Genomic DNA, 72,089 nt, shown 5'->3' with positions numbered 1-72,089 from the left:
TGTAAGGGCCCCCATTAATGACAGCTTCATAATCTTCAGCATGTGTAAACTTAATCACATAATAGTCATTTTCCAAGTCAGTGATACTGACTTTACCTTTTTTAGCCCACTGAGCCCGGATTCTCTGAGCAAAATAATTAAATCGAATTTTTTTTCCCTAGGACAGTCACTATTAAAGATAATTTCCATTTAGAACGAAGGGATCGTTTATCAGCAGAGGACAATCGAATCATGGGACACAAGGGATCATCTTGTTCCTCATCCTCCGCATCCGAATCCGACAAAATCTCCTCCAAATCTTCCTCCTTCATACCTCCATTCAAGGAAGTCCCCTCCTCCACAACTCCCATGACCGTATTCTTCCAAGAAATTTTCATATTACCCAAGCGTTGCTCAGAAATATTTCCTGGTAAGACACCGCCTTCCGTCATGGATCTCAACAAATCCTGCCTAGGAACCCCTGGCCTCTCATCAGAATTCCTTCCATTGTTAAATGGAGAATTACCTGATGACACCAACCCTTGCACCCCATTCACCATATCCCCCCTACCCACATCCCGGAATCACCACGGGAATCCAAAGGAAAATTGACAGCCGTCGCAAGGGCACCATCGGCAGCCGCCTGATCCCTTCGAAGAATCTCAGAGCCCGCCGCCCTCACCGCCTAGCCGCTCGAAACAGCCTTCTCTTCTTCTGACCCCGCCCCTACCACCAGATCCGTCTCCCCCACGATCGACTATCCCATCCCTTACCGACACCAGCCCTCCTGCCGGATCTACACCGTAATCGGCCTTCCCAACACAAGTCGACATCAGCCCTCCTGCCGTCTCCACCCCATAAGCCACCGATCCCACACCGCTCTCCTTCCCAATCACCATATCCGACCCAACCGACCCAGCTCCACCGCCCTGTACCACCCTATCCTTCAGCCTCACCTTTTCCCTTAGCCGATCTCTCATACCTAGCCGCAAAAACCCTAGCAGAGCATTCTATTAAGCTCTTGTTTCTTAAAACTCTTCTAAATTAAGTCCGTAATCTTTAAAATTTAGGTTAAAGTGCAAAAATACCTCTAATGTTTTGGGTCAGGAGTACTTTTACCCCTAACGTCTAAAATGGTGCAAGTTTACCCTAACGTTGGAAGCCAAGATCAATTTTACCCCTAATATTGATAAATTGGGTCAATTTGAGAAATAATTCATCAAACTGTCTTTTCGGTCATGAATCTTATCATCTACACTTCATACGTGCGTCATTTTATGAGTAACAAATGACAAACATATATCATTTTTTTAGAACGAATTGATATGCAATTGGTGTATAACAAGGAACAAAAATATCTGTGTTTTATAATATTGTCTCAAATTGATCCAAATTATCAATGTTAGGAGTAAAATTGATCTTGGCTACCAACGTTGGGGGTAAATTTGTACCATTTTAGACGTTAGGGGTAAAATTGCTCATAACCCAAAACGTTAGAGTTATTTTTGCATCTTAACCCTTAAAATTTTCTTGATTAAACTCATCATTTTTAGTTTTCACACATTAAGCCATTTATTAACGGTTCAGCCAATAACACTATAACTGAGGAACTCAATATGTGTGAAAATTAAAATTTAAGGACTTAATTTGAAAAAATAAATAATTAAAAGCTCAGTTTTTAAAATCATAAAATGTCAAGGGCTAATTATGGGTTTAGCGTTTTATTCTTTCAAAAACTTAGAACGACACTGAAAATTCAAACGCAGGATTCAGATTTTCATTTTTCTATTTTCTAAGATTAAATCCTGACCGTGCATTATAAAAAGCAACGCTCACGATTAAACATCTCCTGCCCCCAACTTTCTCTCTTTCCTATAAAAGGAGGCCATAGTTCTGAAATTGAAATTCCTAATTACCGCTTTTTAATTCTAAATCAATCGCCATGGCTAGAACTAAGAAGACTGCTCGAATGAGCAGCGGAGGAAAGTTACCGAGGATACAGCTCAGAACCAAAGCAGTCCTAAAATCTGCTTCGGCAACCGACGGTGTTAAGAAACCTCACAGGTTTCGTCCCGGCCCCGTCGCTCTTCGTGAAATCCGGCAGTACCGGAAAAGCACGGAGCGCCTGATCAGAAAACTCCCTATCCAGCGCCTGCTTGGAGTATTCGAAGGTACAAAATTCTGTGCCATTCATGCCAAAAGATTCACCATTATGCCTAAGGATATGCAGTTGGCCAGAAGGATTAGAGGCGAACGTGCTTGAAGGTTTTGCTGTAGTGGAAATATGTAGGTCTGTTTTAGGTTAATGTTGCTTGTTCTATGGTAATTTAATTTGAATTGAATTATACAGTGTGACCATTGACTTCTGTTTGGTCATAATTTTGTGGGAATAATGAATATAATCAAGGATAAACTATTTAGAAACTTCTGTTTCTCTGCTTCTTTCTCAAAATTTTGTGGATGAATGTTTGTTTAGAAAAGTTTGAGAATTGTTTCAAGGAAGAAGCCCCCTCATTTAATTAATCTGTACAATTAGAAGTTACATGAGTCAGTAACTTATCTCTTGTTTGTCATTGCTGAGTCATTAATTAATCTGTACAATCTGTTCTTCAACGTCAACTTTTAGGGCTGATTTGTTTTTGTTTAAGATTAAATAGGTATTATAGTTTAATTCAATGAAAACACTGATGATAGTGATAGTGAGGTTGAGTTTGTGTTCGAGGAGGTGGTTTATGTTGGATAAACTATTAGAAATTTATGTTTCTTTAAGCAAAATCTGTTCTTCAATGCTTGTAAGAACTTTTCAATAAGTTGTAATTAGATCATGTTTTTAAATTACACAGGTGATTTATATTGGATAAACTATTAGAAATTTATTTATCAAACTCATGTGGCTTATGAGTACCAAGACTAAAAATGAGGCAATAAAGTCATGAAGATGTGGAAATTGGGAGTCATGAAAAAACTTCTTGATTTGGTGACAGCATGGAATTTGGTAGTTGAAGTAATCAAATATAACTGCATCATGATGAACTTATCACTTGTTTACCATTGTTGTGTGATGTTGATGGCGAATAAGATGAAGCAAATCTGCTCTTCAATGCTTGTATGATAGGATAGGCTTTTTCCTTGCATTGGAGACAATCTATATCGATATCGATTGAAATTAGATTCAAGTTTTCAAAGTGCATAATATTTTTGGAGTATGATAGTATCTACATGACTTTTAACTTTCGTTCATTGTTTTCATTCCAGAATCTCTGCATTTTAGTATTTGACAAGTTCTCTTTTGTTGAGTTGAACTGAGAAAAGTTATAAACACTATTGTTGAGTTGATGTTGGAATTTGGCATATCAGTTGATGCTTTTTACTTCAGTGTTGTTATACTCTGCACCTGACATTATGTTTACCAAGCTTTTCATCAATTTTGGTGGGTTTTGGGTTGATCTCCTTAAATATACCTATCAGAATTGCACAAATAGCTTTGTGAAAATTTCAGTGCAGTAGTCTTTAAACTGGTTTCTTTGGGGCCTTTCATGATGCTTGGGAACTTATTGTATACATTAGCATAAATTGTATCTAAATAATCTAATCTTTCAATTCTAGTTATTATGATGAGGTTGTGCTCTAAAGTATGTTTATTGTGTTGAAATTGACTTCCAATTCTAGTTATTATGGTGAGGTTATGCTCAAAATGAGTATTGTTTACTAGATACAATCACATTACATGATGCAATGGATATTGTTTGCCCAATTTTGGTGATCCTGGCATTTGCAATGTGAAGTTATATATGTTGTTAATTTATGATCACTGAAGGTAGTCATTATTAACAATGATGAAGGCTTTACTAGTTTTCAATTGACAATCTAGTAAAAATATTGCTGGGACACTATGTACATGCATGTCAATATGATTTATGAGATTATCTCTTCATTATATTTGTGACAGGATAGGCAAGAGGCTGTGTTATTGGGCGCCTGTTAGATGAAAACACACATACATGATCCATTAGCTTTGGCTAAAGAGGGGGAAAACATATGTATTAAGTTTTGGATTTTTATCAGGGAAACCATCATCCAGTGTTTAATATATATCATTAACCTAAATGTTTTGACAATGGTTATCCAAATGTCATTTTCTTTGGGAGATTCATGTCTTACACAAATAAGTCACAATCACAGAGACTAGCCATTTGAGAAAAACAAGCACTAGTTCCTGGAAATTAGCCATGCTTGAAGCTTTGTGTATTAGTATAGGGTATAAGGTGATGTTATATAGAGCGTTTGGTGCTCGGTGAAAAGGATGGAGATGAATTGCAAATAGCCATGCCATTTGTTTTTGTGATATTCTCTTTAAGCAAATTTGTTTTACAATGGTTATGTTGCATGAAAACTCTCATTCACTAGCGTTTTCTTGTTTTGTGTCCTTTTCTGTTTCCAATACGGTTTACTAGCTATATATATTTTTTTAGAAATAATATTCAGGGTGTTTCTATGTCAGTTTCTGTTTTGGTTTCTGTTTCCGTATCCCTTGTGTTGGGGACAATCTGTATGAGCTTTCAATCAATTGAATTAGATTGAAGTTTTCAATGTACACTATTTTTGGAGTATGATACTATCTAGATACCTTTTTAACTTCAGTTCATTGTTTTCATTTCACAGTTTCTGCATTTTAGTATCTGAGAAAAGTTATAAACATTGTTAATTAGTTGAGTCTGGAATTTGGCATATCAATTGATGCTTTGTACTTCACTGTTGTTATACTCTGCACTTGACAATATGTTTACCAAGCTTTTCACTTATGCATATTCTGTTGATATTTGTGATAGGATAGGCAAGAGCATAGTTATTAAAGGCTTGCCTGAGGCACGCCTTGGCTAAGGTTCCAGACTTAGCGCCTCCGCTAAGGCTCCAGACTTAACGCCTCCGCTAAGGCTCCAGACTTAACGCCTCTGGAGCCCAAAGGCGGGCGCAGTCAGTCAGGCGCATGCCTTAGTGCGCCTTAAGCCAGGCGCTAGGCGTGCGCCTTGGTGCGCCTCGGCTATCTTAGGGTATTTTAGGGTTTTTTAAATTCAGAAAATAAAAGCAAAGCAGAGACAAACAAAGAACGGCAGTTTTTACTCCACGTATAGCAGCAGACATTTTGCTCTCCTCCCTCATCAACGATACTTTCTTTAGTTTTAACTTTTAAGTCGGAATTATGAGTTTATGATTATGCATTTTATGGTTTTATCATTGATATTTGACTATTTGTGATTATTTGTGACTAGTATTATGAATTTATGATTTTTTTTTTTGTGTGTGCCTCGAGTCACTCGAGCGCGCGCTTTAAGTTGCGCCTTGCGCCAAGGCTCCAGAACCCCCTTGCACCAAGGCTCCAGGACCCCCTTGCGCCTTAGTGCGCCTTTAATAACTATGGGCAAGAGGTGGTATTATTGTGTGCTTGTTGATGAAAATAGATTCAACACGTACATAATCTGTTAGCTTTGGCTATTGTTATTTGTTGTTTTGCTATAAGAACTGTTACAATGCATTTTTAAGAGGAATTAGGTTCTTCACAGGAAGATAACCTTTAATGGTGACAATATTTTGGTAGCTTTTGAATTATTTCATTGCCTTAAATGTAGAAAGCTATGTGCCTAACATACTGTTTAGTCCCCTTATTTTGAAAAACACATTATAAGGTCTGTATCTTTTGTCAATATTAACTCTTTGATCCTTCTATCTATTTTTTTTAGATTTTTAACGGAACATATCTTAGCTTTTAGAATAGGCATAGTACGATACAAAATGAACATGTTACTCTGTTTATAACGGTTAAAAATCTATAAAAAAAATAGACAGAATGACCAAAAGGTTAATATTGACAAAAGTTAGGGACCTTATAATGTGTTTTTCAAAATAGGGGATTAAACAGTGAGTTAGGTAAAAATGTAAGGACTAATAAATTACTTAGCCTTGTGTAATTCTTCTCAAATTTGTGGTCCAATTGTTACCTACCTATTGTATTGTATTAGTATCTTTCTTTTTCCAAAAATGATATGTAAATCTCTCTCACAGATGCTGGGTTATTTCTGGTGGAATGGGCATAATTAGAACCGAGGTATACACGGGTGTCCTTACAGGGTGTTTAGTATTCTATTGGGATAGGGACAAGGATAAAGGTTGGGATGGGGATGGGGATAAGGATAAACAGTTGGGATAAGGATAAAAATATGATAGTTGAGAATTATTATTCAATGTTTGATACTTGGGATAGGGATAAAATAGGTCTAAACTATATGCAGCCCCTGAACTTGTCACTTTTAGTCATTTTGCTCCCTGAATGTACGGGATGATCTATTTGCCCCTTCAAATATTTAAAAGTGGTATTAGCAACCCCCTGTTTTCATTATAACGGAAACAATTATGACTTGTTCTCATTGCAAGTACCAAGATCATAATAAAAAAGGTTATGCACTACTAAAACAAGCTACAAATGAGGTTAGTATAGATAGTATACAAATTATCTTGTTAAAATTGCATATAGGGTTGTGCATTATTAAAACAAGCTGCAAATGAGGTTACATATATGCAGGCTGGTTCCAATACTTCCACGAACACTTATACTAATGTTGGAACTTCATTTTGTTTCCATTATAATGAAAATAGAGGGTTGCTAATACCACTTTTAAATAGTTGAGGGGGCAAATAGGTCGTCCCGTAAGTTCAGGGGGCAAAATGACCAAAATTGACAAGTTCAGAGGGCTACGTATAGTTTAGGTCAATAAAATAATACATTTTACTATTTTAACTTTATTTAAACTACATAACATTAATTTGAGGGATAAGATGGACTTTTCCATCCTATTAAAATCGCAGGAGATTATCCTACCCCCTTATACCACCCCCTCTTGTGTATAGGATTTGAGGGATAATATTAATATCCCTCTCTTATTTATCTCCCTAACATATCTCTAAGACAAACATAAGATAACTTATTTCAGTTTTTTTATCCCTATCCCGTGTCTTTATCCCCTCTAACAAATACTCAGTGCCTCGGTGGGTAGACTCTAAGTTTAGTACGATGATCATTGTTGTATGTTCAATCCCTTTTTCAAGATGAGTTAAGATGGAGGACTGAAGATGGTAAAATGGTCCGTGTTGGTTTTGATAATTGACTGCAGAACTTGACAATGATGGCTCAAATAGGTAAGTTGTTGATTTTCTTTGTAAAACTAGATTGATTCCTGCCGCCGGAACCACTATGATTAGGGGTAGTTTTGGCTCCCCTGTCTCTACAAAATTTAAGGATGTGGTGATTCTGGTCCCTCTGTCTCTAGACAATTTTGATGGGGTGCTAATTAGCACTCCATAATTGGTCCAGGTTTGTAAGACCCTTTCACCGGAGTAATATTCCATCGGGTGTTCTTTTAAACAGTTCTCCTTCATTTTAAAGAATCTGAACTGGAATGTCAGTTTTCTGATAGCTACTCTGTCTGCTTTATTAGCTTCTTCTAAATCCAAAATTCTAATTATTATTTTCATTTTAGACAGTCTCTAAATCCAAAATTTTAATTTTTTTATATGTTAGGCTCCTCATTAAATACAAATTTCTAAATTTTTTTGGTCTGTTAAACCCTTCTTAAATCCAAATTTCTAAATTTATTTGGCCTATTAGGCCCTCCTTAAATCCGATTTCTTTCTATTTGACACAATTTTGTTTACATGTTAATCTTAAATACAATGTAGTTTAATTTTGAGAAGTTTTATCTTGATACTTAAAATTTGGTTTTTAATCACTCATATTATAACACGTATATACGAAAAAAATTCGAACAAATTCGATTTAGTAAAAAAAATTTCCCGAATTTAATATTCTATGCAAGTGAAACTTAGATTGACCAAAATTTGTACTATTTCATGTCATATATAACTGCAACATCAAATTATCTCTTGTTTACCATTTCTGAGTATGTTCATGTTCAATAGATGTATCAAATATTTTCTTGAATGCTTGTATGATGGATTTATTCCCTCTGTTAGGGTCGATCGATCTATACACGGATATCAATTATAATTGGATTCAAGTTGTCAAATGTTACTGAATATTTGTGAGTATGAACTTGATGAACTGCATTTTTTTGGTATTTCTGGTGAGGTGAATTCAGAAAGTGATTGTCACGTATATTTGAAGAGTTCAGGGACTAAATAGGTAATTAGTCTTGTTAGTTAAGTTAGTTAGTCATTTTTTATGTGTTTTTGTGATTTCTGCATTGCTGGCACTGTGTGCCATTTTAATTCCCTAAAACCTATTTTAGAGAATAGATTCTCTAGGTTGTTAACTATTTTATTTAGTAGTGAGTTTGTTAGTACGTACAGTTGTACCTGCTGCTAACATATATTTGTTTTTACTCACCTATACAGAGGCTGAGTGTGTAGGGATGGTAACAGGTAGAGTATCCGCGGGTAGTGTCAATCTCAAACTCTTACTTGTTTATTTTTTAATTACCCGTACTCTTTCCATTATCCTAACGGGTATATTTTTGCATCCCATTACCTTAACGGGTATTTCATGTCATATATAACTGCAACGTCAAATTATCTCTTGTTTGTCATTTCTGAGTATGTTCATGTTCAATAGATGAATCAAATATTTTCTTGAATGCTTGTATGATGGATTTATCCGTGCGTTGGGATCGATATATATGGATATCAATTGTAATTGGATTTAAGTTGTCAAATGTTACTGAATATTTGTGAGTATGAATTTGATAAACTGCATCTTTTTGGTATTTCTGGTGAGGTGAATTTAGAAAGTGATTGTCACGTATACTTACTTGACAAGTTCGGGGACTAAATAAGTAATTAGCCTTGTTAGTTAAGTTAGTTAGTCATTTTTTTATGTGTTTTTGTGATTTCTGCATTGCTGGCACTGTGTGCCATTTTAATTCCCTAAAACCTATTTTAGAGAATAGATTCTCTAGGTTGTTAGCTATTTTATTTGGTAGTGAGTTTGTTAGTACGTACAGTTGTACCTGCTGCTAACATATATTTGTTTTTACTCACCTATTTAGAGGCTGAGTGTGTAGGGATGGTAACATGTAGAGTACCCGCTTGTAGTGTCAATCTCAAACTCTTACCCGTTTATTTTTTAATTACTCGTACTCTTCCCATTATCCTAACGGGTATATTTTTGCATCCAATTACCTTAACGGGTATATATTTCATGTCATATATAACTGCAACATCAAATTATCTCTTGTTTGCCATTTCTAAGTATGTTCATGTTCAATAGATGAATCAAACATTTTCTTGAATGCTCAGGATTTATTCTCTCTGTTGAGGTCGATCTATACGAATATCAATTTTAACTGGATTCAAGTTGTCAAATGTTAGTGAATATTTGTGAGTATGAACTTGATAAACTGCATTTTTTTGGTATATCTAGTGAGGTGAATTCAGAAAGTGATTGTCACGTATATTTGAAGAGTTTAGGGACTAAATAAGTAATTAGCCTTGTTAGTTAAGTTAGTTACTCTTTTTTATGTGGTTTTGTGATTTCTGCATTGTTAACACTGTGTGGCCATTTCAATTCCCTAAAGTCTATCTTAAAGAATAGTTTCTCTAGGTTGTTAGCTATTTTGTTTGGTAGTGAGTTTGTTACAGCTGCTAACAGATACTAGTTTTTGACCCGTACGATGCACGAATTCATCTTAATATATAAATATTAAAAAAAATATAATTTAATAATTATAATTAATGATATAAAGGTGCTATATAAATTAAATATTATTATTTTATTTTCACATTTAATTTAAATAATCTTTTTATAGATAAATATAATAATATAATTAAAATTAATATATTATATTATTTATCAGTAAAAAAACAATGAAGTGACACCTCAGCTCCATCGTTACTGTTTTATATTATATATAGATAGATATGCAGAGAATTAGATAGATTTTAGGTATTAGTTTAAATTATGTAGAACTTTTAGATATAGATATGCAGAGAATTAGAGAGATTTTATGGATTAATTTAAATTCAGTAGAACTCTTAGATATAGTACGGATAAAATAATATTTTTATAAATAAATATAATAATATAACTAAAGTTAATATATTATATTTTATATTATATTTTTTATCAGTAAAAAAAGGAGGAAGTGACACTATAGCTCCATCGTTACTATTTTATATTATATATAGATATGGAGAGAATTAGAGAGATTTCAGGGATTAATTTAGATTCTGTAGAACTTTTAGATATAGATATGCAGAAAATTAGAGAGATTGTAGGGATTAATTTAAATTCTGTAGAACTCTTAGATATAGTATATAAATTAAATATTATAATTTTATTTTCATATTTAATTTAAATAATCTTTTATAGATAAATATAATAATATAATTAAAATTAATATATTATATTATATTTTTTATCAGTAAAAAATAATGAAGTGACACCTCAGCTCCATCGTTACTGTTTCATATTATATATAGATATGCAGAGAATTAGAGAGATTTTAAGGATTAATTTAAATTATGTAGAACTTTTAGATATGCACGGAATTAGAGAGATTTTAGGGATTAATTTAAATTCTGTAGAACTCCTAAATATAGTACGGATAAAAAAAATCTTTTTATAAATAAATATAATAATATAACTAAAGTTAATATATTATATTTTTTATTATATTTTTTATCAGGAAAGGAGGAAGTGACACCTCAGCTCCATCGTTACTGTTTTATATTATATATAGATATAGATATGCAGAGAATTAGAGAGATTTTAGTAATTAATTTAAATTATGTAGAACTTTTAGATATTGATATGCGGAGAATTAGAGAGATTTTAGGGATTAATTTAAATTATGTAGAACTTTTAGATATAGATATGCAGAGAATTAGAGAGATTTTAGGGATTAATTTAAATTCTGTAGAACTTTTAGATATAGTACGGATAAAATAATCTTTTTATAAATAAATATAATAATATAACTAAAGTTAATATATTATATTTTATATTATATTTTTTATCAGTAAAAAATGAGGAAGTGACACATCAGCTCCATCGGTACTGTTTTATTAACAAAAATATAATTTAATAATTACAATTAATAATATAAAGGTGCTTTATAAATTAAATATTATTATTTTATTTTCACATTTAATTTAAATAATCTTTTTATAGATAAATATAATAATATAATTAAAATTAATATATTATATTTTTTATCAGTAAAAAAACAATGAAGTGACACATCAGCTCCATCGTTACTGTTTTATATTATATATATATAGATATGCAGAGAATTAGATAGATTTTAGGGATTAATTTAAATTATGTAGAACTTTTAGATATAGATATGCAAAGAATTAGAGAGAATTTATGGATTAATTTAAATTCTGTAGAACTCTTAGATATAGTACGGATAAAATAATATTTTTATAAATAAATATAATAATATAACTAAAGTTAATATATTTTTTTTATCAGTAAAAAAATGAGGAAGTGACACCTCAGCTTCATCGTTACTGTTTTATATTATATATAGATTTGTTTTTACTCGCCTATTTAGAGATTGAGAGGGTGTTTGTTTCAGCTTTTCGGATGAGCGTTTAGCGTTTCACTCCAAACCGCATGAAATATAGCGTTTGGTTAGGTTTATATAACCGCAGCGTTTAGCATTTTCTCTGGAAACTGCAACGTTTTGGAGCGTTTTACGAAAAGCTCCTAATTGGAGCTTTTCATAAATAGCTGTTTGTAGTTATATATTATTGACTAAATTATCCTTCTTATTTCCATAAAATATGTTTATTCTTTAACATTAATTATATTTCTACAACATAATTACCAAAATAACAAAGCTTTGTTGCGTTCAATAAAATTTTTATTTTTTATATAGATTATTTTTATTAATTGGTTTCAAAAAAAAAATTATTAATTTGTGTAACACATTTTTTATTTTATAATAGGATAAGATGTAAAAATACTCCTAACATTTATAGTTAGGAGCAATTTTACCCTTAACATCTAAAATAGTGCAATTATGCCCCTAATATTGTCTGTCAAAATCAATTTTACCCATAACATTGACAAGTTTGGTCAATTTGAGAAATAATTTGTCAAACTGTCTTTTTGGTCATGAATATTGTTATCTACAATTCACATGTGCACCATTTTAGCATCGTTAGTAACAGATCACAAACATATGATTAGATGTGAATTTTTTTTTAAGAAAACAAAATATATATATTGTCTTTTGTACGAGTTGGACAAAAAAATTTCAAATATTTCACCGAGTTTATAAATATTAATTTTTAATTTTATTATTAAATCACAAAAAAAATATGAAATCTCTTTTTTAGTACTACTGATATGCGCAATTGGAGTAAAATTGCTTTTAGCTACCACCGTTATGGGTAAAATTGCACCATTTTAGACGTTAAGAGTAAAATTATTTCTAGTTGTAAATGTTATGGGCATTTTTTCACATTTTCCCTTTTATAATTTCATCGTTGATTAATTTAAAACATGTCCATTTTAGACATTTTAAATCCGAACAGCAACAGTTCAATATAATTTTACCAAACACTAGTAATTAAACAGCTAATAACAAACAGCTAACCGCAACAGCTAACAGCTTACTGCAACTGCAAACAGCTAACAACAACCGCAACAACTATTAGCTAACAGCTGAACCAAACAGGCCCTGAGTGTGGTATTGTTTCAGCATCTAGAATTTTAATGAAATATATTCCTTCTTTTCTCTATTTTCTCTCTTCTTCCTCCGAAATCTCTCTTATGTCTCCCTAACAGCCCGTTTGGTACGTATTACAATGATAATTTCATTTTATCAATTTTATTAAAATTTATCAACCAAACATAGTAATGGAATCATTATTCCATTACATTACGCTTTTGATTATATTACAACTTTGATTATATTACATTGCATTACAACGTACCAAACGGACCTTGATTTTTTTACTCAAAACTCTAGTTTTGACCGTGATGAACATTGTTATTGAATTTGGCATACCAGTGATGGATTGTTATGTAAACAGATTGAGTTTGGAATTTGGGATATCATTGATATTAATGGATATATAGTCTTGATCACATGTAGGGATGGCAACGGGTAAAGTATCCGCGGGTAATGTCAATCCCAAACCCTTATCCTTTTATTTTTAAATTACTCGTACCCTTCCCATTACCCTAACGGGTATACCTTTTGCATCCCATACCCACCTCATTTAATTCGCGGATACCCGCGGGTACCCTTACCCATTAAGAATCAATAAATGAAATAAAAAATAGGGGAAAGTACACAAATAAACCTTGTGGTTTGACCCATTTTCAATGATAGACTATGTGGTTTAAAAGTTTGCAAACTAGTACCGTGAGGTTCAAACCGTTAGCAAAGACAGTCTAAAACACTAACACCGTTAAAAAATGATGATGCGGCAAATTTGCTCAAAAAGTCAGAGGGTTATTTTAGTCATTTTGTCTCTTCTCTTTTCTCCCTTTTCTGTTCGTCTTCTCTGTTATTCTTCATCTTCTACGTTCAGCAAACACAGTTCCGGTAAGTTCATTTGGTTTCTCTCTTTCCCTTCACATCTATCTATTTCTCTTCTCAGATCTGGAAAAGGCGAAAAGAGAGTCTTCGAATTGAGGAAATTTGTGAGGGAAGGTTCTTGGTTATCTCTATCGGGCGGCCGTATACGATGAAGCCGGAATCTATCTGACCAAAACAAACTCTTCTTCCTTTCCTGTGTTTTATTTCTGCTGTTTTTTTTCCTTAGCTTTGTTTGCTGCTGCTTTCTTTTCCTTGTTTCCTCTGCTTGTCTTTGCTTCTAGCTACTAAGCTTACCAAAAAAAACTCTACAGTCGAATCGAAAAAACAAGGAATTACTAAACGGAAAATATTATAATCCTAATAATGGAATTTTCGATTCTGCAATACATAATGGGGAATCTTGTTTGTCTATGCTTCCATGGCTATTAACTCCATATATTGGAGGGGATAGTTTGAATTCAGCAAAGAAAGAGTTTAATTATTTTCATAAGAAAGCAATGAAATTGGGTTGTTTGCTACATAATTTTATGATGAAATTGGGTTTTTGCTGCTAAATGGAATTGGGTGGTTTGCTGCTAAATGGAAGCTGCAGGCGATGAGGTGGAAGGGGATACAGAAGAATTCTTACCATTTGTGATTGTAATTGGTTGTTTGCTGCATAATTTTCTGATAAAGTGTGATGAGCGGCGGCCGGATGTGCATGTTGAGTGGTATACAGGAGGAAGAGTTGCTGGTTTTTACAGGCGAGGCAGAGGAGAGCGAGCGAGAAGAGACGTTGAGGGTGAAGACCAGGAGAGAAGAGAGTGAGACGTGTGGTGTCAAATACAGATTGGTTGGATGAATAAAAAATAAATTTAATTATAAATTAATAAATAAAAGACTAAAATAACCCTATGACTTTTTGACCAAATTTGCCACATCATCATTTTTTAACGGTGTTAGTGTTTTAGATTGCCTTTGCTAACGGTTTGAACCTCAATGTACTAGTTTGCAAACTTTTAAACCATATAGTCTATCATTGAAAATTGGTCAAACCACAGGGTTTATTTTTATACTTTTTCCTAAAAAAATATTACAAATTTAATAAAGTATAAATTTAATAAATCATCCATTTAAAAATTGAACACGTTGAACCTTAATTAATAAGAATAAATTAGCTTAGTGGTATCACTCAATAGTTAAAAAACAAAAGTTTGGGGTTCAAATCTTATGCCTTACATCTAAAAAACAATTATATTTATTAATATATAAAAAAATTATAACTGGTAACGGGTACCGGGTACCCTGGGGGTATTCCCATACATGTCCCATTTAGGGATGTCAACGGGTAGGGTACCCGCGGGTAATGTCAATCCCAAACTCTTACCCTTTTATTTTTTAATTACCCGTACCCTTCCCATTACCCTAACGGGTATACTTTTTGCATCTCATACCCGTCCCATTTAATTCACGGGTACCCGCGGGTACCCTTACCCGTTAAGAATCAATAAATTAAACAAAAAATATTACAAATTTAACAAAGTATAAATTTAATAAATCATCCATTTAAAAATTGAACACGTTGAACCTTAATTAATAAGAATAAATTAGTTTAGTGGTATCACTCAATAGTTGAAAAACAAAAGGTTATGATTCAAATCTCATGTCTTACATCTAAAAAATAATGATATTTATTAATATATAAAAAAATTATAACGGGTACCGGGTACTCTGGGGGGTATTCCCATACCCGTCCCATTACCCTAACGGGTAATAAATTTGATCTCATACCCGTCTCTTACCCTTTTATACAGGGTACGGGTAGTCCCATTAGAGTCGGGTAGTGTTGGGTACCCGTTGCCATCCCTAGTCCCATTACCCGTTAACGGGTAATGGTTTTGATCTCATACCCGTCTCATACCCTTTTATACAGGGTACGAATAGTCCCATTAGGGTCGGATAGTGCCGGGTACCCGCGGGTAGGGTACCTGTTGCCATCCCTAATCACATGCACCTTAATGAGCAAGTAGAATTTGCTCATTCACCATTAGATCTAGGCTTATTAGAATCCTAAGGTGGAGATTCAAAGTATCATGATGCTTAGATTTAATAAACCTATATCTAACGGTGAGTGAGCAAATTCACTTGCTGATTAAGGTGGATGTAAAAATTGCTGAATGGATATATATCTTGAATAAGAGGTTCACTTCAAGAGCTGCAATTTTTCAATTTAATACCATCCAATCTAAGGATGTGGTTGAACAATAAAGTTGGCATTTGTTTTTGTCTTTTTTTTTTTTTGAATAGTTTTAAGAAAGCATAATACCCATTTGACTCCATAAACTAGAGCTTCAAAATCAATTATGCCCTTAAACTATCAAAATCAACAATCAGGTCCCTAAACTAATAAAAAATCATCAATTGAGTCCACATTCTAAACAAAAATCATAAGTTGAAACTTCATCAAAAATCATTCGGTTAAACAGTTTCATACCATCTTTCACAAACCTATGTTGAACCAACATAGAGATTATTACCGTCTATATCAAACAGTCACAGTTTCTAGTTTTTGGATAAAATGAGGACTCGATTGATGATTTTTGCTTAGTTCATGGACCTGATTGATAATTTTAATAGTTTAGGGTCCTAATTGACTTTGAAGCTTTAGTTTAGGAATCCAAATGGGTGTAATGCCTTTTAAGAACTTATGCATATCACTTGTAAATTAATGGCATAACACTCATTTGGCTCTCTAAACTAAGGTTTCAAAGTCAATTAGAACCTTAAACTATCAAAATTATCAATCAAGTCCCTAAACTAACTAAAAGTAATCAATTGAGTCCCCATCCTAAACCCATTTTGAACCAGCACAGAAATTATTACAGTCTATATCAAATAGTCACAGTTTCTTATTTTAGGATAGGATGAGGATTCAATTGATGAATTTTACTTAGTTCAATGACCTAATTGATGATTTTGATAATTTAGAGTTCAAATTGGTTTTGAAGTTTTAATTTGAGGACCCAAATGGGTGTAATGCCTAAATCAATTTATAGTGCATACTTTTGGCCTTATACATGTTGCCTCGTTGGCTAAAAACTCCAATTGCCTGAAATTTTGGGTTATTAAGTGCGATTGGGCAATAATAGTGGGTTATTGAATGTAATTGCATAAGAATGAGAATAGGGAATATTAAATGTAATTCGACAAGAATCAGGGATTATTAAATATAATTGGATAAGAATTTGAGGTTATTTGGAACTTTTGAAAGTTTAGGGCTTAGTTGAAGTTTTGCCCAAAAGGGTCAACATATATATTACTTTGGAACTGAATTGTAGCATGGAATAATCCGCCCATGCCATGGGCCGGGCGGATGTTGCATCTACCTAGGTCAAATATTGGCCGGTGTAAATCGTAAAAAATTTAGTGATGAAAAATACTAAATCATTTAATTTTTTATGATGAAAAATACAAAATCGTCATAAAAAAAATATGCATTATTTTCATGAGTTCTTTCATAAAAACGTAAATTTTAATGTTTCCGACTCGTAATCATCCATTTTCGAGGTTCGGGTTGTCACACATCAATTATTTTCATAATTTCAATTATTGTTGTTCGGGTTTATGATTTTGGAGAGAGATTCGGTTTTTTATCAAAATTATGAGAAGAGCAAAAAAGTCCAAATAGGGGTGGTAACTAGTAAAAAATGGACGATATTTAGCAACACGCTAATAATAATAATAATAAATTATTAATTCCTATATTTTTAACTAATATGTTGTTTAATTGTTTAAAAAAACTAATATGTTGTTTAATCCTCGTATTTACAATAATCCGTTATAATAACTATTTAGTCCTTAACGTTAAAAGTTGAATTAAATCTATTAATCAAAGCATTTTTTTGGGGGGTTGGTATCCCACAGTTTATGTAACATTCTGGTCCAATACCATGTAGATATTTCTGCTTTGACTCAAATTCAACACATTAGAACTCACTGTTGAAACACCTTTCCACATGATTTTGATTTGACAAAATTATTTAAGTAAAATAAAATATATTCTAGACACACTAAGTTTAAATTTTTTGATTTATTACACTAATGTGTTTGTTCAATGTTGAGTTAAAATTGTTTATAAGACATAAAGACTAAAAGGCTTAAAGCCTAATACGGAAGTCAAAGCCCAAGTCAAACAGATCAAGACTACTCGGCCCGCATATACAAAACGCCGTCGTTGTGTACAAAACGCAGCTCAGCGGAAGAATGATCGAGAAGACCTTCGTTGAACAACTTCGGAACGAAGCTGCTGAGTTGTATCGACAAAGTGTACAAGACAGCAGCTGAGCAAGAACAACTTCCAGACAAAGTATTTCTACTTTGGGTAAAGATCAGAAGACACAGAAAGCTGTCTAGTTGACCTTACCATAAATGGAGAGACATTCTGCGGGACTGACTAAAAGCTGCTCAGCACTAACCGAAGACAGAAGATACTTGAATCTGATTGGCCGAGAGCACTGAGCAGAACTGAGTGACAACGACAGGAAGCCGTTTCCCTCCAACGGTTATTTCGAAATTCGAAATGACTGATGCCTCAGACGTCTCTATAAATAGGGCCTTTCAGTGCTTCATTCGACACAGAACTTTATCAAGCTATTACGCTGACCAAAATTCTACTCAAAGTTTTGCGAGAAAAAGCAAAGCAAATACTTACACCAAATTCTATATCTTTCGTGTAAAAGTCTAGAGTGATTATTCAATCATCTAAAGTGTCTTAGCAATTGTTGTTTAGGACAAATCTTTATCATTTCTAGAGATTAGAAAGGAGAGGCTGAGTACTCGGTTATAGTACTCAGCGAGAGATTAGGAGTGAGTAGAGGTATAGAGGAAGGTACTCTTATTATACTCAGCTTCTAAGTTATAAAAGTTTAGATGCTCTACCGTTAAAGAGCTCAATAGAGAATTCGAAAGCTCGGAACGTGTTTCGGGGACAGCACGTAGGCTTAGAGGCCGAACCTGGATAAATCTGCTGAGTAACATCTTTCTAACCTTAAACTCCTTAATATATATATTGCTTGCTTAAACAAAACTGACCAAGTAAAGAGGTCACGCTGAGTTGTGTGTATTGAGTATCTGAGTTCAGGAATAGACCCAAAGTGCTATCTCCTAACTCAACGAAAGAAGCTGACTTAGTCACCAGTTGACTAAGCTAGTGTCTTATTTACTCAGCGTGCTGTGTAATCCTTTTTCAAAGAAAAAGAAGTCAGCCTTAACGTACTTAAATTTTAAATAGTTCCTATCCCCCCCCTTGGAACTAACTTGTTACGTTATAAGGGACCAACAAGTGGTATCAGAGCTTAAAAGCTCACTGTGAAAGGTTTAACTACCTTGAGCTGATCCCCACTATGGCTAAAAACAGCACTCGGTTTCTCCCAGGAAACCAGACAACTCAGATCTTACCTGAGGGGCTGTCCATTACTCGGCCTCCCCTATTCTTCGGGTCTAACTACACCTTCTGGAAGAATAGGATGAAAAACTTTATTCAGGCAACAAATATGAGTGCATGGCTTTCAATAGTCCAAAGCCCATTTGTTCCTGTTGAAGTTGTGGCTGGCCAAACAGTTGTCAAAGCTGAGGCCAAATGGACAGAGGATGATCTCAAGAAGCTACAAAATCACGCTTCGGCTATAAATATGCTTCACTGTGCGCTTGATGCTGCAGAATATAATAAGATATCAGGTTGTGAGTCAGCGCAAGAGATCTGGAAGAAGCTGGAGGTCACCTACGAAGGAACCAACAAAGTGAAGGAGTCCAAGGTGAACCAGCAGATGAGACTATACGAGCTGTTCGAAATGAACGATGATGAAAGAATCTCTGACATGAATGCAAGGTTTACAAACATCATCAATGAGCTCAAGACACTTGGGAAGATCTTCACTGAGGAAGAACAAGTCAAGAAGATTCTTAGGAGTCTTCCTAAAAACTGGCAAGCAAAGAAGACCGCTGTTGAGGAAGCTCAAGACTTAACCACCTATAAATATGATGAACTCATCGGCTCACTACTGACCCATGAGATCTCGATGAAGAATTTCGAGGTGAAGGAAAATTCTGAAGACAAGAAGCAAAAGTCTCTTGTCATGAAAGCTGACTCCACTGATGGAAGCTCAACAGACGACGAAGAGATGGCTATGTTTACCAGAAAGATGAAAAGGCTGTTCAAAAAGAATGACAGATATTCTAAGAAGCCTTATAAAAAGTTTGATAAGTACAAAGCTGACTCCAGCGACAGCAAGTACAAGAAGGACAGCTCAAAGCCCATTACTTGCTTTGAATGTCATCAAACTGGCCATATCAAGTCAAGCTGCCCCTCGCTGAGGAAAGAAAGAAAGAACGGCAAGAAGGCAATGGTGGCAACCTGGAGTGATAGTGATGATTCATCATCAACTGAAGCTGATGCCACTGAGTCAGCGAAGATTTGTTTCATGGCTGACGAACTTGCTGAGCCATGTGCTTCTGAGCATGCTGACCCCTCCATTGCATCTAATGATGAGGAACAGTCAACTGAGGTAATATCACTACCCTTGCTCAGAGATGAAATGGTAAATGCCCTGAGTGATCTTTACACACTTGTCAAAAAGTGTAATAAAAAGATTAGAGCACTCAGCAGGCGATGTGACGAGGTTGAGGAGGTCAAACTGAGTGACCTTCGATATCTTCTTCAGGACAACTCAGATTTGCATAGTAACATTGGAATTATGCAAAAGTTTGTCTCTGAGGTTCAATCAGATTCTAAGAAACTGAGAAAGGACGTCACATCCATTCAGAACCAACTAAAGGTTCCAAACAAAAGAAATATTCCTCTGAATGCTCAGTACCGAAGTACTGGTCAGCAGAGATGGAATCCCCAGCGGAATGTCCAGTGTGACTTCTGTGGGAAGAAAGGACACACCACAAAGGTGTGCTGGCACGCTCAGCACTGGGGTGCTGACCAGTCAGTGAAAAATCCTAAACGGAAGGTCAGATGTGACTTCTGTGGAAAGAATGGCCATACTGTCTAAGTATGCCGCCATAAAATAAAATATGATGCTTTACCTGTTGAACCTAACAAGCAAGGACCCAAAAAGAATTGGGTACCTAAAAGTAACTAGTTACATTGCAGGTAAGCCTGAGATGTGCTGAGAAGTCAAAGATGTGGTACATTGACAGCGCATGCTCAAGGCATATGACTGGTGATGAAACTCAGTTCATCACATTCGAGCGTAAACGAGGAGGAAGCGTAAGTTTTGGAGACAACAAAAAGGGTAAGATAGTAGGGTCAGGAACCATTGGAGGTAATCCTACTATTGAGTCAGTCTCCCTAGTCAGCGGACTCAAATATAACTTACTCAGCGTAGCTCATCTATGTGACAATGGGAGAAAAGTTATATTTGACGACACTGGATGTAAAATATTCGAGGGTAAAACTAATGAGTTAATTTTAACTGCCCCTCGCATTGATAATGTCTTCATGCTGAACTTAGAGAAAAAGTTTTCAAAAATTGTATGCTTAGTTTCAAAGGAAGAAAATTCCTAGCTATGGCACAGGAGACTTGGTCATGTAAGCATGGACCTCCTGGCCAAATTAGCAAGAAAGCAATTGGTTGAGGGACTGCCAGAACATAAATTTGAAAAAGATCAACTATGCCACGCTTGCCAAGATGGAAAAAAAACCAAACAATCTTTTCATAGTAAAAATATTGTCTCAACTAAGCGTCCGTTAGAGTTACTACACTTGGATCTCTTCGGTCCAGTCCAGCCGCTGAGTCTGGGTGGAAGAAGATTTTCCTTGGTCATTGTAGATGACTTTTCTCGGTACACTTGGATCATCTTGTTGAGTAGCAAGGATGAGACCTTTGAGATATTTTCAAATTTGGTTAGAAAACTTGAAAATGATAAAGACCTAAAATTGGCTCACATCCGAAGTGATAATGGTGAAGAATTCAAAAACCAACAGTTTGTTGAATTCTGTGAAGCCAGCGGCATTGACCATAATTTTTCTGCTCCTAGGACGCCTCAACAAAATGGGGTTGTTGAAAGGAAGAACAGAACCTTGGTTGAAATAGCCAGGACAATGCTGAGTGAGCATAGGCTTCCAAAGTACTTTTGGGGAGAAGCTGTTAACACAGCGTGCTATATTCTTAATAGGGCTCTTGTTAGACCTATACTAAAGAAAACCCCCTAGGAACTTTGGAAAGGACGAAAGCCCAACATTGGATACTTTCGTGCCTTTGGCTGTAAATGTTTTATTTTAAACACCAAAGATAGCCTAGCTAAGTTTGACTCAAAAGCTGATGAAGCTATCTTTTTAGGCTACTCAACAAACAGCAAAGCATACAGAGTTTTCAATAAACGAACTCAAGTTTTAGAAGAGTCAGTACATGTTGAGTTCGATGAAACTAACCCTGCAGGAAGATATCTGCCGCTGACCGAGGATGATCCACACTCAGTACCCGCTGATCAAGATACAGCCGCTGAGTCATTCCCTCAAGGGCTGGCCAAAGGTAAAAGTGAACCTCAAATTGTTTTCACTGACCAGTCTACACCTGCAGAGATTGTTGAAACACAGACAGCTCAAGACATAAATCTACCAAAGGAGATAAGGATACCAAGAGGACACTCAGAGAGTGCTATTCTTGATGCCACTGAGAATACCCTGATGACAAGAAACCAACTCAGGAGATACCTCAGCAACATAGCCTTCGTCTCAGTTCAGGAACCAAAGAACTTCGCTGATGCTGAGGAAGATGAATTCTGAATGAGTGCAATGCAAGAGGAACTTGACCAATTCAGAAGAAACGATGTATGGGAGTTAGTGCCACATCCAAGAAGTCAGAAAACCATTGGAACAAGATGGGTCTTCCGCAACAAGCTGGATGAACAAGGAAATGTAGTAAGGAACAAAGCAAGGCTTGTAGCTCAGGGCTACAGTCAGCAAGAAGGTATTGACTACGGTGAGACCTTTGCCCCAGTGGCAAGACTAGAGGCTATTAGAATTTTATGCGCTTATGCAAGTTATATGAACTTTAAACTGTTTCAAATGGATGTTAAGAGTGCATTTCTTAATGGAGTTATAAACGAGGAAGTTTATGTTAATCAACCTCCAGGGTTTGAGGATCCTAAATTCCCAAACCATGTTTATAAACTCAAAAAGGCTCTGTACGGCCTCAAGCAAGCACCACGTGCTTGGTATGAGAGGCTGACCAGTTTCCTGCTGACTAGAAACTATGTCAGAGGCAAAGCTGATACAACCTTATTCATTAAGAGAAAGGGTAAAGATACCCTGTTGGCTCAAATATATGTTGATGATATCATTTTCGGTGCTACTAATGAGTCAATGTGCAAGGAATTTAGCAAGCAAATGCAGACTGAGTTTGAAATGTCAATGATGGGAGAACTCAACTTCTTCCTTGGACTTCAAATCAAACAAGGGAAAAATGGCATCTTCATCAGTCAAGCTAAATATGCCAAGGAGATATTGAAGAAATATGATCTTGAAAATTGCAAGCCAATATCTACTCCTATGGGCACTGACACTGTCCTTTGTGCTGACGAGAATGGTAAGTCGGTAGACAGCAAATTGTACCGAGGTATGATAGGCTCTCTACTTTACTTAACAGCAAGTAGACCGGACATTCAGTTCTCAGTATGCTACTGTGCTAGATATCAATCTAACCCTAAGGAATCTCATTACATAGCTGTAAAAAGAATCCTTAGATATTTGCAAAGCTCAGTGAACGCAGGTTTATGGTATCCCAACACTCATGGTTTTACACTCGTTGGATACACTGACACTGACTATGGACGAGACAAGCTTGAACGAAAAAGCACCTCTGGAGGATGTCACTTCTTAGGAAGCTGTCTTGTATCCTGGTTCAGTAAGAAGCATGCGTCAGTAGCCTTGTCTACCACTGAAGCTGAGTACATTGCTACTGGACACTGTGTTGCTCAAGTCCTATGGATTAAGAAACAGCTTGAAGATTATGGTGTTCAAACAAAGACAATTGAGGTCAAATGTGACAACAAAAGTGCAATTGATCTATCAAAAAACCCAATTCAGCACAGCAGGATGAAGCATGTCAGCATAAGACATCACTTCATTAGAGACCATGTACTCAAGGGTGAGATAAAGCTGACCTATGTCCCAACGGATGAGCAGCTTGCGGATATCTTCACAAAGCCACTGGCTCATGAGCAGTTCAGCATACTGAGAGAAGCCATTGGTATGTTTAATCCTCTTCAGTAAATTCCGGCTCTTAATATTGATTCATGCTAAGTGAATTAATATGATGAATGATCTATGCTATTATTTGCTGAGTGAATAGATGTATGCTGAGTGATTAGTGTTAAATGAATGAACATCACATACTGAGCAAATATGCACACTGAGTAGTTATCTCAAACTGAGCAACCAACTACTTAAACCATCCGTTTGTATAAAATTGACTACTCAGAATATAGAACGTTTAGAATGCTAAACGTTGAGTACAAGATCCGTTGCATTTAATGCTAAAGCATGCGAATAGCCACCTAGGATGACGTATGCGTCGAATGTGTCATAAAAGCCAGGATCATTGTCGGTTGACAATCCCAAGGCAAAACTGACACATGGATTCGATAAGATCCACCTTTCACAGCTATAAATAATGGGCAAATCCATGTTTTTATCTCTTTACACTTACCGAATTCTCTGGCATAAGCATTCTCTCTCTAAAACTCTCAAAACTTCCAAGTCTCTCTCTGAAACTATGACTAAGGTTTCCATGAATATCTCCGGTGCCGGTCACCCTAAGACCAGTTCCGATGAACCTTCTAGGCAAACTACTCCGCCTGAAACGACTAAGGCCACTACACCGAGCAAAGGAAAAGCTGGCCAAGCCACCTCCTCTAAAGGAAAACCGACCAAAGTCAGAACCTATACTAAGGTCTTCGCAGACGTTAGAGAGTGCAAGATAGACTTCTCAAGATGGTTCTCTGAGGCTTTCGTAACAACCGAGCAACCATTCTATGAATGGATATCGAAGAATGGCTGGACCGAGCTGTTCTCAATTAGAGATCCAACTTACCCTGACTTAGTAAGGGAATTCTACCATAATCTGCGGGTTGCTGACGATAACCAAGACTACCTAGTAACTGTGGTAAAGGAGAAAACAATCTTTATCAACCCTACCTACCTTGCAAACTTGCTGAAATTAAAGAATGAAGGGACAAAACTAAGGAGAACTGGTGATCATGAAGGAACTGGGTACGAAGCCACCTTCTACAAACCCCCTGGCCATTCTGGAGAAATCTCCAGTTCCTCAATGGGCCAGAACCAAAAGATGGCACACTACCTGCTGACCTATTATATCTATCCGAAGATAAATTGCACCAGCTCAGCAACAAACTTTGAGTAATGCTTCATATGGCATATGCTGACCTACAAGCCCATCAACATGCCAGTTTTCTTAATTGTTGCCTTCCAAAAGAGCACTGGAACTCTTAGGCTGGGCTCACTCATAACCAGAATCCTCAAAGACCATCAGATTGACTTATTCGAGGAAACTGAGGCCCAAGGCTCTGAGATCACAGCTGCTTCGATGCGTGCCTTGAAGTATGACCAACCGATTAAGAAAGGCAAATGTGTTGATCAACCTACTGAGGAGACTGTCCCACAAAAGGGCAAAAGAACAAAGGCTCCAGCTGCCCGAAAAAGGAAAGCTGTTGGGACTCCTTCGAAAGATGTTGAGACGCCGGCCAAGAAGCTGAAGTCAGCTGCTCAAAAAGGTCAGGAGAGACCTCAGTCAACTCAAAAGAGAAACAGGCAAGATGAGCCTGATACAGAAGAAAGAACGGATGCTGATGAGAAACCTCTGAAGAAGAAGAAGTCTTCAGAGCTGACCCCTATTGATGCTATCCCCACTGACTTCATTAATCCTAGTGACTCTCACTTCACACAATGTCAAGGAACTGAAACTGAGCATCAAGAAGATAATGTACAACTGGATGATCAGTTCATCACACAGGTTGAAGAAGAACTAGAAGAAGACGAAGGAAATGATCAACATGATGAAGAAGAAAGTGGTCAGGATGACACTGAGGAGACTGCCAGTGACGAGGAAGTTGCTGCCCCAACTAATACTGAGTTGGCTGCAGATGAAGAACAAGAACAAGCTGACCAGCTCAATGCTGATCAAGAAGAGACTTCTCCTCCTCACTCAGTAGAGTATATCCCAGCTGACCCTACACCTCCTCGTAGAAGAAGACTAGTAAAGGCCAGTCAGACAACTGTCATTGACCTTCCTGTTCAAAAGCCGACCAAAGATCCTTCTTCGCTTAAGCTAAAGTTTTTCAGTAAACAAACTCCTTCTTCTCAACCAGCTTCTCTTGAAAAGCAAGCCTCTGTTTCTTCACTAAAGGAACAAGCCGACTTGAATGCCTCTGCCAATTCTACAAGCCAAATCGAGCAAGTTCTCGTCAATGTTGCTGCCCCAAGCACTGTGCTGACTCAGGACATTCATGCCCCTGTCAGCACTGAATCCATTCGGATCACTTCTTCACCAACAATCACTACTGCCAATCAATCATCGTTCCAAGCAAACCAAGTGCAGATTGAAAACACCCTTCCAGTCACTGGCCATGTCATCTCTGCGAAAAATCCGACTCCTCCATCAACTGGTCACACTGAGGAAACTAGGCAACCTGATGAAGGATCACTCAGCTATCTGCATGCCACCGAGTCTGGTAGACAATTAATCAACTCGGTGCAGTCATTAATTAAGGATCTTCATCAAAATGTTGAACCTACTGCTGGGTCTACCAACAATGCATCAACTCAGCTGTCCCAAGTCACTCAACTTCTAAATGAAGTTAAAGGACTGAAGGATCTGCTAAGTGATATGATCTCAATTCAATCACATCAGCCCAAGCAGGACTCAATAACGAAGCTGGCTGAGCTTCAACTAACAACGGTTCAACATCTTAACACTCTTCAAGGCCAATTCTAGACCTTATCAGCTGCAAACACTCAATATGCAACCTCTGATGAAGTTAAGATGCTCTTTGCCCAGCTTCACACTGAACAAACCAAGACCAACCATCAGCTGGCTTCCTACTCTCAATGCTCGGTGGAGCAAATTAGCGAAGCAGTTAGTCTGCTGAACTTGAATAAGCAAGAGATGGACACTGACCAAATGAAGCAAAATGAGATATTGGTCAATACCCAAAGGATCTTCACCCATGTGCGTCATAACAATATCCAGCGTCAATATTATGACTCAGCCCTGCTGAAGACCTTTCATCAAGCTTTTGCTGCACTGTCAGATACAATTACTTGGGTGGGTAAGTCTCAAGCCTACATACTGAGCCTGCTTAGCGCCGCTGAACTAGGTATACCTAAAGAGGTCTTGGATGAAGGTGTCATTGTCTTCGACGGCATCAATGAAAGTGCCGACAAGCTTAAGGAGCTGTCCGGCGTACTAACCACTACGGTCTTAACGGACTCCTTTAGAATTCCTCCTCCTCCCGATGCTGACAAAACGGGGGAGAAAGAACAAGCTAGAACTCAGCAGGAGGCTCCTAGAAGTAGTCAGTCTAAGCAAAAGAAGAAGAAATAGAAATAGGCTAACATTGTCCTGTTTTTTACTTTGAAGTTCTATGTTTCTTTTTGCTTAGCTTTTTGCTGTATATGCCGACTACTTTATTTCAATACAATACCTGCATCTTTTATTCAAACTTGAGTTATTTTATATGATGTTGTGTATTATGGTAATATGTATCTTCAAATACATCAACTGTGTTTACTGCTTATAATACTTGTTGATTGTATCCTATGCTGATAAAATGTTTGACATTATTGCCTTGTATGTTTATAAAACATTGTCTCATAAGACCCATTGAACAATAAAATACTCAGCGCTCTCTCAATGATAAATCGTCCACTTAACACTGAGTAAAATAGAATATATTCTTTAAAGCTGACCTTTATCTATAAACTGACCTTAGACTTACTCAATTAAACCTTAAAATGTTTAGAGTAAAACTAAGTCAGTAGCGCAACCCTGACGGGGGAGTCTGCTAAGCAATATTAAGTCAACTATCATGGGGGAGCTCAACACTGAGTTCTTCGCTGAATAGTTTTTCCAACATCAAAATGGGGGAGTTTGTTGAAATACCTTTCCATATGATTTTGATTTGACAAAATTATTTAAGTAAAATAAAATATATTCTAAACACACTAAGTTTAAATGCTTTGATTTATTACACTAATGTGTTTGTTCAATGTTGAGTTAAAATTGTTTATAAGACATAAAGACTAAAAGGCTTAAAGCCCAATACGGAAGTCAAAGCCCAAGTCAAACAGATCAAGACTACTCGGCCCGCATATACAAAACGTCGTCGTTGTGTACAAAACGCAGCTCAGCGGAAGAAGGATCGAGAAGACCTTCGTTGAACAACTTCGGAACGAAGCTGCTGAGTTGTATCGATAAAGTGTACAAGACAACAGCTGAGCAAGAACAACTTCCAGACAAAGTATTTCTACTTTGGGTAAAGATCAGAAGACACAGAAAGCTGTCTAGTTGACCTTACCATAAATAGAGAGACATTCTGCGGGACTGACTAAAAGCTGCTCAGCACTGACCGAAGACAGAAGATACTTGAATCTGATTGGTCGAGAGCACTGAGCAGAACTGAGTGACAACGACAGGAAGCCGTTTCCCTCCAACGGTTATTTCGAAATTCGAAATGACTGATGCCTCAGACGTCTCTATAAATAGGGCCTTTCAGTGCTTCATTCGACACAGAACTTTATCACGCTATTACGCTGACCAAAATTCTACTCAAAGTTCTGCGAGAAAAAGCAAAGCAAATACTTACACCAAATTCTATATCTTTCGTATAAAAGTCTAGAGTGATTATTCAATCATCTAAAGTGTCTTAGCAATTGTTGTTTAGGACAAATCTTTATCATTTCTAGAGATTAGAAATGAGAGGCTGAGTACTTGGTTATAGTACTCAGCGAGAGATTAGGAGTAAGTAGAGGTATAGAGGAAGGTACTCTTGTTATACTCAGCTTCTAAGTTGTATTAGGTTTGATGCTCTACCGTTAAAGAGCTCAGTAGAGAATTCGAAAGCTCGGAACGTGTTCCGAGGACAGGACGTAGGCTTAGAGGCCGAACCTGGATAAATCTGCTGAGTAACATCTTTCTAACCTTAAACTCCTTAATATATATATTGTTTGCTTAAACAAAACTGACCAAGTAAAGAGGTCACGCTGAGTTGTGTGTATTGAGTATCTGAGTTCAGGAATAGACTAAAAGTGCTATCTCTCGACTCAACGAAAGAAGCTGACTTAGTCACCAGTTGACTAAGCTAGTGTCTTATTTACTCAGCGCGTTGTGTAATCCTTTTTCAAAGAAAAAGAAGTCAGCCTTAACGTACTTAAATTTTAAATAGTTCATATCCCCCCCCCTTGGAACTAACTTGTTACGTTATAAGGGACCAACACTCACGACTTTAAAACGCATCCACTATATTGGATTCTCACATTACTAATAAGCTTCAATCACTCTCTCTCTCTCCATCGCCATCGTTTAGAGCCGCTCTTTGCTCATGTCTTTTACCCGGCACCACCTAAGGATGTGCATCGGTTCAAAACCGAACCGAATCAAAAAAATTGAATATCGAAATTACTAAATAATTGACACCGATACTGAACCAAATAACATGTAAAACCGAAATAATATTGAACCTAAATATTCGATTCGGTTCGGTTTTAAACTGAATTTAGTTTAAAAAAATAACAAATAAAAAATAAAAAAATCATTATATTTCCTCATTAAATTTACCTCAACAACAACAAAAAAATTGAAATATTTTCAAAATATATTTATATTGGCTTATTATCTCAACAATAATAAAAATAGAACTTTGTACAATTAAATATGTGTATATATGTATAATATGTGTAATTCGGCGCGGTTCGGTTTTTTTACATTTTTTATCAAACCGAAACGTATACCAAAATACATCTAAAAAATAAAACCGATGCTGAACTGAAGTATCAAAAAAATCGAAAAACCGAATTCGATCGGTTCGGTATGAGGTTTAAACCGAACTGATACACACTCCTAGCGCCATCCAATCCGGATCGGTCATTACATGTCCACCAGCTTCTGCCTGGTTTATCCTCGAACTACACATCGTACGTGGAGGATCGGCTCTAACACCAGTTATAACAACCTAGCTCAATACCATGTAAATATTATCCGCTTTGGCTCAATCCCACATCTTATGGCTCATAGCTTTAAAACGTGTTTATATGTATTAAATATATACTTTACTAATAAGCTTCAGTCACACTCTCTCCATCTCCAATTCAAGATTCAGTTCATTCATGCTCTATTGTTATTCTTTAGAGTCGCTCCTTGCTCAGGCATTCTATTCTGACGTCACCTACTCTGAATCTAATTGTTACAGTTTTAGAAAGCAGATCATTAAGATCTCACCAAGGCCATGTCAAATAAGTATTTTTAATATAGTTTTGTAAACAACATATAAATATAATTGAGAAAAGTACGGAAAAAAATGTTTGTGGTTGGTCCAATTTGCAAACAAAGGTTTGTGGTTTAAAAATTTACAGATAAAGGTATATGTTATGTTTTATTTATAAAACAAAGTATTACCATTACATAGTTAAATTCTGATTACAATTAAAGATGTTTTTATATTAAAAAAATCATTCTTACATATCAATCCCCAAAAAAACATCTTCCTAACTTGAAATAGTAAATAATATGGTGGAATTTTACGCTTTTTTACTAATCTGACATTTTATGAACTAAATTAATATTTAAGTTCATTTACACCGTTGCAATTTGATTTTAGGATCTGTGTTTTGTCAATATATAAATGTAATTAAAAAAAAAATAAAAAATGCTCTTGATTGTCATCGATTACTTAAAATTTAATTTTAAATACTTTATTTTATAAAAAAAAACATACCATATACTTCTATTTACAAACTTTCAAATCACATACCTCTATTTACAAATAAGGCAAACCACGAACATTTTTTTTCGTACTTTACCCAATATAATTTGTACATATTAAATTTAAAATTTTATAAAAACTATAGTTATTAATAAATATTGCAAGTATATATGTTTGATGCAAACTGAAATTAAAATTGTAGTAAATATATAATGCTTAACGAGTGATTATGTAACATCAAAGTCAGGATGGCCGAGTGGTCTAAGGCGCCAGACTCAAGTTCTGGTCCTCTCACGAGGGCGTGGGTTCAAATCCCACTTCTGACATGTTTATAATTTTTAATTTTTTTTTTCATTTTAAACCCTTCAAGTTTTATTTTTCAACGTATTAAACCCCTAATAATTAAATTATTTTAATTTTAATTTTTTTTTTCATTTTAAACCCTTCAAGTTTATTTTTCAACATAGTAAATCATTTTAAACCCTTCAAGTTTTATTGTTCAACATATTAAGCCCCTAATAATTAAATTATTTTAATTTTAATTTTTTTTTTTATTTTAAACCCTTCAAGTTTATTTTTCAACATAGTAAGCCCCTAATAATTATAATCATTAACTTTGAATATACAACTCGATATCATTTTAAACCCTTCACGTTTTATTTTTCAACACATTAAGCCCCTAATAATTATAATCATTAACTTTGAACATACAACTCGGTTAATATAGTGTTATTCATTTCATATGCGTTCAAAATTTTATATTTAACAGATGAAAACCGTTTTTAATATGTGTAATATGGGGTAATTAATATCGGCGATCGTTAAAGTTTGGCTCGATAAAATCACTTAAGTTTGCTTTTGTTCCAATAAAATCACTTTAAACGTTTTTCAGTCATCTTTTCACTGAAATTGCTGATGTGGCATCTCAACGTCACGTTAGCACCCTGATGATTATAATCATTAACTTTGAATATTTAACTCGGTTAACAGAGTGTTATTTCATATGCATTCAAAATTTTATTTTTAACAGTTCGAAACAGTTTTAATATGTGTATTGTGGGGCAATTAATATCGGCTTTCACTAAAGTTTGGCTCAATAAAATCACTTAAATTTGCTTTTGTTCCAATAAAATCACTTTGAACGTTTTTCATTCATCTTTTCACTGGAATTGCTGATGTGGCATCTCAATGTCACGTTAGCACCCTGATAATCATTAACTTTGAATATACAACCGGTTAACAGAGTGTTATCTATTTCATATGTGTTGAAAATTTTGTTTTTAACAGTTCGAAACAGTTTTTAATATGTGTAATTTGGGATAATTAGTATCAGTGGTCACTAAAGTTTGGACAATATCTTCAAAATATCACAAAAGTTTAATTTATCTCAATAAATCACTTAAGTTTGCTTTGTCCCAATAAAATCACTTTGAACGTTTTCCAGTCATCTTTTCACCTCTCAAAATGCCACAAAAGTTTAGTTTGTGTCAGTAAAATCACTTTGAACGTTTTCCAGACATCTTTTCGCTGAAATTGCTAGCGTGGTTGAATTTGTTTTTATACCACATGGCATTGAGACATGTGATCAGATGTTACATAATCAATTCCGGTAGAAAAATTATCGAACTTAAATGATTTTATTGAGACAAATTAAACTTTTAAGATCTTTTGGGGACATTATCCAAACTTTTATGACCATCGTTGCTAATTACCCGTGTAGTGTGACTATAAAAAAATTGTAAAAACTTTAAGCTGTAAAAAAATATAATTTTAAACACATAAAATAAATATCAATTTTTTAACAGAATCAGATATTGACAACTAACCAATTTGATAAACAAGAATTTAATGTTACCAAAAATAAAGTGGGTTACTAAACCCAGCCACTAATTTATACTTCTAGCCTCGTGAATAGACCGAACTACCCTTTGCACTAAATTTGAAAAAACCCAAAACCTCTCAAGAACCCTATACGAGTTTTGCTCAAATCCGGACAAATTAGTGAACCGAATCATGGATGGTGACAGAAACTGTAAAGGAAAAGCTAAAGTGGTAAGATTTACCGCTTTATTTCGTTGATTTTTACATCGAACTGAAATCTGTGGGATTTCTTTTTTATTCGCCGGAATCGCAGTCGGGCGTATGAGAATCACGCCCGATCTGCGGTTCGGGCGTATGAGTATCATGCCCGACCAGTGGTGCGGGCATGATAGCCACATGCCCGCACCAATGGTAGGGCGTGATACGCATACACCCTAACCACAGGTCGGGCGTGATGCTCATACGCCCGCACCAATGATAGGGCGTGATGTTCATACGCCCGACCAGTGGTTCGGGCGTGATTCCCTTACGCCCACGTTATTTTTTTATAAAAATTTATATTATTTAAAATTTTAGTAATTTAGTGTAATTTTATAATTTTAGTTTAATTTTAGTATAAATTTAGTATAGTATTAGCATGATTTCTACAATTTTATTAATTTAGGGTAATTTTATAAATTTAGTATAAATTTAGAATAATTTAGTATAAATTGAGTATAACTTTAGTATAATTTATTATAATTTTATAATTATAGTATAATTACAATTATTTACAATTGTATTAATTTAGTAGTATTTTAGCATAATTTTATAAATTTAGTACAATTTACATTATTTACAATTTTATTAATTTAGTGTAATTTTTTTTTATAAACGGAGCGGCCTACTAAGGGTGGGAAATCCATCTCATCTTTTGCCCGTCGTCTAGATATGGACGGCGAGGATGATACACCACGGCATACGAGATTGCGTGGTATTGATATTTTCGGTCGTAGGCGGAGAGGTGCTGCGACGGACCAATTGAGGAGGGGATCGATTGTGGAGCAGCCCGATATCGATGGATCGGAGGGGGCGACCGATTTTGATGCCAGAGAGCCTGATAGCGATTCTTTTCAGGACTACCTGGATGTGGCAGCCCGGGCAGTGCGACAGTCTGTAGTTGCACATGATCGCGAGGTTGAGGATAGCGATGAGCAGCCGACCCCGGGGAGACAGTCGACCCAGCGTGTAGGAGGTCGTTTTGCGAGTACAGGTATTTTTTATAATTTTAGTATAATTTTAGTACAATTTTAGTATATTAGTATATTTTAGTATATTTATAATTTTATTATAATTTTAGTATAATTTAGGTATATTTTAGTATAATTTAGGTATATTTTAGTATTTTAGTATATTTTAGTATATTTATAATTTTAGTATAATTTTAGTATAATTTAGGTATATTTTAGTATATTAGTATATTTTAGTATATTTATAATTTTAGTATAATTTAGGTATATTTTAGTATAATTTAGTATAATTTAGTATATTTTAGTATAATTTTATAACTTTCAGGGACAAGCAAACGTCCCAAAGCTAGTGAGGACGAGAGCTGGCTAGTTACTACACCGGTGGATGGTGGCCCCGTTGATGGTTCCGTGATTCCTAGTTTTCTAGGACATGTTGCCTCACGGATGTTGGGAGGAGAGATTCGGTCGTTTCTGACATGCTACAACAGATCATCAGCATGCCGAGATCTGTGTCAGTGGTTTTCTGGTGCGTCACCCGAGGTAAGAATAATATAGTGTGTCAATATTTATTGTAATTTGTATTTTTAACTATAAACATAAAAAACATTCAGTAATTGTATAAATTGTATATGTGTCATTTTACAACTGAGGGAGATGATCGAGAGGACTGGTTTGTCTCACCTTCCACAGGCCATGTTTAAGAACCTCGACACTCCGCTGTTGACTGCGTTCGTGGAGCGGTGGCAGCCCGATACGAACTCCTTCCACATGTCGTTCGGGGAGATGACTATCCAGCTGCATGATGTGTGGCAGATTCTTCGGATCCCGATCGACGGTCCGATGGTGTCCGAGTCTCCCCCTACTGACGGGCTTCATGCCATGTGCATGATGATGTTTGGGGTGAGTCAGGCTGAGCTTCTGTTGCCGACCCGAAATTTATGGGGTGGTGGAGGTGTATTTGTTGGGGCTGTACACGGGCTTCTCACCGAGGGTAGGGATGACGCTACTCGGGCCATAGCGTGGATGTGGCTTATGCTTGGATCCACTCTGTTTGTTGACAAGAATGGAGATAGGATTAGGCCGGCCCATCTTGCTGAGGTTTACAGCGAGGCAGCTGGACTATCATGGGGGTCTGCTACACTAGCCATGTTGTACCGGCATCTGGGCATAGCGAGCAGAGGAGACTGTTCAGGTATATGCGGATGTTTGACCCTACTGCAGGCATGGATATACGAGTATTTTCCGGTGTTCCAACCGCATAGAGGAGCTCACTTGATCCCAGCTGACCATGTCCGTGCACTGAGATGGGAGGTCGGGATACCAGGCAAGACGACCACCCGACTAGATACCATACGCGGGCAGCTGGACCGTATGACGGCGGCAGAGGTATTTTATAAAATTTTAGAATTAATGTAAGTATTATTTATAGTATATTATTATTTTTTTCAAGTGACGTGGTTGCCTTATGGTCCTTTCCCCGATGATGATCGGCTTCGAGTGTCATACGCCGGTTGGATACGGTGTAGAGACATCGTCGAGCCGTATATGCCCGATCGAGCGCTGCGACAGGTCGGATATACTCAGCTTATCCCAGCTGAGCGTATTAGACCTGATAAAGCAGTACGACCATAGAGATCTATAGCGTATAAGCTCACGCATTCCTTAGTCACAGTTGAGGATATCTGGCGGAGATTTCCATCGGCTCGGGGCATTGATCGGAGGAGATGCCGACCAGTTGGATACGATCTCACTGCCTGTGATCCTGCTTATATGGACTGGTATAGGCGATATTCGCATCCCCATCTCCTTCATGCACCACAGGCTGGACCGGTACAGCATGCTCACGCCAACAACGAATTTGTAAGTTTATTATTATTTAATATTATTATTTAGTATTAGTTTATATGTGTTTAATTTTTAATATTTATATTTTTTTTTGCAGTGGATTAGCTGGTTGTGGCGTGTTACCCAACTATCGGCTACCCACCGATCTGACGAGGATGTTCCACGCATTAAGAGGGAGATGGATGAGTTTATGGATGAGTTTATGGATGCGTGGCGTCGGGCGAGCTGAATTTTTGTTTTTCATATTCATACATTTTAACACTTTTTGTTGTAGATATTATATTTACTCTTTTACGTTTATAAATGTTTATTTTAATTTTTATGTTTTTAAATTTTATTTGTTAAGTACAATTCTGTAGTTACGGGCTTAACGGCCTGTTTACGGGTTTAACGGCCTATTTACGGGTTTAACAAACTATTTACGGGGTTAAAAAGCTTTTTTTTTGCCAATCCGACACACGGGCGTGTGGCTATCACGCCTCACCCAGTGGTCGGACGTGATAGACACACGCCTCACCGCGTGGTCGGACGTGACAGCCAACTGACCGACCTTGCGGTGAGGCGTGGGGCTATCACGCCCGACCACACGGTGAGGCGTGATACTCATACGCCCGACCACGCGGTGAGGCGTGATATCCACACGCCCGCGTGTCGGATTGGCAAAAAAAATAGAAATTCCCCTCCCCAAAACCATGAAAGGGCATTTTCGTCCTTTCACGGGGCTAGGGGTGGGAATTTGGGGCTGGGTTTAACAACACCCAAAATAAATGGTCATGGACTTATAGGTCTAAATAAAAAATCAATGGTTTAATACACCAAAAAAATAAAAGATCATGGACTTCAGTATGATTTTTGCCTTAATAATATAACATAGGCATAAATCTTATTTAGCCCCTAAACTAAAATGTGAAAATCAATTAGCCCCCTATTCTATACTAATCAGCGATCAAACCTTTAAATTATTCAATTTTCATCAAATCAGCCCCTCACACATATCGAGTCAAAATCTAAAGCTCAATCTCTCTCGTTGAGGTCTAAAAAATAATCCAAAAGTAAAACTAATAAGCAATTAAGTTAGCCCCATATTCTACACTAATTAGAAATCAAGCACTTTAATTATTCAATTTTTATCGATCAAAATTGGATAAATTACACTCATGGCCACTGAATTTTATCCATTTTCACATTATGGCCACTGAACTTCATTTCTTTCCGGTATGGCCATTGAACTATACACTTTTTAAGACTGGTGGCTACTCAACGCCTCAAAACGACCGTTGACTGCTAAAAATAAAAAAATCCAAAGCGTTAATAATATTCTAAGGAACTTTAATTCTTGAAAATTTTCGTTTTGGGGTCATTTAGGTGTTGTTTGGTTAGAAAAGAGAAAATGAATTTTTTGAGAGAGAATACTCTAAAAAATGTGATTTTCAAAAATAAAAAACATGGGTAAAATTCTGTGGCCATGGGTGTAATTTACCCATCAAAATTTGGAGTTCAATCTCTCTTGCTAAAGTCTAAAGAAAAAGTAAAACTAGTCAGCAATCAAACTCGCCAATCACTCAATTTTCACCAAATGAATCCCTTACACATGCCTAGGGTTTTAATTGAGCCGAGCCGAGCCGAGCTTTGGCCTGTTCAAGCTCTGCTTGTTATAAAATTCACGAGCTCGAACCCGAACCGAGCTTGCTATAAAATTAACGAGCCGAGCCCGAGCCGAGCTTTGGCTTGCTCAACGAGCTTGAGCCGAGCTTCGAGCTTGTTTCGAGCCCAAAATCATCTTTTGGACTTGATTCATTAAGAAAATTACCTAACCATGAATTGTTTGTGAGTAAATTGTTAATTATATTTATGAAGTTTGCTCGCAAATAACTCTTTAATTGTGTACATAAACAAGCTCACGAGCAAAGTTCGTGAATAAATAAGCAAGATGCTTACAAATAGTTCATCTATTACTCTTTGTGAATGAACTCATCTAATAGCAAATAAAATAATATTAAGTTTAGATATTTGTGAACTAACACAAAACTATACAGTTTTCTACAAAACTAAAATTTGTTCATAAATGTTCTAATCGAGCCTGCTCGCGAGCTTTCGAGCCGAGCTTTGGCCTGCTCAAACTTGGCTCGTTTACGAACCGAATTAGTAAATCGTGTTCATGAGCAGTTCGTTTACAAATCGAGCCGAGTCGAGCCGAGCTTTTATCGAGTCGATCACCGAGCTGCTCATGAGCGGCTCTGTTCATTTACAGCCCTACACATACCGAGTCAAAATTTAAAGCTCAATCTCTCTTGCTAAAGTCTAAAGAAATAATCTAAAAGTCAAACGAATAAGCAATCAAGCCCTTTAATTATCTCATGGGCATATTTATCTCTAATATGTAAATGGTATAAACTTATCCCTATCATACGAGCAAGAACTTTTATCACTATTTGAACAAACTAGTTTAACCATTATTTCACATACAAAAATTGCTAAAATATTGACTGTGTTAAAACAAAATACATAAAACTGTTTCGATTTATCGAAAAGTTACTTGACATTTTTCATTAAATACAGCTAAAACTAATCTTATCTTAAAAACATTAAGGGCAAATCTACTAATCTCTAAAAATAAGAGCAAATTTGAAACTCATTTCTATTAAAAATATATATATATATATAATAATTCTTAGAAAATTTTGAGAAAATGCAGAAGTTTTATTTTGGAGTGGAGTTCCATGGCCATTCACTCGTAATGCAATACTTGATTCAAGAGAAATTAACTATTCATTAACATCGAGCTCGGCCCATTAAGAAAATTAACTATTTGAACATGGTGCTTCTATGTTTATTTTGTTTTTTTTGTAAAAAACATCCCGAGATCTCTGATCTTTCATTCTTTGGTGTATTAAACCCTCGATCTTTTATTTAGACACCTTGAGCCCCTGATCTTTCATTGTTTAATGCATTAAAACCCCGATCTTTCATTTATGCACATTGAGTCCCTTATCTTTCATATATGGATGTATTAGACCCTTCCATGAATCAATTTATATAGTGGGCTGCTATATACCGCAAAGTTTATACTTTCCACTGCACCTTTTTGACAATTTTTCCCTCCTCATAATTTCAAATAAAAAACCTCAAAACTCTCAAATCGTCTCTAGTTTTTTGGATTTTCAAAAAACCCGACCTAAAACGACATGCCGCCAAAGGAAGGAAAGGGTAAAGGCTTCATGAATGTTCCGGTAAGTTTTTTTAAAAAAAAATTAGTCCGAAATCAGTTCCGCCTCCGAAATCGGAGGCGGAACCCTTTTTTTTTTTTGCTTGAACGGAACTCTGATGCCATTGCCACCACGGGCGGAACGGACGAACTGTTCGTTCCACCCGTGGTGGCAACGGCATCGGTCGTGCTTTCCACCACGGCGCTCTCGTTCCACCTTACGGTGGAACAAGAGGCGCATGCGTTCCACCTTACGGTGGAACGGTGCCCGCTGCCCTTCCACCTTACGGTGGAAAGGACGCGGTGCCCAGGTCGGCCCTGTGGCCGACCCGAGCGCCGCAACCGTTTGGCCCAGCGGCCGAACGGTTGCGGCGCTCTTTTTAGGCAAAATTTGCCCCGAATTTTTTTAAAAAAATAAATTCATTCGGTTCGGCCGTTGGCAAGCCCAAATTATTAAAAAAACCGAAAAAACGAGAAATTGAGTATATTTAAAAAATGTGTTATTTGCTTATATATGTAAAAAAAATTTGGTTTTACAGGCTGATATTGCTGAGGCCCGTTCTGGACAGAGACATACAAGGTCACGTGTTGTGACTGCCTCTGCCCGGAGGCAATGGACGGAGCAGATATTGATGGGGGATGCCTAGAGGGCACAGCTTGAGGAGATGGCGGATGATGTGGAGATGGACGGAGATGACTCTATGCCTCCTCGGAGTTCATCCGCTGTGCGAGTACCTACTAAGACCATATCGAGGGGTCGTGACGGACGTTTTGCTTCTACAGCAGGGTCGTCTTCAGGTGAGAAATTTAAATTTAATTATTATTATGTGATTTATTCGTGATTATTAGAAAATATACGAATATTCTGAAATGAGTTTACTGTAATTTTAGGTAGCAGCAAGCGTTCGAGGAGTGATGGAGAGGATGACTGGATCGTGAAGACCCCGAGTCCTGGTGGTCCATCTGATGGTCTTGTGATCCCGAGCTTCCTGGGACATATTGCCCATGCTATCTAGAGCGGGCAGGATAGGGGCCTCCTCAGGTGTCAGACACGCTCGGTATATTGTGGGAAGCTGTGTGTATGGTACGGTGGTGCTTCTAAGCAGATCCAGACGCGTATAGAGTCATCTGGATTGTCCCATTTACCTAATATCATATATGGCCACATCGATGCGCCCCTGATTGCGGCTTTTGTGGAGCGATGGCAGCCAGACACGTCATCATTCCACATGCCGTTTGGTGAGATGAGCATTATGTTATATGATGTGTGGCAGATTTTGCGCATCCCCATCGATGGGGATATGGTGACTGCTGATGCGAGTATTGAGGAGCTTCAGTCTTGTGTGATGGAGTTGTTTGGTATGACTCAGGAGGAGTTGCAGAAGGGTCACTACTATAATGGCGGTATACGAGCGGCTTCCGTCCTGGAGTATTGTCAAGGAGATCGGATTCCTAATGCACAGGCTACAGCTCGGACGTTTCTTATGCTCGGTTGCACATTATTCGTGGATAAGAGTGGGGACCACATTCGACCTTTCTATCTGTTGGAGGTACAGGACTCGGTAGTTGGAGCCATTGGACTCTCGTGGGGCTCAGCTGCACTAGCATATCTATACCATCATCTAGGTATTTCTAGCAGAGAAGACTACGGGCAGATCATGGGTTGTCTGGCACTACTTCAGGCATGGATTTATGAGTACTTCCCGTGCTTCAGGCCTTAGCGGGAGGGAGTCACATTGGATCCGGCGATTCCGAGGGCTTGCATGTGGCCATCTATACCGATGGAGAAGAGTGGGGATCGACTGAAATCATATCGCGTCCGGCTTGATAGATTGACTGCTGATGAGGTACAATTTCAATTTAATTAAATAAACCAAATTCATTTACTTGTATTATTTGTATGTTAATATTGTTGTATACATCTGTAGGTGATGTGGATGTCGTATGGTCCTGATGCCATTACGCATACCCCTAGGACGACATACGCCGGATGGATACATTACAGGGATGTGATCGAACCGTACATACCGGGGAGATGCCTTCGCCAGCTAGGTTACGTGTAGACCATACCCCGACCAATCTTGAGGCCGTTGAAGTGCGTACGTCCTTGGTCTAGCTTGAAGTATCGGGTAGAAGTGCCTGGCGACATGGCGGAGGATCTTTGGACCTCGTTTCCCGAGGCGGGCGTGCTTATATTGTCTCGGTTCACTCTAGCACGGACTCCTTCGGCCTGTGAGGAGCAGTACATGTTGTGGTACTACCTGCATTTACACCCTCAGCTACTGCCGGATATGTCTGATCCCGGACCGACTATTCATACTCGCTCGAACAGCGAAGTGGTAAGTGATTTAAGTTTTAATCAACTTATTTACATTTATCAAATTATATTAAATGAAATTATATTTATTCATTTTGGGGTATTTTTTTTGCCAGTGGGTTAGCCGTTTCGCTAACTGGGGAGAAGGTGCATTGGAGGCGATGAACCTTCTTGATGAGGATGTTGCGACTGAGTGGAGACAATCGTACGATCAGCTTTTGGATGCTTGGCATTCGGCCAAGTGATTTGTGGTTGTGTTTTAGTACTTTTTATTATAAGTATATGGACATTGGCATTCGGATAATATCTTTACTATGTACTTGGTATTTTAGTACTTTAATTTTATAAGTACGTTGTTTATTACCATTTGTTAAACAGAATCAAACAGCAACTGTTTATTATCCAGAATCAATCAGAATCAACCTGTAACATATATAAAGCTAACTGGATCAATCCAGAATATTACAGTATCCAATCAGACTCAATACAGACTCAACCTGTAACTCGACTGAACAAAACTGAGTCAAAACAGCAACTGTTTGTTATCCATAATCAATCAGAATCAACATGTAACATATATAAAGCTAACTGGATCAATCCAGAACATTACAGAATCCAAACAGAATTTAAACAGACTCAACCTGTAACTCGACTGAACAAAACTGAGTCAAAACAGCAACTGTTTGTTATCCAGAATCAATCAGAATCAACATGTAACATATATAAAGCTAACTGGATCAATCCAGAACATTACAGAATCCAAACAGAATTTAAACAGACTCAACCTGTAACTCGACTGAACAAAACTGAGTCAAAACAGCAACTGTTTGTTATCCAGAATCAATCAGAATCAACCTATAACATATATAAAGCTAACTGGATCAATCTAGAACATTACAGAATCCAAACAGAATTTAAACAGACTCAACCTGTAACTCGACTGAATAAAACTGAGTCAAACCAACAACTGTTTGTTATCCAGAATCAACCTGTAACATATATAAAGATAACTGGATCAATCCAGAACATTACAGAATCCAATCAGACTCAATACAGACTCAACCTGTAACTCGATTGAACAAAACTGAGTCAAAATAGCAACTGTTTGTTATCCAGAATCAATCAGAATCAACCTGTAACATATACATGATAAGAAGCCTGGACTGCTCTGTTGGTCCCGTGTAATTAGTTCCAAGGGGGGGTTAGGAACTAATGTAACTTTTTTTCGCTTAATTATGCTGACTAAATCAATTCTTTAAATTACTTGACTCAGTTTTGGTCAGCACGGCCGAGAGAGATGTAAGACAGCTTTAGTCAGAGGCTGACTAGAACCGTTTTACTTGTGAGTTGGAAATTAACACTTTGGTCAGCTTCCAACTCAGCACTCTGATTACTCAGTGTCAGCTTATACAATTTATATTCTGAGTAATTCAAGCAAGCAACACATACATATATATATTGAGAGAAAGAGTTAGAAATTACTCAGCAGATTTATCCTAGTTCGGCCTCACCGCCTACATCCAGTCCCCAGAATACTTCCGGGCTTTTTCAATCTAATACTGAGCTCTTTAAAGGTAGAGCACAAACCGTTTACAAAGTAGTTGAGTATGCAAGAGTAGCATCCTCTATTCGTCTACTCAACCCCACTAAGCGCTATAACCGAACACTTAGATTTTCTCTACCGCTGAGTACTAAAACCGAGTACTCAGCACTACTCTCTCAATTTTTTTACAATTGAAACAAACTTGTTCTTTCTAGATGAAGAACACTTTAGATGAATACAAATTCAATCTAGACTTTTACACAGAAATAGGAATTTGGTGTAAGATTTTCTTTTCTTGTTTGAATGTGCTTTGTATGTATGCTCTCTTTCTTTTTGTACTTCGGCAAAGGATCCAAGAGTTGGACTTGTCCTTTTATAGTGAATTTCTGATGCCTCAATCATTTGAATTCGGATGTATCCGTTGAATTCAAACGGCTCCTTGCGTCATTCACTGGTCAGCATACAGATATTGCAGGCCAATCCTGTCGTCTGAAATTAGCAGGCGTCAGGCTTGTCTTCTTCCGCCAGGTTCGTCTTCTAGCGCCAGTTTCATCTTTTAGCTAACGGCCAGTTGACCCATGCATCTCGAAACTGTCTCCGTGCGTAATTCCAAAGCTTCTGTATTAGTGCAGACAGTTGTCGAATCTTGTCTTTTTACAAACGGATCATTCGCGCTGTCCTGATGAACACTCAGCTTGACTCTAATAGACGTTGCCTTCGATCTTTGTCTCTGGCGAGGCTGAGTCATATTCTACTCAGCTTCTTCGGTCAGCTTCGTCTTCAAGCGTCTGTTCTGAAGAAGACTTTTCTTCTATTATGCTGAGTTGTGTTCCACTCAGCTTCTTTGGTCAGCTTCATCTTCAAGTGTTTGTTTTGAAGAAGACTTTCTTCTATTATGCTGAGTTATGTTCCACTCAGCTTCTTTGCTCAGCTTCATCTTTAAGCGTTTGTTCTGAAGATGACTTTTCTTCTATTATGCTGAGTCGTGTTTCACTCAGCTTCTATGCCTCATGCTGACTCCATTCTGTCGTTCTTTTTTATTTCTGTTTACTTAAAATTATACTCAACATTGAACAAACACATTAGTACAATTAAACCAAAGCACTTACATTTAATTTCCCCTTAATCATGTATTAACTTAAATAATTTTGTCAAATCAAAATCATGTGGAAAGGTGTTTCAACATGCTCAAGCATGTACCTAGTGGGAGACTTTGCATACTAGGTAGTTAAAGGGGAATCCGGAGTAAAAGACTCATTTACGAAGCCTGGACTGCTCAAGCATGTACCTAATAAGAAGATAAACATACTATCAGTTGACTGAGATTACAAATACATGATAAGAATACAAACATCTTCCAGTAGAACGTATTGAAAATACCTGATATTAGTTGCCTAGGCTTCTATCTGCTTGTGAACCTTCTACCATACCGTATCCAGCGATCCTGTGGCTGTATTGAGCCATTGCTTTAGACTCGCATGTTCGCTCTCCACACGATAAGTGGTTGTGTTGCCAAAATGTATGAAATTTTTCGTCTAAGCAATAACAAACTTCTCCTTGTGCACCAACCACGTCTCCTCAACGTATGAGATAAGAGTTTGGTACCTGCTCATCGAATCCTTCATCTTGCCCAGATTTTCCTCGTACTCCGCAATGGATAAAGATTGAATTAATGTTCTCCATTTTCCATTCTTGAATTTACCAGCAATTGATTTGTCTCCCATAATTTTGTACGCCCCGATCTTCTACATCCTTGTTTATATGTCAGGTGCATAGGAAGTGTGCTGTATGTGGGAAAACCTCCATAATCGGTTTCAACAACCCCAACTCCCTATCACTGACGATAACAGTCGGGTTGAGATCAAACCCAATCAAAACCCTCAGCCGCTGCAGGACCCAATGGTAGCTTCCTTCAGTCTCATCTTTAATGATGGTATATACGATTTTGAAATTGTTATTGCAAGGCGTCATCCCAACAATTTCAACAAATGGCATTTTGTACTTGTTGGTTTTGTACGTTGAATCAATGTCGATGTACCAGTAATAAGTCCTTAATGAATCTACTGATTCTGGATGTGCCATAAACACATGTGTAATCACGCTAGAATCACCCTCAGTTTGCGTATAATGGGCATACTTGTTCTCGAGAGCAATATGATAGAACTGACTAGTCAAGTCTCTACCTTCGAACCCATCCTTCCTCATCTTATCTCTATAGTTGTAGACGTGTTTAATTGTTGGGTTGTCTTCAGGATGCTTTTCTTTAACGGCTGCTAAAATAGCACAAGGCTTTGCTTGAGCCGAACTCATATCACGAACGATTAATTTAGATGCGGTACTGAGTCCGCTCATCTGCCGACTTCCCTCTGGATACACACGTAACGAATGATTGTGCTGACCAGTTAATCCAGCCTTAGCCTTTATCCCCCAACCAGTAAGGTCTGACCGTTGATAGGCTTTAATCTCAAATTTACACCTGCACGCTTTAGTTTTAGTTTTTCGTATTAACCCTGCATCATCTGTTCTCCCTCTATAGCGTTCACCCCGTGAACATCTCAATTGCTTTTGCTTTCCACCATGTTTATGCGAATATATTATAATCTCAAACCCAATTCGAATAGCTACCTGTTTTTCCCAAGTAACAGCATCTTCACACGAAGGGAAAACGGTGTCCGTTATAAAACGGGAACTGTAATCAATGCCGTCGGGTTGCCAATCTTCTAACGGTTCCTGAATATATAAAAAATACATAACATGTATTAACAATACGCAAAAAAAATGTAAAAAAAGGCATTCGGGGTGCATAATAGGTAGTAACAATACGCGTAAAAATTAAAAAAAATATAGATTTAGGGCTTATTCGGGCAGCCTGCACGTGAAAAATGACAATTTCGAGCTTGTTCGGGCCTCGTGTAGGCTAAACGGACAGGCTGCCCCGTTAAAAAGCAAAAAACGGGCCAAATTAGGCCTAAACGGGCAGCCTGCTCGTTCCACTGTCGGGTGGAACGGGCAGTTCACTCTGTCCGTCCCACGGCGGAACGAGCGCAGCGTGCCGCCTGTTCCGCGGGTGGAACGGGCGGCGTGCGCTGCTCGTTCCGTTGGTGGAACGAGCGGCGCATGCCGCTCGTTCCGCAGGTCGAAAGAGCGGCGCATGCCGCTCGTCCACAAGTCGAACACGTAGTTCATGCGTTCGGCCTGCGGACGAGCGGCATGCGCCGCCCGTTTTAGGCCAAATCTGGAAAAAAAAATCAAAAGTTAAAAAACAAAATTTAAATTTAAATTTAAATTTAAATTTATGTCGTAGGATTACCTCGTGTTCGAAATCATGGTCTTCGGGAATGCTCGGGGGGTTTTTAGGCTTGGGAGAGAAAGAGAGAAAAAAAATTTTGAGTTTTTGAAAATAAATTATGAGAATGGCATAAATGTCAAAAGGGTGCGGTGGGTGAAAAAAAAGTTGTGGTATATAGTAATACCCTTTATATATGTGTATATTAAGGACCTGCTTAGTTAGGTTTATATAACCGCAGCGTTTAGCATTTTCTATAGACACTGCAGCATTTTGAAACTTTTCACGAAAGGCTCTTTTCTTGAGCTTTTCATGAACTGTTTATAGTTACTTGTTATTGATAAAGTTATCTTTCTTATTCTCACAAAATGTGTTTCTTTTTTAACATTATTTTTTATTTTTTGAACATAATTATCGAAAAACAAGATTTTATTGTGTTCAATAAATTTTTTATTTTTTATTTAAATTATTTTTATTAATTTGTATAATACATTTTTTATTTTTAAATTTATTTGTTGATTAATTTAAAATATGTCCATATTATTCATTTTAAATACTAACAGCAATAGTCCAGTATAATTTTACCAAACTAATAATTAAACAACTAATAACAAACAGACAACAATAACAACAAATAGCTTACTACAACTGCAAACAACTAACATCAACAGCAATATATATTAGCTAACAGTTGAATCAAACAGACCCTTAATATACCTATATATAAATTGATTTATGGAAGGGTCTAATACACCCATATATGAAAGATCAAGGGCACAATGTGTCTAAATGAAAGATCGAGAGCTTAATGCACCAAACAATGAAAGATCATGAGCTCAATGTGTCTAAATAAAAGATCGAGGGCTTAATTCACCAAACAATGAAAAATCAGGGGCCTTAGAATACTTTTTGCCTTAATTTTTCTACTATTGGATGAGCTTAGTTTATCAAAGTTCATGACCATACCATTGTGGAAAAAACAAAGTAATATTTGTTAAAAACAAAGTAAGCATAGTCTAATCCTGATGAACATTGCTCACATGCAACTCATTAAATTCTCAAGAAGATCGTTCGCAACCTACTTATTGATTATATTCAACAAAGTGATAAACAAAATTCGTGAACAAAATCTAGTTTTATATTTTCCTCTTTATAAATAAGTAGAAAAATACAAAAATAAATTTTATGGTTAACTAATTTGCAAAGATAGTCCATGTTTAAAAATCCGTAAACAAAAGTTATGAGCTTAATGTAGTTTACAAACTCAATCATTCCATAAAAAATTGTTATACCTATTTAACGTAAAAAAGAGCGATTTGAAGGAATTAAAGAAAGTCTTTGCAAATCACCTAAAATACAAAATCTGACTTTACAAATTAATTAAAACACAAGTATTGATCCACATTCTTTAACTACAAATTTTATAAACACACACGCTCTTTTTTCACACGGGTTTTGTTTTGCAAATCAATAAACTCAGTCTATTTTTATACTTTTCCCTAGAATAATATAAAGTATAATAGAAATGTTATTATTAAAAAATAATCTATCACATGCCTGTTCACAAACATTATACATTATAATCAAGTTTTTTCACAAACCTATAACAGAGTCTGCACATGAGATTTCAAGTCGAATTTCCCCGTGCTCAAGCTTGGCTCGTTTACGAATCAAGCCTCAAAATCATGCTCAAGCTCAGCTCGTTTATAAATCGAGCAGAACTCAATCGAGCTTTTATTAAGCCGAGCCACTCATGAGCGACCCGGCTCATTTAGTGCCCTACTAAGGTGCATAAAAGGCAAACCAACAGTGGTTCTCAAAAATTCCATTCAAAATCAACTAAATAGCATCATATGTTAAAGTACACTCATCAAACAATCTTCTCTTAACATTTGTCCAACAAAAATATAATAACTTGCTGTCTATAAATTATGCTGGAGAATACTCTTTCATCTTAAGCAGATGCTGCTGCTGCTCCCTTTTGCCTAGGTGCTGCTTGAGTGCCTATTATAAAAGAGAAAAACGATATTAAGTCAAAATGACAAGAATTGTGTAGTTTTTTTAGGGGGTAAATTTCAATATGGAAAATAGAAGGCAAAAAGCATTCTGAGGTCCGTGATCTTTCAATTTTTGGTCCATAAGACCCCTGATCTTGTATTTAGAGACGTTAGATTAGACCCTTGATCTTTTATAATTGGGTGTTTCAAGCCCTTCTGAAACTGAAAAATTGGCCGTGATCTTCACTCTCCATTTGAGAGGCGTGTCAAAAAAAATGTCACCTCAGCCACCCGTATGATGACATGTGGATGAGAGAGAAAAGGCAGAAATTGAAAAGGAAAATCAGTATAGTTTTTCCCCCTCATATTATGATGACACGCGGATGGAATGACACCTATTGATACTTTGTGTTTTATTTCAGTTGAAAATCAATCTTCGTGAAACTTCAAGGCAACAATGGTTATTTGAGCAACTCTAAAATTGTTAGAGCAGAGATGAGGAAGACACAACTTGTGGCTATGAAGGAGGATTTGGAGAAGGTATATATCATATCGTTTTCCAATTCCATCTTTTTCTCCACAACTGACCAGACGGAGAGTTACAGAACCCAATTATAAAAGTTAAATGGCTTAATGTGTAAATAATAGATGAGGGATTTTATACACCAAAAAATGAAAGATAAGGGGGCTCAGGATGCTTTTTACCAAAATAAAATTTAATTTAAAATGAAAAGAAAAGATGTGTTTACCTTCTCTGAAACCACTCTTGAACCTGCGAGGAACATGGCGCATATACCTCATCCTTCCTGTTCCAGTTGTCTTTCTACGGATGGCCTTTTCACTCCAGTTGTCTGAAAGCGCGATTAGAAATATATCAAACATATGCTGATCGAAACACATAAACAGCAATAGAAAAGCAGAGCAATAAGAGATAGAAACTAGAGAAAATAGTTGATTTTAATTATAGAAGATGAACAAGAACAGATAGAATATTCAGGCACTAAACCAGCACCGTCCAGGGATCTCTCGCTCCCCCTTAGCCATACCAAGAGCCAAAAATAAACCATCTCTTAGTCATACTAAGAGCCAAAACTGAAACATCTCACGTCCCTGCGCTGTAACAAACTCACAGCCTTGTAAGTTATAGCTATCAAGATCTATTCCCTAGACCAGTATCTAACTTTTTCCACCACAACCTCCTATATCTGTCTTATGCCTTATAGAACACACATGATATATCTTGTAGCCAGCCATGGAACAAATGTTCTAGAACGGGTGTAGGCAGCACTTCTTTATCATATTCACACAAACCATTTTCCCATTTAGCAGTTACAATTACAACAACAACAAAAAAGCCTTAGTTCCAAAATGATTCGGGATCAGCTAACATAAACCATCATATGAAACCGTGAAATCAACCCAATCACAAAATGAAGCAAGAGAAAGTCAATGTCTAACCAAATTGGGATTGGGGAAAACTTTTAGATATAACTTACATATGTGTAAACTTTAATTGTATAGACTAGCTCAATGTACAGAAACACAACATACGTCTCAAAGCAATGATACAAAAGGGCTGTTAATTTCTGACACAACAACAACATTTAGAGAAACAACCTGCCGTTTGACACGATTATCATTTCTGTGACATTTATAACATATATAATCAGGTAGAATATATAGATGAAGTAACAGGATAACCCATTTTGACACCCAATGTACATAATCTTGTTTACAACCTCAATGAACTACTCAGAAATCTCATTCTGCCATATTGCAATTGCAAAAGCAGCAGCCTGCTTTACCCCAAATACACAAACTTCAGACAGCAATAGATCAAAGACCACAGCTAAAAGAAATCTGGATTGAGAATATTTATATGCATAATCTCAATGGTGCGGCTCAAAGTTCAACTTGGAACGGCATACACATATATCAGTATAAGCACATAAAAATTACAAGCTTAGCTAAATTATAAAAACTAAATAAAAACTAAAAACCATTGCAGACAGTTCCATATCGCATCAAAAGAACAATATATATAAGCAATGCGACAGAGTATACATACATTTCCTGACGCGAGCACGAGGAAAAGCACAGGCAGAGCAACGGCTCTTCTGGAGGTGAAAGCTACGGCGGCCACACCTGACGCAAAGGGTGTGAGTCTTGTTCCTCCTCTTACCAAAACTTCCGGTTCCTTTACCCTGCAGAATTCGTTCATTTTTGTATAAGTAAATACAACTGCAGATCAGTGTGATTGACTGAGATATACAATAAAAGAGATTTGCTCACCATTGTTGATGATGCAGAGAACTCCTAACTCTGGAGGCCGAAGAGAATCCCTAGGGGTGGACGGCGAGAAAAAAAGGGAATGGTGGAGCGCTGAACATATATAAAATTTGGGAGGCTAGGGTTTCTGTATTTTGGCTTATATATGTGCTTTATAATTACAATATCATAATACATCCTTTCAAATTTAACATTTTTTTTATTTTAGTTTTTAGTTTTATAAAATACGTTTAATTAAGTTATATATCATTGCATTTAATTATTCCATTCAATCTATCATAGATGAAACTTAATTGAAGAGAATAAGTGTTCGTTACTGAAAATATTAATGATGTAACTGATAAAAACGTTAAATGATGTAAATATTTGAAAAATATTAAAAGTAATTACGGAATATGATATCTGGTGAATATAACTATATCATGTGGTGCTTAAGAGACTCGAACCAACACTTGGAAAAAGAGAGCATATGGTACCTACTCAGTGGTTTAGAGCAATACGACTATTTATTAGGAACCTTGATTCGGGAAGTTTTACTAGACCGAGTCAATGATCTGATTATTACTATGATCATGTCTGATTCTGGGAATGATGCCTAGTGGGCTTAAGGAATATCATACCTCGATATCTAGAGAAACTTCCTCCTTATAAGAGATACATGCTTACCATGCTCCTCAACTCATAATCGTTTTTTATATATCGTTCACGGTATAAATAAAGTAAGTTCAGCTCATATATACCAATTCATTCACTCTCTTGAGTTTACATTACATCTTTCGTTTATTGATTGTCATCATCTTCCAGTTCTTTCATAAACTTATTTAGGCATTAGCCAGATAATGGCCCTTCTGACCTTATTTATGGTCAATCGCTTGTTGACAAACGCACTTTTATGATTCAACCACATCAAATTAGTGTTGTGGGCATGGACTGACATAACGATGCCTCGTTTAAATAGTTCCATTGAAATTCCTTCCACCAAAGCACTCCCCGCGTCGGGAATCTAAAAAAAAAACTAAAGAAGAGGCGTGATGAATTCAACATGTCAACCATGAACTAACTCTTGAACGGATGGAAGTAGATGAAACCCTATAGCCCCAACAAAAAAAGGCTCTTAGGCGCAATCATTTATTGATTGTGATCATCCTCCAAACCTTTTATAAAATTATTTAGGCATTAGTCGGATAATGACCCCTTTGACCTTATTTTTGTTCAATCGCATGTTGACAAGCGCATTTTCAGGATTCAACCATATCAAATTGGTGCGGTAAGCGTGGACTGACATAACGATGACTCGTTTAACCAGTTCTATTGAATTCCTTCCACCAGTGCACTCCCCACGTTGGGAATCTAGAAAAAAAAAACTAAGGAAGAGGCGCGACGAATTCAACATGTCAATCATGAACCAACTCTCGAAAGGATGGAAGTAGATGAAACCCTAGAGCCCCAACAGCAAAGGCTCTTAGGTGCAATCTCTCGACGTATAGCAAAAAACCTGGGATCTGTCCACAACGTCGTCAGCATCATGAGGCAAGAATGCCATTCAAATGGTCAAAGTAAAAGAAAAATTTGAGATGGCAGAAGAGACTACCAGGTATGTGACCAAATTTGAGAACACCAACTGCTCGATCGGACACTACAATGTCCGAAGTTACTATCATCAACGAGACGGATTGCCGAAAGAGTAAAGGAATTAGATGCTCAATCAATGGGAAAATGAGACTCCCCAATAAGATGATATCAGTCCCTAACTCCCACTGCACTTAACATACGAGATGCTAATTAATCCCCATAAGATCGGCTCGGGTGAAAGAAGAAAGACACCCTTTCCTTAACAAGAGGATATCAGACTCCAATCACCGAATGACTCATCACCGGTCGGTTTAATCTTGATCTATCAGCCAAGAAAGAACAACCAAACCTCGTAACTATGAGCGATGGTGTCACACCCGACCCTAGAAGACCTCAATCGGCACCAGACGTGAAATAGAAAGATCACAATCGATATTTAAGAGTCTCCAAATTATCCAAATATCATAACTATCATATTTTTTCAAAAATTTCTCTCAAATACATTTAGACTATATACATATTTCTATTACATTTAAGTGTCAAATACTACCCAACATAACCAAATCTCCAAATTACTACAAAGGCAAATGTCCTAACTAAAGACAAACCCGATGACTTGAACCTTGTTTATCAACCAGTGACGTCTCCTATACCTTGCTCTTTCTCGCCTAAAACATTAAAAACATTTGGAAAAAAAATGAGACAAAAATCTCAATAAGAAACTATCAGCTATAAAAACCAACTTTAATTAACATAGCTACATATATACATTTATAAAGGGATTTAATCAAAACCTTATAAAATATATTCAAAACTTAAGTTCATAATATAGTCAAAGTACGAAACCAAAAACCAAAAATATATAATCTTGTATCCATTCTTGAGTTCATTCCCTTATAATTCAATCACAAATCACAACATATACGAGATGTCTCTTTAACATTGTCTATCCCATATGGTCTTACCCAACACTTCACTGTCATACCCAATAGGTCTTCAGACTGTGTACACAGACTATATTTCTCACTAAATATGGTCTTTAGATTCGAAACCACCAAACCGGACTACTCTTAGTGGATACAAAACATTTTATTCCATATATATATATATATATATATATATATATATATATATATATATATATATATATATATATATTGAAACCAAAAACATATATGTATATATATATAGACTTCACTTTTTCATAATCAAACTCACAATTTTTCCATTTTCCAAAATATCAATCCTTTATACCATCAATCAATAAAAATTCCAAAGTTACTCAACCAAATTAAGCCTTAAATCAACATAATCAAATAAAATCTGAAATTCACATAGAAACATAATCAATAGCTTCATTTGAACCATAATTTCACAATAAAAGCAAGATCGTGAAAAACCCCAATTTTACAAAATACCTGTATAAACCCTAAAATATCAATTTCTGAAAATTCTTTGATTATATATATATCTACACATAAAACTCAAAATATAGTTGATAGTTACTTACCTTGGTCACTAATTGAAGAAAACACACACGTTCAATTCTCCTCTAAATTCTGTCTAAGACGTTTCCCCTCTAAACACTTCCGAAACTCAAAAACTTTTCTGTTAGGACTTAGATCTATGTATAAGGATGCTATGTTTTAAATTTCGAGTGATTCGGACGGTCGAATCTCCGTAAATCAAAGAAACAGTGGAGAAACGATCGAAGAACGACGAAGATACAGGAGACGAGAGAAGAAGAAAAGAAAAAGAAAAGAAATAAAAGGTATGGCGGCACCTCTCGCAAAAAGGTTTGGGATATATATCCCAAATTTAGAAAATATCTAGTTTGATCCTCCATCTTTATATAATCTTTTAAAAATTACCCTAAACTTTTAATTTCCACATAAAACTATCAAATTAACTCCAAACTTTTCCTATAGCACCAAATAAAAATCACACACCTAATAATTATAATATATATTACTATCAAGGTATAAATTCTAGAAATTTAGACACGGACGTGACAGATGGGCACCAAAATAAATGAACCTCTCGGTCAAGAATGGGGACGTTGAGGCTAAATTCAATTAAATACAAAAAGAGCTCGACAAACTCAAGACCACAATCGTCGAGGCAAAGATCGATAACAAGTAACTCGATATCACAAAGGTAGAAATATCCTTATGTAAGAGGATTATGGTCGAACCTATTCCTTGAGGGTCCAAGTACTTGGTGCTACAAAAGTATGATTGGACAAATCCCACTACTCACACCAAGAAATTTAGGCGAGACATAGACACTACCACGACAACTAACATTATGAAACTGTGGCAGGAGCAATATTGGGAGCTCCATGTCCGTTCAAGATTTCGGTTTATGATTGCATCAACTTCTGGACTCAACCTGCAGAAGAACGATATGTTAATTGTTCTAATTCAATAATCATTCATTATCATACATGTATTATAGGATTTTATTTGGGAATTTAGAGAGAATTTTTTTTATCTATCTGTTTCGTGCATGGATAATCTCAACAAGTGGTTTTTTGTTTTATCCCCAAAACATATGAAATATATCATTATTATTATTATATGTAATATATAAGATATTCATTTCATATTGTCTATTAAAATCTAAATTACTGATGTAGGCTCCAACAATTAGTATTAGAGTCAACATCAAAATATAAACTTTGGTTTTGAAAATAATGGGTTATACTAGTGGAATCATCAAAGTTGGAAAATATGAAATCGAAAAATTCAATGGGAAAAATTGAAGGATGCAAATGAAAATTTTGCTTATTTCACAAAAGTTGCATGAAACCTTGGCAGGGAAAGAACAAAACCTCGGGGATATGAAGGATGAGGACTTGGAAGAGCTATATATTGAAGCATGGGCAACCATAATCTTATGCCTTGAGAGGGATGATTTTATTATTGGTTAATGAAGAAGCAATGACTGCTGGCACATGGACAAAGTTAGAGACCAACTTTATGATGAAAACTCTAACAAATCTGATATACTTAAAATCGAAATGTTTACATACAAAATGGAGGAAGGCACCTCAATAAGAGAATATATCAATAAGTTTGATAGGATTATATCAAAATTAAAGGATATAGATGTGAAATTAGATGGTGAAGATCAAGCACTTATGCTACTACTTTTATTGCCAATCATACGAGAATCTAGTTCAAACATTGATACTTGTGGTGATACTATAACCATGGATGAAACTAAAACATCACTTATAGCGTATGACCTTCGAAAGGTTGCTGTAAGTGGGATGTTGTCTACTAATGGAAGAGAATATAAAAAACAAGCTCAAGGACTGTTTGCAACTAGAGGAATGAACAATGAAAGAAGAAAATGCAATGGATGAAAGTTTAGATCAAAATCTAGACCTCTTGTAGAAAGACCTTTTTTTTTTGTTACATGGAACTTCAAATCAATAACAGATACAGAAAAATAACAGAAAAGGAAAGCTAAACTACAGAGCTAAAAGGCGGGGGAAGGAGGTTCCCTCACGATCTTCACGAAGGAGATTTTGCAGGGCATTAGGGGATTGTTCATAGTGGTTGGTGCCGACAGGGAGGGCGAAGGCTGTATTTGCTAGGTGGTCGGCACATCTGTTTTGCTCCCTGAAGATGTGATTCATAGCTGCAATTTCAAATTTATCTAGATGGAGTTGGATATTCCTGATTAGATCTCTGGTTGGGTGGTGAATGGGGCACTGATTGTTGCCAAAGCTCACTACTTCTTGATAGTTAGATTCAACAATAAATCTAGTCACCTATTTACCTAGAGCCATAGTTAATCCTAAGAAGATTCCCCATAATTCATCTTCGAATGAGCTTCCATTTCCTATATGTTGACTAAAGCCACACCTCCATTTTCCATCGCTATCCCGCAGTAGGCCACCTGCTGCAATTTGGCCATCATTGTTCCAGTATGATCCGTTAGTGTTCAATTTCCAGGTCCCTATAGGAGGCTTCTTCCAAACAAACCAGTGTTCTTGTTTGTTTCCTTGGGCGGTGGATTTTTGCCAGAGCATTGTCCCAACAAGTTTCATTCTCCATGATCATTTGCATCATGAATTTGCCTTTATCCCAGGGAGTGTTGAACTGAGGTTGGAACAGGGTTTTATTACGCCATTCCCATAGGAGCCTGATAGTAATAACAAACCATGACTTCTAGTTTGAAATTCCAAACGAGTCGTCCGGTTTTGAGGTGCACCTTTGAAACCATTGAGTTGGTGGAATAGAGATGAAATCATGCTAGAAAGATTGAGGGATGACGGATTTCCAAGTTTCGAAGCTATCTTTGCAATCTCTAAGGGCATGACAAATAGTTTCTTCCTCTCCGCTGCATCTGGGGCAGATACCCGTGTCTATAAGGTGTCGTCTTTTTCTCTCCATATTGGTGAGGATTCTGTCATGCGAGCATAGCCAGGCAAATGTTTTTGCCCATTGGGCACTTTAAGTTTCCATATCTTGGAGAAGCATTGGGCCTGTGACCTCTCAACATTCATATCACTAATAAGGTTGCAGGCTGCTTTACAACTGAAATTCCCCGAGGCTGAGTTCCTCCACCTGGGCATGTCCCTGATGTCTGAAGCGGCTAGAACCAAAACGCAGCGGATGCGCAAGAGGATACTGTTGAAACACATTTTCACAATGATTTTGATTTGACAAAATTATTCAAATTAGAATTAAATCCATATGATAAAATATTCCAGCACATTAAATTTAAATGCTTTGATTTATTTGTTACTATTGATTGTTCAAATGTTGAGTATTTAATTCACAAGTATTAAAAGACATTAAGATCAAGTCCCAAAGCCCATGAGAGAATGTCAAAGCCCAAGTCAACAAAAATCTAGAAAAACAACTCTCGAACGAAAACCTAAGCATCGAACCTTGATGAGCACGACACCACCGTGGGCGACGGAGGATGGCGGAGGAGGCACTACCGCAATGGATCTAGGAGATCAGATATCCTATTGGGACTCACTAATAGGTAACAAAACATCTAAAGCTGAATATATTCCCAAAGATCTCAGAGCGGAAGGAATTCTATTAGTATCCCTGTCGAATCCGTTGAAACCGAGTTTTGTTATCTCCCCGAAGCTGCTGGAAACCTGGGCAACGCCATGGAAAGAGGCCTTGATCATAAAGGTGTTGGGCCATAGTGCGGGGTATATAGCGCTACAAAAGAGAGTGATGGAACTATGGAAGCCGAAAGGGGGAGTCGAAATAATGGATGTGGGATACGGTTTTCACATCGTCCAGTTCAAAGACCCGCAGGATAGAGAAAAGGTCATAAGCGAAGGGCCCTAGACCATACTGTTGGGGTTTAGTGTCCTATAGACAATTGTTCTAGGATATAAACTTAATGTAAATGAAGTGTTCTTTGCATCATTTGTTTTAATAAGATATGGTTTCATAGCTATATATAAAGGCAACCTCTTTTAAGAACTAAATAAGTCTAATAAAAGGAAATCTCTAAGTTTGTTTAAAGCGATTATAAAGTGTTCATACAAGCATGAAGTGAGACGAAACTTTATAATAAACTAATAAACTTAAAACTACCCCAAGTCAAGTAATATGTTTAGAAATAGGATTGACATATCACTGTTGAGACTTGCATGTAACAATGTCTTCTATAGAGACAGAAAGCTGATCTCACAAGCTTCAGATATGCAGATATCTGGACAGTTACATGAATCCAATGAAAGGGAGTTCATTAGGATTGGGGACCCGACTTGAGATAACAGGATGGGTAGATTTATCCTTGTCACCTGTTTATCTCATTGGTATTAATAGGTATAAGTAATCCTCAGACTCAAAGGAATGTTAATTAGTGATTCTGGATTATGGAATGTGATGCTTTGATCATGTTGTAACACGATCCATAACAGAGATGACTCTGGGGTGTGAACGGCAGACGTTGGGTATCACAGGAAGTAATTGCAGGAAAGTTATACATTTGATTGAGCATTTGTCACTCCCGATAAATGGGAGATACGTCCAAGGATCGCTTGTGGAAGACTTGACTCTAAATCCTTGCAAGGTGGTAGCTTAAGACTTGAAATACAGATTTCACTTAACCTATCTAATTGGAGTTAACTCGGCCTGTACAAGTAAAACGAACGTCTCACTATATGTGAATTGACATTATCCATAGTCATAAGATTCAGTTCAAGGATGTAGTTGATAAATGATCGAATTATACTGTAACTACTACGGAAAGGTCAACGACAGAATCAACCTGTCTTCTTATAGCTCTGGGGGAATGTTTCGGATTTGCTAATCACATTTCGCGTACTCATTCCGTTATGCAAAGATTAAATATAATTCTGAGAAAATTAATTTAATAGTTGCATACGGCTAGAAGCAATAAGAACCTAATGGGTCACACATAAGACTTGGAGCCCAAAAGAGAAACAGATGTTAATTAATTAATGGAAGCCCAACTGAGTCCACCAAGGCCTAGTAAATAGAGGGGGGCGATTTTTATGTATTAAATGCATAAAGAAATTAATTTGATTTTAAGCAATCCTAATTAGATTATGATTGTGAATTAAATTAATTAAAAGATAAATAAGTTAGGAGGTTTAATGAGATTAGATTGCTCCTATTATTATCTTAAAAGGTTATTATTATTATCTTTATATTTAGATATAATTATAGATAATAAATAAGAATTATATTCCGAATTGAATTCTTATTCAGTAACCTAATTCTATCTAACTAGGGTTTAGATACACGAGAGTATATATACCCCCTCTATATGTAAATTTTGGCCAACCCTAGTCTGCCACAGAGAGAGAATTTCGACCCCCATAGTTGAGGACGAGATCATTCACCGCTTCCTCCCGATTCAATTGATTTTCATCTCTTTCTCTTATTCCTTGATCTTGTGTTGATTTATTAGAGGCAATCTATTCTTGATTACTTTTACACGGTTGATATCTAAATTGATTTTGGATTGTGTTTTTGTCTTGTGCTCGGGAACTCGGAGTAAGAGTTGTGGGCACTTCGATTGCAACGGTAGATAGAACTTCAAAAGGTATTTCCTTCTATCCCTCTTTATATGAAATAACGATTAACGAATCTTGGGTTAATGGAAAAAGGTTAAAATTTTTATATTTCCGCTGCCAAACGTTTGCCTATTTTCTTTCAGTGGTATCAGAGCCTGCGTTAAATCCGTTATTTCATATATGAAAATTAAGAAGTTTTTCAATAAGATTGAATGAATATTTATAGTTAGGTTAATTAACGAAACTGTTTTGATTAATTGATTCTAAAGATAAATAATTTTTAATTAATTGTTAATTAAAATAGATTATGCATATGTTCCTAATTATTATGGTTGGTAATCATTATGACAAAACTATTAGTTTTATAGTTAGATTGATAAAAGTTAGTTTTATTAAATCTAAAGATAAAACGAAAAATCTTTAATAAGTTTTCTTATTTTCTGAAAAACGTTTTAAAACCAATATATATATATATATATATATACATATCTAAAAAAAAAGACAGCAGTTCGGGTTGCGCCTCACGGCGCAACCCGACTGCCGTCGTGCGATTGCTGCCTCGCGGCAGCAATCGCATGACGTCTGGCCGCTGCTGCCGCGAGGCAGCGGCGGACCAGACGCGTGGCTGCTGCCAAACGGTAGCAGCCACGTGTTCGGGGCCCAGCCCGAAACATGTATATTTTAGAACTGTTTTAAAATATGGTTTTTAAATATAGTTATATATATATGTTTCAGAAATTAATAGTTTTCTGTTTTGATTATCGAATAAAAGAATTTATTTAAAAGTCAGTTTTACCTATTTGTAAATCAAAAGTATTAAATGAATTGAAATCAAAATAATGGGACATGCATAAATAAAGTTTTGTATAGTTGTATTAATCTAAAAGGTTAATATAGAAGATACGAAACTGTTATAATTAAAATTGGATGAAAGTTAATTTGATGAGTGAATGTGATTAACCTAAATATTACATAAGTATTTTATGTAATCAACCAATTAAATTTATTTAATTGAGTCTATGTATGTTTGGAGTTATGGACATATTTGGACCCTCTATTTAGTCTTTTGGTATTTTTAAAATAGGGCCTGCGAGTGAGTGTAACTCATCGGACCGGCAAGAAGAGATGCATCGGGAGTTGAGATATTTGTATATATAAAAGAGAATCGAGTCCTGCCTTTCTACTATCTATTGTAATTTCTCCTCTCATCTAATTCCCTTCAAGTTAATTGAAGTTTTCTTTAGTAGTATAGAAATTAATATGTAATTTCAAGGCGCCATAGAGAAGACGGAGGACCTAAAGAGAAATATGTAATAGTTAGTATTTCCCTAGGTTTGGCCTTTTGATACAGATTGAAAGCGATAAATGAAGGTTTTAATCGTAAACCAACAAAGAGGTTCTTCTCTAGCTAAACTAGAAGGAGAGAATCCCAACATAACAAGGTATAAACCTTTGTTCTCAAAGAGAATGATTTTAGATTGATAAAAAGTTGCCCTATCCTTACAAAAGTGGGGTTTAAATACATCCCCTAATGATGATAAAGACCAGGACTACCCCTACTAGGGTTACGACAAAGCGGTAGACAAAAAGGGTAAAATAGGTAACATGCCCAGACAAGTCGTACAGAGGTGCAGGTACGGAATGTCAGGGTGGTTGGTGATTTACTTCGGGAGGAAGTAAGCCTGGGGATCCGCCTTGGGATAGAAGTTGATACGCCCTCTCTTATAACCTGAGATCCGCCCCTCTCATAGGCGCCTGGATCCGTTCCACTTGTACATCCTTAGGATTCGCCCTGATAGGTGCTTGCGTTGCTTGTGTGGCATGGGCGTCGGAGGATCCGCCAGGGTGTGTTTGGGCGGCGGCCCTAGTTAGGATGTCCGCATCACCTTTTATTTCGTCTCTGGCTCGACGGAATAATTTAGATAATATGTCCATAACACCAATGTATGTGTCTGATGTATGCTAAAGCAAATCAAGACTAAGTTAGATTATGAGACTTAAAATAAAAATCCCTCACTAATTAAAAGTTAAGTAAATAAGTAAGTTATTAAAATCGGTTGCCCCTCCCTAATATTATAATTCAGCCGGCAGTACTGGGGGCCTTTGGGTTGTTGAGCTAACTCAAGCTTGGGGTCTTATGGTAACACCTGAATTATCGAAAATCGTTCTTTCATGAATATGGGGTAATACTTAAATTAGATTATGGTAATTGGATGAGCAAACTCATGTTATCATAAACTAATGGGCAATATGGTTGGGATTAATATGAATAGCATATTAGTTACTAATGTGGTTAGTAACCCAATAACCTAGGAATCACATTAAAGATGTGATTGATTACATGAATCTACCTAACAAATGAGACTAGCTTGTTGAGCAAACTCAAGGTGAAATCTCAGGAGTTAGGATCCTAGCTCACTAAAGGATTTGTGAAATTCTTCGAATTAATATGGAGGGCTATTAATTTGGCAAAATAGTGGGACCAATTTAAAATGAACTAAAAGACCTATAATTTTAGATTGATGTACTTTAAAACAAATGAATAACATACATTTACTCTTTCTCACTTTCAGGTTAAATTAAAACACTCTTAAAAGCATGACTAAAACCAATCTGCAAAATATACTTACCGATAACAAGTTGAATGGTTCAAACTTCACCGACTGGTTTCGTAACCTCAAAATAGTTTTGAAGTTCGATAAGATAGGGTATGTACTTGATACATCGATACCCCTTATCCCAGCTGATGATGCTCCCATCGAAGAAATTGATGCTTACCAGAAGCACAAAGCTGATGACGATCATGCGGGATGCATCATAGTTGCATCGATGACACCGGAATTGCAAAGGCAACATGAGGAAATGGATGCCTATTCCATCATCATGCACCTAAAGGAGTTGTTTGGGAAACAAACTAGGTGCGAACGCTACGAAATATCAAAATTGCTATATCGTTGCAGGATGCAAGAGGGCATATCTGTAATGACACAATTGTGTCAAGATGATGGCTATATTACCAAGCTTTCTAGTATTGGATTCGCGATGGATAACGAACTAAGCATAGACTTAATTCTTCAATCCCTCCCAGAGAGTTATTCACAGTTCATCATGAACTACCAGATGAATGACTTGCAAACCTCTCTTGAAGAGCTTGCAAATATGCTCAAGTCAGTTGAGCCAAATATAAAGAAATACAAGGCAATACCAGCTCTTATCATAGAGGGATCAAATAAGAGGAAGGGGAATTTTCCCAATCCTAAACATCCTAAGAAAGGCAAGAGGGCCATGCCTACTAGAGCTAAGGGAAAGGAAGTGAAGAAGCCCAAAGGAGAGTGCCACTTCTGTGGTAAAGACGGGCATTGGAGAAGGAACTGTAAGGAGTACCTAGCCTCCCTCAAGAAGGGAAAAGACGGTGCTTCAACATCTGGTATGTTTTATATTGAAATAAATACAATTTCACAGTCTGAATCTTGGGTACTTGATACCGGATGTGGATCTCATATTTGTACAAATATGCAGGAACTAAATCGGACTAAGGAATTGAAGAAGGGAAGCATAAACTTGCGGGTAAGAAATGGAGCAAGAGTTGCCGCCCTCGCTGTTGGAGATTATGCTTTAAGTTTGCCCTCTGGGCTTGTAATAAAATTAGGGAACTGTTTGTATGTTCCAGAAATGTCCATAAACATTATTTCTATTAGCCGTCTTGTTGACGACGATTTTCATATTTCAATAAAAGACAAACATTGTGAGTTTTATAGAGATGGGATTTTCTATTTTTCAGGAATATCACAAAATGGGATTTATGTGCTAGATGACAAAATTTCTGTATTCGCAATTGATACCAAAAGACATAAGCTAGATAATTCGACTTACTTGTGGCATTGTCGTTTAGGCCATATAAACAAAAGATGCATGCTTAAGCTACATCAAGATGGGCTTATAGATTCAATTGACTCTGAATCATTGGAAACATGCGAAGCATGTTTAAAAGGTAAAATGACAAAGACACCCTTTAGCAATAAAGGTGAGCGTGTATCAGACACTCTAGGATTAATACATTCGGATGTATGCGGTCCTATATCGGTCCAAGCAAGAAGAGGATTCAGATACTTCATAAGCTTCATAGACGACCATACCAGATATGGTTATGTTTACTTGATGAAGCACAAGTCCGAAGCTTTTGAGAAATTCAAATGCTTCAAGAATGAAGTAGAAAATCAATTAGGAAAGAAAATAAAGATACTTCAATCCGATCGAGGTGGCGAATATCTTTCAGATGATTTTCTGAATTATCTAACTGAATGTGGGATATGCTCGCAATGGACACCTCCCTATACACCACAACACAATGGTGTATCCGAAAGGAGGAACCGTACCTTACTAGATATGGTACGATCTATGATGAGCATAGCATTACTTCCAAAGACATTCTGGGGCTATGCCTTAGAAACTGCCCACTTCACCCTAAATCGAGTACCAACTAAATCTGCTAGTTCCACACCATATGAATTATTCATTGGTAGGAAACCCACATTCTCATTCATGAGAGTATGGGGTTGTTCAGCATTTGTCAAACGCGTAGCGTCAGACAAACTAGATTCTAAATCTGATAAATGTTTCTTCATTGGATATCCTAAGGAAACTGTAGGGTATTACTTCTATCATCCAGATGATCAGAAAGTAATAGTATCCAAGCACGCAACCTTCTTGGAGAACGAGCTTCTCGAAGAAACAGAAAAGGGAAGCATGTTTGAACTTGATGAAGTTCAAGAAGAAGAAACACCGACTGAAACAACAGAGGCGGTTGAGGAACCCGAAGCAGTCCCATTGGATGAGACTCAAGTGCCACCCATTCGTAGATCACAAAGAGTTCGTGAACTCCCAATTAGATATGGTTTTCTAGTGGGAGATGATGATGAGATTCCCGTGTTAGACGACGAACCCGAAAACTACGAAGAGGCTCTTACCAGTCCAGATTCTAAAGCATGGCTCGAGGCCATGGATTCTGAAATGGATTCCATGTACACCAACCAAGTGTGGACTTTGGTTGATCCACCCGAAGGGATAAAACCTATTGGGTGCAGGTGGATCTTCAAAAGGAAGACTGACATGGATGGAAAGGTTAGCACCTACAAAGCTAGGTTAGTAGCGAAAGGATATCGTCAGAAATAAGGAATTGATTATGATGAAACTTTCTCTCATGTGGCTATGTCCAAATCAATCAGAATAATGCTCGCTATTGCCGCTCACTACGATTACGAGATTTGGCAAATGGATGTGAAAACATCTTTCCTAAATGGAAACCTGCTTGAGGATGTATATATGATGCAACCTGAAGGTTTCATATCAAAGGATGCAAACAAGGTTTGCAAACTACAGAGATCCATTTATGGACTCAAGCAAGCATCTAGAAGCTGGAACAAGCGTTTTGACGAAACCATAAAACAATTTGGTTTCGAACAAAATTGCGAAGAAGCTTGCATTTACAAAAAAGCAAGTGGGAGCTCAGTTGCATTTCTAATATTATATGTGGACGATATATTATTAATGGGAAATGATATAGCTCTACTACAGTTGGTGAAAGTATGGTTATCAAGTAACTTCTCCATGAAAGACCTTGGTGAAGCAGCTTATATACTTGGTATAAAGATCTACAGAGATAGATCAAGAAGACTGCTTGGTCTTTCACAGGCTACATACAATTGAAAAGGTGCTAAAGCGGTTTAGCATGCTTGAATCGAAACGAGGTAACTTACCCATGGTACATGGAGTAAAGTTAAGCAATCATCAATGTCCTAAAATCAAAGATGATAAGAAACACATGGCTATAATCCCGTATGCCAGCGCAATCGGTTCGATTATATATGCTATGCTATGCACTAGACCTGACGTAGCGTTCACGTTAAGTATAACGAGTCGTTATTAAGGTAATCCGGAAGACGAGCATTGGAATTCCGTCAAGAACATTCTTAAGTACTTGAGAAGGACTAAAGACATGTTCCTAGTGTACGGAGAAGGGGATCTGAAAATAGAAGGATTTTTAGACGCCAGTCATCTCACAGATGAGAACGATTTTAGATCCCAATCAGGATACCTGTTTATCTTGAATGGGGGCGCGGTCAGTTGGAAGAGTTCCAAGCAGGGAAGTGTAGCTTTCTCTACGACCGAGTCAGAGTACATCGCTGTTGCGGAAGCAGCAAAGGAAGCGGTTTGGATTAAGAAGTTCATTACTGAACTTGGTGTGGTGCCTGATATTGTAAATCCCATTACACTGTACTGTGATAACAATGGAGCCATTGCACAAGCAAAGGAACCACGGTCTCATAATGCATCCAAGCATTACCTGAAGCGATACCACATTGTAAGAGAGATTGTGGCAAGAGGAGATGTGAGAATAGAGAGAGTACCTACTGAGGACAACGTTGCAGATCCGTTGACAAAGCCCTTAGCCCAGAAAGTACATGATCGTCATCTAAGTTTTACTAGGATAAGTTGTAGAAACAATTGGCTTTAGTCCAAGTGGGAGTATGTTGGGGTTTAGTGTCCTATAGACAATTGTTCTAGGATATAAACTTAATGTAAATGAAGTGTTCTTTGCATCATTTGTTTTAATAAGATATGGTTTCATAACTATATATAAAGGCAGCCTCTTTTAAGAACTAAATAAGTCTAATAAAAGGAAATCCCTAAGTTTGTTTAAAGTGATTATAAAGTGTTCATACAAGCATGAAGTGAGACGAAACTTTATAATAAACTAATAAACTTAAAACTACCCCAAGTGAAGTAATATGTTTAGAAATAGGATTGACATATCACTGTTGAGACTTGCATGTAACAATGTCTTCTGTAGAGACAGAAAGCTGATCTCACAAGCTTCAGATATGCAGATATCTGGACAGTTACATGGATCCAATGAAAGGGAGTTCATTAGGATTGGGGACCCGACTTGAGATAACAGGATGGGTAGATTTTATCCTTGTCACCTGTTCATCTCATTGGTATTAATAGGTATAAGTAATCCTCAGACTCAAAGGAATGTTAATTAGTGATTCTGGATTATGGAATGTGATGCTTTGATCCTGTTGTAACACGATCCATAACAGAGATGACTTTGGGGTGTGAACGGCAGACGTTGGGTATCACAGGAAGTAATTATAGGAAAGTTATACATTGGATTGAGCATTTGTCACTCCCGATAAATGGGAGATACGTCCAAGGATCGCTTGTGTAAGACTTGACTCTAAATCCTTACAAGGTGATAGCTTAAGACTTGAAATACAGATTTCACTTAACCTATCTAATTGGAGTTATCTCGGTCTGTACAAGTAAAACGAACATCTCGCTATATGTGACTTGACATTATCCATAGTCATAAGATTCAGTTCAAGGATGTAATTGATAAAGGATCGAATTATACTGTAACTAATACGGAAAGGTCAACGACAAAATCAACCTGCCTTCTTATAGCTCTGGGGGAATGTTTCGGATTTGCTAATCACATTTCGCGTACTCATTCCGTTATGCAAAGATTAAATATAATTCTGAGAAAATTAATTTAATAGTTGCATACGGCTAGAAGCAATAAGAACCTAATGGGTCGCACATAAGACTTGGAGCCCAAAAGAGAAACAGATGTTAATTAATTGATGGAAGCCCAACTGAGTCCACCAAAGCCCAGTAAATAGAGGGGGGGCGATTTTTATGTATTAAATGCATAAAGAAATTAATTTGATTTTAAGCAATCCTAATTAGATTATGATTGTGAATTAAATTAATTAAAAGATAAATAAGTTAGGAGGTTTAATGAGATTAAATTGCTCCTATTATTATCATAAAAGGTTATTATTATTATCTTTATATTTAGATATAATTATAAATAATAAATAAGAATTATATTCCGAATTAAATTCTTATTCAGTAACCTAATTCTATCTAACTAGGGTTTAGATACAAGAGAGTATATATACCCCCTCTATATGTAAATTTCGGCCAACCCTAGTTTGCTGCAGAGAGAGAATTTCGACCCCCATAGTTGAGGACGAGATCATTCACCGCTTCCTCCCGATTCAATTGATTTTCATATCTTTCTCTTATTCCTTGATCTTGTGTTGATTTATTAGAGGCAATCTATTCTTGATTGCTTTTACACGGTTGATATCTAACTTGATTTTGGATTGTGTTTTTGTCTTGTGCTCGGGAACTCGGAGTAAGAGTTGTGGGCACTTCGATTGCAACGGTAGATAGAACTTCAAAAGGTATTTCCTTCTATCCCTCTTTATATGAAATAACGATTAACAGATCTTGGGTTAATGGAAAAAGGTTAAAATTTTTATATTTCCGCTGCCAAACGTTTGCCTATTTTCTTTCAGTGGTATCAGAGCCTGCGTTAAATCCGTTATTTCATATATGAAAATTAAGAAGTTTTTCAATAAGATTGAATGAATATTTATAGTTAGGTTAATTAACGAAACTGTTTTGATTAATTGATTCTAAAGATAAATAAGTTTTAATTAATTGTTAATTAAAATAGATTATGCATATGTTCCTAATTATTATGGTTGGTAATCATTATGACAAAGCTATTAGTTTTATAGTTAGATTGATAAAAGTTAGTTTTATTAAATCTAAAGATAAAACGGAAAATCTTTAATAAGTTTTCTTATTTTCTGAAAAACGTTTTAAAACCAATATATATATATATATATATATATATATACATATTTAAAAAAAAGGACAACAGTTCGTGCCAAGGTTACAATAATTGGGGGTAAATGGAATGGAGTGACTAGCCTGGTAACTTTCTCTTATGTCCGTCCCCAGCTAGCTTTCAAAAGGCAATTTATGGCAGATATTATTGAATTACAGCACCAAATCTCCCTCCCATGGTTACTAATTGGAGATTTTAACTGCATTAGCTCCTCGGATGAGAAGCAAGGGGGGGTCAAATAGAGTTCTGAACCGTTGCTCTTTTTTCACAGACTGGATTAACAGATTGGACCTAATTGATTTGGGGTTCAAAGGACCTCGTTTCACTTGGTTCAGGGGATCTATGATAAGAACGATAGTGGCATGCAGGCTTGATAGGGGACTTTGCACTACAAACTGGAGAACCCTTTTTCCGAAGGCCTTTGTGAGACATCTTCCGCGGCACTAGTCAGATCACTGTCCGATTATGCTCTGTATCCATGAGCCCGAGCCACCAGCGATGGAGAAGCCTTTTTGTTTCAACGCCACATGGCTCCTTCACAACAATTTCTAAAGCTTCTTTGAGAATAACTGGTCAGTGTAAGGGGACGTCAAAATAGAAATTGATGCTTTTACAGAAAAAGTATCAGACTGGAATAAGGTGGTCTTTGGCAACCTTGGTTGGAGGAAATCCCGGGCAGTCCGTCGGCTTGCTGGGGTTCAGAGAGCGATGGACGGGGGTGTGACGAATGGATTACTAAGGTTGGAAGCAAAAATTCAAGCAGAATTTGATGATATTCTTAGACAGGAGGAAGTGTTCTGGTTCCAAAAGCCGAGAGTAAATTGACTTTGCTACGGGGACAGAAATACCTCCTTTTTTCACCTCTCGACGTTAATCCGGATGCACAAAAATAAGATTGAGGGTTTAAGGGATGAGAATGGGGTTTGGACTTAGATTGATGATGAAGTGAAGGAAATCCTTATCCAGTACTTCATGTTTCTGTACACTGAGGAATGCCAAAATTGGACTTCACTACATACGATCACGGCCTTCCCTATTATAACAGAAGATCAAAGACAAAAAAATGGATGCACCGGTCGTCCAAACAGAGGTGAAATCGGCCCTCTTCAGCATGATGCCTTTCAAAGCGCATGGACCTGACGGGTTCCCCACGGGTTTTTACCAGAGACTGTGGGGGCAGATTGGTCACTAGGTAAGCTCTTTTGTCCTGTTAGCATTGAACTCCAGAATATTGGACTCGAACATTACTAAAACTCTAATCACGATAATCCCAAAAGTCGATAATCCGGAATTTGCTTCCCAGTTTCGGCCTATCAGCTTATGCAATATACTCTACAAGGTCATTACAAAATGTATTGTGAACAGAATCAAATCATTGTTGAACACGGTTATTGGTCCATCTCAGAATAGCTTCATCCCATGGAGAAGTATCTCTGACAATATTATCCTTGTTTAAGAGTCTATCTATTCTTTTAACAAAAAGAGAGGCAAGAAAGGGTTTATGATGTTAAAACTGGATCTGGAAAAAGCCTATGATAGGATCAGTTGGGATTTCCTAAAAGAAACTTTGGAACTTGTTGGGATGGAGAAGAGCTGGATTGAGCTAATTATGAAATGCGTTGAGGCTTCGTCAATGCACCTACTTTGGAATGGGGAGAAATTACCCGGTTTCAAGCCTTCGAGGGGTCTTAGACAGGGAGACCCGCTATCTCCTTATCTGTTTGTTCTGTGTCTGGAAAGATTAAGCCACATGATAGAGGATGATGTGATCTGTAACAATTGGAAACCAATTCAGCTCTCGCGAAATGGACCGACTTTAACCCATCTTTTTTTTTTGCAGATGACATAATTCTATTTGCTGAAGCGACGAACTACCAAGCACAAACTATCAGAAACATTTTTCGGTTTTTTGGCGAATGCTCAGGCCAAAGGGTGAGTCTCCAAAAATCAAAAGTCTTTTTCTCTTCTAACGTTCTGAGTACCACTCATCGGGGTATCTGCCAGATCTTATGATTTGAAGCTACAGAGAACTTGGGATCCTATCTTGGGATGCCTCTGATTCACAAAAGGGTCAATAGAGATACTTATAAAAGCTTGGTGGACAGAGTGAATAACAAACTAGCTGGTTGGAAAGGGAGACATCTATCCATAGCAGGAAGGATCACTCTCATCAAATCGGTTACTGCATCCATGCCCTCATATGCGATGCAAATGGTAGCCCTGCCAACGAGCATTTGCTTAAAACTTGACAAGTGCAACCGCGACTTCCTATGGGGATCGTCCAGGGAGAACAGGAAAACGCATCTGATTAATTGGAGGAAGATTTGTCAGGCCAAGCAGGAAGGGAGTATTGGTATAAGACGCACCAGAGATTTCAACACAGCCATGATAGCAAAATTAACTTGGAAAGTTTTGGTGGAAACTGATCGTCCTTGGGTTAAAGTGATGCGAAGCAAATACTGTCGAAATGGCATCTCAGGTCATGTGATTCCAGTGCGGGCTTCTGCTTCATCAGTATGGAGGGGAATCGTAGCTGGGAATGAGGTAATCAAGAAAGGAATTGGAAGAGTTGTGTTCAACGGAAGGACAACGAGGTTCTGGGAGGATTGGTGGTGTGGGGATGGGTGTTTTACAGGCAACATTGGCATACCGATACCTCAGGAAACCAGAAATCTCATGGTGTCTGACTTGTGGGATACTGATGATTGGAAATGGCAGCTTATTGATTCGTTTATAACGCAGGGGACCAGGCTACAGCTTATGTCTCAATCCGTGGTAACAGAAGATGACATTGAGGATAACTGGTGTTGGAGAATGTCGAAATCCGGAATTTACACAGTGAAATCGGGCTACGCTTGTATTCGGGCGGAGAATGGGGCAGGATCCAGGGACAAACCCTGGATGTCGATTTGGAAACTAACAACAACGGAACGAATTAAAGCTTTTATCTGGTTGGTTATGCATAACAACATTATGACCAATTCTCTCCGCTATAGGCGTCTAGCTGCTGATACAGGGGAGTGTCTTGAATGCGAGAGCTATGAAATGATGATCCACGCCCTTAGGGACTGTGCAGAGGCCCGAGGAGTCTGGCTTGATTTAATACCAAATAGAGTAACCGCCTGTTTTTTTAGTCTTGAGCAGGAGGAGTGGCTAAAACAAAACCTGCAGGAGATAACGATGGTTAGAGGAATCAGGTGGTGCACGATTTTTTCCTTCGCAATATGGTGGATATGGCGCTGGAGAAACAGCTATGTGTTTGGCGGAGAGCTATTCATGGGAAACAGAGCAGAGTATATTTGCGCTAAGGCTCTCGAGTTTACCAGAGCTTTGGAAAAAATTCCAGTTACAGGAGCCGAGCAAAGGGCTGAGCAATGGATTAAATGGCATCCTCCGGAGGAACCTTGGGTGAAGGTAAACTCGGACGGTGCAAGCAAGGGAAATACAGGATTGGCTTACGCGGGTGGGCTAATACGTGATTACAGAGGGGAATGGAAAGGAGGTTTCAGTGCAAATTTAGGGAGATGTTCTGCTGTCCTAGCGGAATTGTGGGGAGTCTACTACGGATTAACAATAGCTTGGTCAAAAGGGTATAGACGAATGATAATGGAGGTTGATTCGTTGGATGTGATAAAAGCTTTGGAGGAGGACTCAAGGGGTCAGCAACCCCATGCCTGGATCTTGCACAAGTGCAACTTAATCAGAAACAGAAGCTGGAGCGTTCAATTAGCACACGTGCTTCGGGAAGGAAACCAGGCTGCAGACTGGATGGCAGATTTCGTAGGGAAGAACCTTTTAGGCTATCATGAGTTTGATGTGCCTCCTGTAAGCCTCCAGGCTATTCTTAAGGATGACCGTCTAGGACGGGCAACTAGAAGAATATGTGTCTTTAGTTAATCTTTTCTCTTTGGGCTATGCCTTCCTTGTAACAAAAAAAAAATCCCAAGTCAACAGATCCAAGCCAATTGATCAACTCAGCAATGCAAGAAGAAGGATCTGGAAGCATTGCTAATTGCTTCACGATGAAGCTGCTGAGTGGAACGGATAAAAATCAAGTCAGAAGTTGACCTCAACAGCTTGGAGGCAAAGCCAATCCATTTTGAGAAATGATCAGACGTCGCAAAAAGCTGTCTAGAAGACTTTACCATAAATGGAGAGACAACCTGACGGGTACCGACCAAAAGTACTTGATACCTAATCAAGACAAAAAAGGCAACGTTCTTATTAGCCGAAGACACTGAGCATTGAGGAGCGAAAGCGATAGCGAAGCCGTTTCCCTCCAACGGTTATTTTGAATTTCGAAATAACTGGAGCCTCAGATGTCACTATAAATAAGCCTCTCATTTGCTTCATTCGATGCAGATCTTCATAAAGTCGAAAAGCTGACCAAATTGTTATCTGAAGTTCTGTGCCAAAACAAAGCAAATAAATCTTACACTCACTCTTATTTTGTGTAAAAGACTAGATTGTAAATCATCTAAAGTGTTCTGTTCATTTAGAACAACATCTTTATCATTTCTAAATATTATAAGGAGATACTAAGTTGCTCGGCTATAGCACTCAGTGGTAGAATAATATTGGGTATGGGATATAGAGGAAGGTACTCTGTATACTCACTAACTATTGTAAGAGGTTTGTGCTCTACCTGAAAGAGCTCAATAGTGGATTAAAGCTCGGAAGGATTTCGGGGACTGGATATAGGCAGGAGGACGAACCAG

The 72,089-nt window shown here is 37.0% G+C and overlaps 2 protein-coding genes and 1 non-coding gene across 3 annotated transcripts; 2 read left to right on the top strand and 1 right to left on the bottom strand.

Moving 5' to 3' along the window:
* The first annotated feature begins 1,876 nt into the window (after nucleotides 1-1,876).
* On the top strand, nucleotides 1,877-2,411 carry LOC136223365 (histone H3.2-like). The gene has a single exon (XM_066011315.1). The coding sequence runs from the start codon at nucleotides 1,922-1,924 to the stop codon at nucleotides 2,240-2,242; it is 321 nt and encodes a 106-aa protein (XP_065867387.1). The 5' UTR covers nucleotides 1,877-1,921; the 3' UTR covers nucleotides 2,243-2,411.
* Nucleotides 2,412-30,772: 28,361 nt separating this feature from the next.
* Nucleotides 30,773-30,856, top strand: TRNAL-CAA (transfer RNA leucine (anticodon CAA)). Its single transcript has one exon. It is a non-coding gene; the product is annotated as a tRNA-Leu (tRNA).
* Nucleotides 30,857-47,586: 16,730 nt separating this feature from the next.
* LOC136224925 (large ribosomal subunit protein eL37x-like) lies at nucleotides 47,587-50,217 on the bottom strand. The gene is made up of 4 exons (XM_066013351.1): nucleotides 50,066-50,217; nucleotides 49,842-49,977; nucleotides 48,523-48,624; nucleotides 47,587-47,780 (listed from the first exon to the last, which is right to left on the bottom strand). The coding sequence occupies exons 1-4, from the start codon at nucleotides 50,066-50,068 to the stop codon at nucleotides 47,731-47,733; spliced, it is 291 nt and encodes a 96-aa protein (XP_065869423.1). The 5' UTR covers nucleotides 50,069-50,217; the 3' UTR covers nucleotides 47,587-47,730.
* Between the last annotated feature and the right edge of the window lie 21,872 nt (nucleotides 50,218-72,089).

The sequence above is a fragment of the Euphorbia lathyris genome, chromosome 3, assembly GCF_963576675.1.
Source record: "Euphorbia lathyris chromosome 3, ddEupLath1.1, whole genome shotgun sequence".
In the NCBI taxonomy this organism is placed as follows: Eukaryota; Viridiplantae; Streptophyta; class Magnoliopsida; order Malpighiales; family Euphorbiaceae; genus Euphorbia; species Euphorbia lathyris.
The sequence above is the reverse complement of the archived record's forward strand: the minus strand, read 5'-3'. Positions and strand labels throughout refer to the sequence as shown.

Coding starts and splice junctions, on each gene's coding strand:
- LOC136223365 (XM_066011315.1), top strand. CDS start 1,922: ATGGCTAGAACTAAGAAGACTGCTCGAATGAGCAGCGGAGGAAAGTTA.
- LOC136224925 (XM_066013351.1), bottom strand. Junction 48,625..49,841: donor TCGTGCTCGCGTCAGGAAAT/GTATGTATACTC, acceptor TCGCGCTTTCAG/ACAACTGGAGTGAAAAGGCC. Junction 47,781..48,522: donor CAAGAGTGGTTTCAGAGAAG/GTAAACACATCT, acceptor CTTTTATAATAG/GCACTCAAGCAGCACCTAGG.